General features: G+C 44.3%; 1 protein-coding gene across 5 annotated transcripts; it reads right to left on the reverse strand.

Annotated features, from left to right (window-relative positions):
• Window positions 1–13,752: 13,752 nt before the first annotated feature.
• Dmrt2 (doublesex and mab-3 related transcription factor 2) lies at window positions 13,753–19,790 on the reverse strand. Of its 5 annotated transcripts, none has more exons than XM_013117147.3 (5): window positions 19,439–19,790; window positions 18,171–18,734; window positions 17,032–17,134; window positions 15,448–15,524; window positions 14,925–15,066 (listed from the first exon to the last, which is right to left on the reverse strand). In XM_013117147.3, exons 2-4 carry the CDS (start codon window positions 18,696–18,698, stop codon window positions 15,469–15,471), a joined length of 687 nt encoding a protein of 228 aa, XP_012972601.1. In that variant the 5' UTR covers window positions 18,699–18,734; window positions 19,439–19,790; the 3' UTR covers window positions 14,925–15,066; window positions 15,448–15,468. The 5 variants fall into 5 exon arrangements, with proteins under 5 accessions (XP_005063782.1, XP_040602044.1, XP_040602052.1 ...); XM_013117109.3 differs by having other exon boundaries at window positions 15,444–15,524; XM_005063725.4 differs by lacking the exon at window positions 15,448–15,524 and having other exon boundaries at window positions 13,753–15,066.
• Window positions 19,791–53,442: the final 33,652 nt, after the last annotated feature.

Below are 53,442 nucleotides of genomic sequence, written 5' to 3' on the forward strand. Positions count from 1 at the left end.
ATGCAAAAATACTCAATAAAATACTATCAAATTGAATCCAAGGACACATCAGAAAAATCATTCACCATGATCAAGTAGGTTTAATCCCAGGGATGCAGGGATGGTTCAATATATGAAATCTATCAATGTAATCCACCATATAAACAAACTGCAAAGGAAAAACCACATGATCATCTCACTAGATGCTGAAAAAAAACTTTGAAAAAATCCAACACACTTTCATGATAAAGGTCCTAGAGAGACCAGGTATAACAGGAACATGTCTGAACATAATAAAAGCAATTTACAGTAACATCTAACAGCTAACATCAAACTAAATGGAGAGAAACTCACACAATTCCTCTAAAATCAGGAACAAGACAAGGATGGCCACTCTCTCCACATCTCTTCAATATTGTACTTGAAGTTCTAGCTAGACCAATAAGACAACAAAAGGAAATCAAGGGGATACAAATTGGAAAGGAAGAAGTCAAACTTTCACTATTTGCAGATGATATGATAGTTTACATAAGTGACCCTAAAAATTCTACAAGGGAACTCCTACAGCTGATAAATGCCTTCATCAAAGTGGCAGGCTACAAGGTTAACTCAAGAAAATCAGTAGCCTTATTATATACAGACAATAAATGGGCTGAGAAAGGAGTCAGAGAAACATCACTCTTTACAATAGCCACAAATAACATTAAATATCTGGGGATAATGCTAACCAAACAAGTGAAAGACTTGTATAGCAAGAACTTTGAGTCTCTAAAGAAAGAAATTACAGAAGATACCAGAAAATGGAAAGATCTCCCATGCTCTTGGATAGATAGGATCAACAGAGTAAAAATGGCAATCTTAACAAAAGCAATCTACAGATTCAATACAATCCCTATCAAAATGCCAGCACAATTTTTCACAGATCTAGAAAGGGCAATCCTTATATGAAAAAACAAAACACCCAGGATAGCCAAGACAACCCTGTACAATAAAGGAGGCACTTCCGGAGACATCACCATCCCTGACTTCAAGCTCTACTATAGAGCTATATTCCTGAAAATAGCTTGGTATTTGCACATAAATAGACCCATAGACCAATGGAATCTAATTGAAGACCCTAATATCAACCCACACAACTTTGAACACCTGGTCTTTGACAAAGAAGCTAAAACTATACACTAGAGAAAAGAAATCATCTTCAACAAATGGTGCTGGAGTAACTGGATGCTGACATGTAAAAGCAGATAGATCCATATCTATCACCATGCACAAAACTTAAGTCCAAATGGACCAAAGACCTCAACATCAATCCAGTCACACTGAGCCTCCTGGAAGAGAAGGTGGGAAGTACCCTTGAACAAATTGGTACAGGAGACTGCTTCCTGAACATAACACCAGTAGCACAGACAGTGAGATCAACAATTAATAAATGGGACCTCCTGAAACTGAGACGCTTCTGCAAGGCAAAGGACACAGTCAACAAGACAAAACGAGAATGCACAGAATGGGAAAAGATATTCACCAACCCCACATCTGACAGAAGGCTGATCTCCAAAATTTACAAAGAACTCAAGAAGCTAGTCTCAAAAACACCAAAGGATCCAATTAAAAAGTGGGGTACAGAACTAAATAGAGAATTCTCAATAGAGGAGTCTAAAATGGCTGAGAGACACTTGAGAAAGTGCTCAACATCCTTAACCATCAAGGAAATGCAAATCAAACAACTCTGAGATACCATCTCACTCCTGTCAGAATGGCTAAAATCAAAACCACTAATGACAATTTATGCTGGAGAGGGTGTGGAGAAAGAGGAACACTCCTCCGCTGCTGGTGGGAGTGCCAACTTGTGCAGCCACTGTGAAGATAGGTGTGGAGATTCCTCAGGAAAATGGAAATCAGTCTACCATAAGATCCAGCAATTCCACTCTTAGGCATATACCCAAAAGATGTACACTCATTCAATAAGGACATATGTTCACCATGTTCATAACAGTATTATTTGTAATAGCCAGAACCTGGAAGCAACCTAGATGCCCCTCAACTGAAGAGTGGATAGAGAAAAGGTGGTACCTCTACACAATGGAGTACTACTCAGCAGAAAAAAAAATGGAATCTTGAAATTTGCAGGCAATGGATGGCATTAGAAGAAACCATCCTGAGTGAGGTAACCCAGTCACAAAAAGACAAACATGGTATATACTCACTCATATATGGATTTTAGACATGGAGCAGGGGATTGCCAGCCTACAACCCCACTTCCAGAGAGTCTGGGAAGCAGGGAGGACCCTAAGAGAGATATGCATGGTAACCTAGAGAAGGGTTATGGGAGGAGATCTCCTAATTGGATTGGGAGCAGGTGGGAGGAGAGGGAAGAAGGAGATGGGAGGAAGAGAGGGGAGAAGAGGAGGGGAGAGGAGGACACAGAAGAGCAGGAAGGTTGAGCCTGATTAGTAAGAATAGAGGAAAGAAGGATGAGAGATACCATGATAGGGAGAGTCATAATAAGTTGGAGGAGAGATCTGGCATTAGTGAGATCTTCACAGATGTACAAAAATGACACCAACTGGCATCAAGGCTACCTTAAATGACCTCCCCTGATAATGAGATTGACGACTACTTTATATGCCATCTTAGAACCCTCATCCCGTGGCTGACAAAAGCAGAGGTAGACACCCACAGCTAAAAACTGAACTGAACTCCTGGAACCCAGTTGCAAAGAGGAGTGATGAGCAAAGGAATCAAGACCAGGCTGTGAAAACCCACAGAGGCAGCTGACCAAAACAAGGGGGAATGCATGGACCCCAGACTGATGACTGAGAGACCAGCATGGGACTGATCCAGACACCAACTGTCCCCTCCCCCGAGCCTGGGTGTCAGAGAAGAGGCCTAGGCAATTTATGGGACCTTGGAGAGTAGATCAGTATTTATTCCTGGCATACAAATGGACTCTGGGATCCCATTCCACATGGAGGGATGCTGTCTCAGCCTGGACACATGAGAGGACCTAGCCCTGCCTGGGATTATATGACAGACTCTGAAAATCCCTCATGGAAGGCCTTACCCTCCCTAGGGAGCAGAAGGGAGATGGAGTGGGATGGGGAATTGGGAGGAATGGGGGACCGGGAAGGCAAGGAGGAGGGGAGGGAAAGGGAACTGAGAGTAATATGTGTAAAAAGTTAAATAAAATAAAAATAAAAAAGCAGGGATATGAAATGAGGAACCCAATCCAGAGCCGATTTTTCAGATCCTCAAATTACACAGGCATTCGGCATCCTTTGGTTTTCCCATTCCAGCCTTTTTTAACTATACCTGCCAACCTTCTAGCCAGAAGGTGCTGGCAGAGGTCCAAATTCCAGAAAGAAACAGGTAAAAAAGAAAAACTCAAAAGGTGTTCATCCTCTCTGCTTGAGTCTTTTTAGAGATAGAGTTTCCCCGGAGTCCCATGCATAACTGGCCACCTGCACCTCGGTGGCCACACCTTCATGCAAATGCAAACCTAGTCCTAGGAAGAACCCGAGCATATGGCCAGTCCAAAAGCTCTGTTCCCAACAGACAGGAGAACAGACATGAAGAGGCAACAAACAGTTTCTAATACCCTCCCTAGGGTAAGCATTCAGCAGCTAAGGGAGAGATAAGGAAACAGAGGAGCCAGCCCTGCACTGAGCCGTCTTTCCATACCCAGGCCAAGCCCTGTACCTGGGAAAGCTGTTGAGTGCTGAGATCTCACAGTCCCTATTCTAGGCTTCTTTAAATAAATCCTGTGTGGTTTGTTTGTTTTTTAAATGATGTAGAGTTAACTTTTCACTTGTTTCTACTTGAACAAAATCAGCCAGGTGTGATGGCACATGTCTTTTATCCCAGCACTCAGGAGGCAGAGGCAAGCAGATCTCTGTGAGATCTCTCTGCCAGCCTGGTCTACAGAGTGGATCCCAGGACAGCCAGGGCTGCTAACAGAGAAACAGTGTCACGAAAAATAAAAAATAAATTAAAAAAAAAGAATTTTAAAAAATCATACATAAACCCAATTTTGAGCACATATCTGGTATATAAAATGTTCTCACTAAATATTCACTGAACTTGGGGTGGGACTCAAAAAATGACCCAGCAGTTAGGACACTGGCTGCTCTTCAAGAGGACCAGGGAAGGGTTGGATTCCCAGTACTCCCATGGTGGTTAACAGCCATCTGGTATGTCAATTCCAAGGGATCGGATGCCCTCTTGTGGCCTCTCTGGGAACTGTACACACACGGTGCACTAGCATCCATGTAGGCAAAACACACATGCACATAAAAAATATTTTTCAAATACATTTGTTGAACAAAACTGAATTTTAGGGGCAGCCACACAGCTCTGTTGCTCATCCACAGTTGCTCCGTGCCTACCTCGAGTCTTCCACCCCTAACCCTGTCCACTGTGCTAAGGGCTTGGAGCTATTTTCCCCTAGGGCTTTGCAAATACCTCATGCAAAACTATAATCATCAACAAGCTTTTAATGTCTTCTGGCATGTAAACTGCCCTGGGTCTCCAGTGGCTTTAGTATGGGGTTAAAAGTATCACTGTGGACTGGGATATGGCTCTTTGGGTAAAAGCAGAGAGAGGAGAAAGCTTGAGGACCAGTAGTCTGGAATGTGCAATAGTGAGAGAGAAGAAAGCTTGAGGACCAGTAGTCTGGAATGTGCAATAGTGAGCAACAAGAGCTCTTGTCTCAAATATGGTGGGAGGATAGGACTGGCTGACACCTGAACACACCCTAGGTTGTCCTCTGTGCCCTTTGACACCCCATACACACACTATGGTATTCACACTCATACATGGACATGCATACACACATACACACTTAAAAAATCCATTGTCTTCTATTGGTTTTATAGGCATTGTCACCATCCTTGAATGCCACAGCAAGCTGGGGAAACTGAAGCAAAGCCCACTACTTCTCTCTATGAAACTCCTGAATCCACAGGTCTTATTTTTAAAAGCCCTGATCATAACAAAATGTGCAGAGAAAAGTGAAAGAAAGCTGACTCTGGTCCAAATACTCCATGCCTGAAGTAACGGTGAATCATTGCAGACTGTTTTCAAGTGGAAGGTAGAGGAAAACGTTGCCTGTGTTTAGAGAATATGTGGAAAGAAAAGTGATCAAAGTGATATGCTAAACTTCCTGACTACACATTTTTGAGGGTTGGGGTACACATGTGCATGCAAACTGTAAACTGCTCAGGAACCATCCACCTTGGTTTCATGGTTTGTTTGTTTGTTTTTGTTTTTGTTTTGTTTTGAGCCAGGGTCTCTCCCTGAGACCTGAAACTCACCAATCAGGCTGGGCTGGCTAGCCAGTGGGCTCCAGGGATTTGCCCATATTCATCTTCCCAGGACTGGGATTAGAAGCACCAGCTACAACACTTGACTTTTGGCATGGGTACTGGAGATCCAACTAGGGTCCTCATGCCTGGATGGTAAGTCCTTTTCAATGAGGCTGTCTCACCAGGTCCCAGATGGTACACTTTTGAAAACCATATCTTAGCTGCTGATTCCTCTCATAGCTCAACATTGTTCAGCTTATCAGAGGGGCTTAATAAATATTCATGGAGCTAAAGGACAGCAGTGTGTCAAATGTGAAGAATGGGATTACAGACTAAACTAAAAATAAAACCCAAGCTTAACTTTACTAAACTTGAATAGAGTCAGATTTTACACTAATGAAAGTTCATTCAATCTATATTGATTTAGCCATAGAAAATCTGATTTTTAATCAAAATTGATTAAGTTGGCTAAACTAAGAGAACCATTTTCAGAATTCGGTGTTTATCATCATATTAAAATTATTTTAACCTAATCAATCCTAAGAATTCATAGATAATTTTATTCAAAGGCAAACCAATGGAATCGTATACTTTACATACTACTAAACCCCAAAAAATATCACAATAGAAAAAATCATCAATTGTAAGACATTTGTCCCTCTAGATACTTGGGGAAGTTATTATTCAGTTACACATGTATGCAGCAGAGGTGCAGTGTTCTTATTCACAGTGATGCATGACTTCCCATCTTAGGTGGGTGGTTTCTTTATGGCCTCTTCTAAATCATAAGAATAAATTTTATGATACAAGGACTTAGCTGGGTGGTGGTGGTGTTGGTGCATACCTTTAATCTCAGCACTCAGGAGGCAGAGGCAGGAGGATCTCTGTGAGTTGGAGACCAGCCTGGTCTACAGAGCGAGTTCCAGGGCAGTCAACGTTACACACACACAAACCAGTCTCAAAAAAAAAACACCTAAAACTATTTCAGCAAATTTCTAATATCTAATAGAATATTATTAGCTATAAATTTGTATATACTGTACATTTGCACTTTCAGTTTTTCATTTTACTACACATGCTTTAATTCTCTAACCCAGAACCAACCTGGCCAGTCTCTATCTATATACTTTTAGATTCCCCATGTACGTAAGATCTACATTGGGGTATAATGTTAATTTGCTTGATTATATATATATATATATTTCAAAGCATTGTTTCTTATCTCACATATATAGAGCATGTGTGTGTTGTTTAAAGACTTAAATTTTTTTCATTGTGATAAAACATTTATAAAGATTGCTAATCGCCGGGCGGTGGTGGCCCACGCCTTTAATCCCAGCACTCGGGAGGCAGAGGCAGGCGGATCTCTGTGAGTTCGAGGCCGGGCTGGACCGACAGCCTCCAAAACAATACAGAGAAATCCTGTCTCGTAAAACCAAAAAAAAATGCTAATCTTTCATCTAATCCTTCTCATAAGAGGTGTCATAAAATCATGAATTACCAGAGTTGGAGATAATTCTTATTAAATACTTCTTGTGTTAGAAAAACGTCTTACTCTGTAGCCCAGGCTGGCCTAAAACTCATGGCAATCCCCCTGCCTGAGCCTCCCCAGAGTGGTAGCTTGAGCCACTGTAGCTGCCTTCAGCTAACACTTCTCCGAGCTGTCTGTGTGTCAGGGTGTACGGTGGGGTGTGGACTGGAGCAGCCTGTTCGCCAGTGCAGCGCACGGTGCAGGGTCTCCTCCTTGCTCCTCATGAAGCCCTCCAGATAGGCTTTCATGTCCAGACAAGCCAAACCCAGACAGCCATCCTATCACTGTGCCTCTTTGACCCCTCCATGTCCTCTTCTTCTTGTAGAGACTCCAAGGAAACTTGACTCCCCCTCTCAGGATGACAACATTTCCTCTACATGAAATAAACTTTTTTCCCTTGAGATATCTCTGCTTGGGGCCACATCTGCAACATCCTGAACTTCATGATTAGACAAAATCTGGAAGTCCTTTCACCGCCCTCATTGCCAAATCCATCAATCACTACATTTAGCATGCAATGCTCAAAGCCTGTCACACACTTCCATATCTGATCTGATGCAAGAAAGGGGTTGTAGCTAGCATTTCCTTTGATCTGGATGTTCTAAATGGAATCCAAGTTTGCATTAGCAATTGCTTACACTTTTGACTCATGCTTTTCCCCCTTTGAGCTTTAGAGTCCCCTATGACTCTCAGATCAGTTTCACATTAAACTAACAAGAAGTTAACTCTCTTTCAACAGATTGCTTCATAATTAGGTGAAAGATGGTTTGAATATCTGACATAAGATTTGCTCTTTGAGCAGGGTGTAGTGATGTACACCTTTAACCCCAGCTCTTGGAAAGCAGAGGCAGGTGGATCTCTCCTGAGTTTGACGCCACCCTGGTCTACATAGTGACTTCTAGGATGGTCAGGCCTACAGAGTAATACCCTATCTTTTAAAAATGAAAAGAAAAAAAGAAGAGAAAAGAAAAGAAAAGGGCTTGCCCTTTGATCAAGAATTTTAGGATAGTCCAACCAACCAACTATTGCAGGCACCCCTCCCAACAATACTATCTACAGGTGGGATAAGCAATGCTTTATCTCTTCCTCTGTCAACTAGAATATGGGTGAAGACAAGAAGATCCGGGAGCCAGGAAACAAATGACCTTCCACAAAATTGATATTGATATATTGCTCAATGTTTTATAAGCTAGTTATTCAAACAGCTACAAACTTTTATGACTTCATCGTTACTGTCTTAATTTAGGGTTTCTATTACTAGGAAGATACACCATGACCACGGCAACTTATAAAGGAAGACATTTAGTTGAGGCGGTGGCTTACAGTTTCAGAGGTTTAGGTCATTTATCATCATGGCGGGACATGGTGGCATGCAGGCAGACATGATGCTGGAGAAGGAGCTGAGAGTGGAGAAGGAGCTATATCTTTGATCTTGATCCCACAGGCAGCAGGAAGTGAACTGAGACACTGGCTGTGGCTTGAGCATATATGAGATCTCAAAACCCGCCCCCGCAGTGGCACACTTTCTCCAATAAGGCCACACCTCATAGTAGTGCCACTCCCTATGAGCCTATGGGGGCCAGTTACATTCAAACCACAGTTAACCGATTCTGAAACCCTTCATCCTGAAAGACTGCCTATGTGCCTTGCTAGACTGGGATATAGATTGCCTACACTGCCCTCTTGGTACTTCCGGAATAGCTGTATCAATGAGTGAATGCATTAGGTTAGCTTCACAGCTCCACAACATCTCAGGAACCTTCTTATGATAATGTCCTGTGTGAACAATTTGATGATGACTGGGAGGGGCAGATGACTGCCCGTGCTACTTAATAACATCAAGCAGTGACACATGGTTGCAAGATACCTCAGTGCTTGCCAGCATGTTGTCTTAAGTATGCTAGGTCCAACTAGGATATAGATCAAGTCACTTCTCCCATTTTCTTTGTCACTCTGAAATTCATAATATCCATAATCATCAATGCACTTAGTAAATCTGAAGTGCCCTTTTCCCCTTGCTTCTCTTCAGCAAGGACTTAAATCCTGATCACAGCCATGAAAGGTAAATGCGTATGGTCTTTGGTTCGATCTCACCTCAAAACAAAGAAAATGACAAGTGCATATATGGTAAGTCAGAAGTCTAAAGGAGAAAACTTACCAGACTGATAGGTGTTGGGTAGGTAAAAGGCTTGGAACCTCTTCCTAGCCCTCTCCTTCCTGTTAAGAACTAACCTACATGCAGAGGCCACAGGCTCCCAATCACTGCTCATATGCCAGACAGGTGTGGTGGGCCAGGTGTTTCTAGGTGAGTGGTCTGTGTCAGTGAAAAGTTTAGCATTGGGAAATCTCCATCCTGCTAGGTATAAGTTCTCCAAAGTAATAGTAATCATAGATAAAGTAAGTAAGGATATTCTTATCTCCAAATGCCAGGCCCTTTGTCTTATATCTTGACTGGTGGTAGGCATGCCCTTCTGGCCTGAAACAGGGGCTCATTTTTAGGCTTATCAAATACCATAAATAACATGCTTGTTCCCCCACTAAGCATGCCTATTAAAGGATTCTTGTGGCCAGCAAAAATGTTCCTTTCTATCATATTCATTATCCAGAAGTAATAAATGCAAATATGCTTTCTAAATTAGAAGGATCTAAATGCATGTACCTATTATTATTGCACATTTACCACTTCATCTTGCCAACCCATTTCCAGGTGTCTCTGTCTAGCATGTTCTAAATGTATTTAAACCAAACAAGTTTGAAGCCAAAATAATGAAGCAGGTGAAACATGATAAAAGCTTAATATAATCATAAAAATAAATAGAAGTGGGCACCACTGGCCTGAGTTTGTATAATGCAGAGTCCAGTCATTTCAGAAACTATTAGCTCCATGAACTGGGCCCCAGTTGTGGAAATTAGCTGCAGCAGGAGACCTAGAATAGAAATAAAGAAGTTGATCCAAAATTCGTGAAATCTGGTGGGCTGTAATAATTCTTGACTCAATTGAAAACACAGCCTTGACATTAAATGATGTCTTTATTATTCAACTGGGAATTGTGGATTCTTATTTCTTCATCTTGACCTTCAGCCATTTCTTTTCCCTTTAGCACCTCGGAGACTCTGCTTAAGGAACTATGGAACATTTCTTAATACAAGTTGCAGCCTCTCCTTACACAATTGGAATTCAGCTTTTAAGTTCAAGTGACTGATAACACACTCAGACTTGCACTTGAAAAGTATAGAACAGATACCAGTGCCTCCATGGGTGACAACAATGTTAAGGGGAAATTCGGCACACATTGAGGGAGGTGCCATGTGGGAGGGATGTCCACCTGAGAAAACTCAGTTTCCAAAGACAGGAAGTGGGTAAATAGATTGGTGGGGCCTGAGTGAAGCGACGGGGGATGTCTACACCCAAACTAGTGGCAAAGAGCATTTCAAAGAAATATCCACACTGTTGTGGCCTGGATGTGGTCTGTGTGCATCTGACAAAACATCACGTGCCAGGAGCGTGGGCCCCAGTGTGGTGATGTTAAGTTGGTAGGAATGCCAAGAAGGGGAGCCTCTGGGGATCGGTTAGACTATCGGGGCACCAACCTCAGAAGAGATTGCTGCAGTTTTTGTGACCTTTGCCTGGGTCTTCACCTAGTCAGGTCACCAAAGGGTTAGTAGAAAGGGAAATTTTTTCAATATTAATGTATATGGAATTATTCATGCTAATAATATTATCATTGCATTAGTATCCACAACCCACAGCATACAGCATTAAATGTGCATTAAAGTAATGGAAATGTCATCATTTTGCTACTGAAAGTGTGGTCTGAAGCCAGTAGCATCAACATCTGGGAACTTGTTAAAAACCGTAGGCTCACCCAGACCAGCAGGATCAGAGTCTGCATTTTACCAATGTCCAGGGAATCCAAATGTCCATTAAAGTTTGAGAAACACTGTCGTCAGCTTTTGAAAACTGCAAATAGAGCAAAAGCTAACACTTGATCAATTGACATGGAAGGAAAACAACTCATTAAAACTGCATTATTGTATTGTGAGTTAAACTGAGAAAAGGGGTGAATGTTTTATTAGCCCTTAAGTCCTCAAGAAATGATTCAAGCCAAATCTATCCATTACCTTGAGCATCGAAAGTGATCAAAGTGACCCCGGAGTTGGCTTAATGTGTCAGAAAAGGAGTTCTTTGAAGACTGGAAGCTTTCAGGGAAGCACAATGATTTTAAAAAGCCAACAGCCAGCCAAGAACAAAGCTCTGATTACGTTGCTAATGGTAGATTTGGTAGGTCGAAATTCTAAGAACTCATCATCACAGCAGAACTAATAAATTTGCCAGGAAAAGTACTCTTCCCTCATAAACATTCAAGGACAATAAAATTCCAGTCACTCGTATTGTGAGAAAAACCACTAATAGCCACAGCCAACTGGATTCACTTAATGGGATTAAGATGATCTAGAGACAGGACAAAGAAGATGTCCCAATAGGTTACTGGATACAAAAGGGGGAAATATTGACAAATATGAGTATTCAAAATTAAGATTTCCCGAAGGTGGTAGAGGGTTTACCTAAGATGCCTGAAGTCCTGCATTCCATCCCCAGCAGTGCATAAAAACAGGCATGTAGCACATGCCTGTAATCCCAGCATTCAGGAGATGGAGGCAGGAGGATCCAGAAGTTCAGTCATTCTCTGCTATACAGTCTTCGCTACATGAGACCCTGGAGAGAGGGTGCCGGGTCGGTGGGATGAGAATAAATCCGTCTTTGGATGAAGAACCCCTTCTCACTGAGACATTTTAGCACAGTTTGTTTCTAATGAGTTTCCCCTCATTGATTCTGGTGTGGTTCCATGTTCAGTTTACATTTAAGGCTTTAGACAAAAGGCAAATTGTCAGCAGGAAAGCAAGAATGCGTGGCTGCATAGATAAACCCCAGGTGACTAAAGGCAAACCTCTAACACCTAACACTGAGGCAGACTTGGCTGGAAAACACCTTTTCCACTTAATGATAATCCTCAACTGCCATTGAAATCTCTGCCTGCTTTCTGTTCTGTTTCCTGGCAAGCGTCCATTTGCTCTGGCTTTTGCAAGAGTAACAGTAAGTAAATTTGACTCAACAAAACCGAGTATTATTTTACAAGTACAAACTGAAAATCAACCTAGGTTTGGGCTTGGGTTTTTGAAACTGATGCTAATTTTAAGCAGCAACCCTGAGAATCCCTGGAGGTTTGCATGAGCTAATCAGTAGCACCAGCATTTTCAGTAGATTTTTAAGTGTTTTCAAGAACAAGTAAGAAACTCTTTATGCTGTTGAAACCCCTGTCCCCTTCCACAAGCCAGAAATGGTTTTGTTTGATATCCAGACTTGCCCCATGGCAACCCTTTTGGTGAAATATCTGAACCCTGTCTTCTGTAGTGAGGGGACGTTGATATCTTAGGACTTCAAAGGTTTTGTTACATTCATTCATTCATTCATTCATTTGCATGTGTGCAATGTTCATGTACTTGCATGTAGAGGTCAGAGGACAACTTGCAGGAACTGGTTTTCTTTGCCCACTAAGCCATCTTATTAGCTCTAAAACTTGAACTTGATTTGAGGTCCACAAGTGAGGCAAGAGTGCTTTGTTCATTTGGTGTGGCTTTGGTTTTCCGAGACAGGGTCTTGCTACATAGCCCAGCATGGCTTTTCACACACCATCCTCCTGCCGCTACCAATAGCCTCCAACCTCCAAGTATTTGGATTACATGTGTAACATCTGTGTCATGAATTCCAGACTGGCCTCAGAGTTAATATGCAGCCAAGGATGACCTTGAACATGTGACCCTCCAGTCTCCACCTCTGGGATTACAGGAGCAGCCTGTACAGGGAATCAGACTCAGGGCCTCGTGCTTGCTAAGCAGGTACTCATGTCGTCCCTAGCCCACAGGTGTCCATTGAAGATTAGTATCTTCACAAACGTCTCATACCCGTTTCATCAAACTTATGAAGCAACTCTGACTCTTTTGCTGAGCAAAACAAGAGGGTAAGGAAGAATTTACAAATTGTGGGGAAGAAAAACTGCCTGAATTCTATGATAAACATCTGCAGGCTTCAGCAAGTGTCAGTTGATAACGTTTGAATAATTAACGTTTTTTTAATCTCAGAAGAAAAATATGCTGAAAGCCTTTGACACAAGTACACCTGTGAGAGGTATAAACAGGTAGTTACTGACCAGTTGAGAGTTGGCAGGGCCTACATCTAAACGACCATTGTCACCAATCTGTCAGGACTAGTGATCTAACTCAAGTGTCAAGGGGGATTTGACACCACTGTGGACTAAATGGACTGCACCCAATATGGGGAACTGATCTGTGATCACCAGAAAAGTAAAGGTATGGTGTGTTCAAAACAACTAGAAATGTTTAAAAGATTGTCCCTTTCCTAGAAAGGAGGCTGAAAACCTGACATACAGAATCATTCCTACCTAAGGAAGAAATAGGCCCAGAGAATTCACATACATCCATCTCCAAACACACAATCAAATACATGATCTTGTTGCACCTGATTTCCCTTCAAATTATTTCAACATGAAACTAAGGTTACATCAATATGCAAAAGCCCCAACTCTAGACCCAAGCTCCCCTTGCCTCCATCTTGAAAATTTAAATTGAGATGGATACATAGACATTACATATCTATAATAATATATATTCCCTCCAAGAATGTAGTTTAGAAAAAAGGACATTCACCCAGTATGTGTGAGGCCCTGAATTGAACTCACAATGCCTGCAAATTTTAAAAAATACAAACAAAAGCATTATAAGCTTATAGTATTCTCTGTGGATCACAAGGACCATTAAGAATGCTTGAAAGCACATAGACTTACAGAAAAATAGAGTGCATTTCTAAAACACAAGCTTTCCAATCTAGACAGAGACAGCTGTTTGCTTCAACAAATCTGGGTCTTCAGAAGATGATGTTATTTTTATTGCTTTTTGGGGTGCTGTGTAAAGCATAGAACCTTACAGTTTGCATAGTAAGCAGTTTTCATCTTTAAATATACTCATGTGATAAGAAAAGATACATACAGAGGAAATACATAGGGTTTTAGGAGCCATCATTTACATTATAAATTTGTACAAACATCTTAACTTTAAAAGCAGAAAAGGCATCTGCAAAGAGCCCTCTGAGACTGTAGGAAATCCAGCTTTCCATGTAAGCAGCCTTTCACTGAGAGACATGAGTGATGGCAGACGAAGGCCTCTTAAGAATAGATTCAACAGAAAATGACAGCGGCTCATTCGCCGAGAGTTTCGTTCCAACTTGTTTGGCTACGAAGAGGTCTTTTGCGCATCTGTCTATGGTAAATGTGTACTTCTGGTTCTCCTTGGCCAAACACTCTCTGTGTTTCTTTGGGGTCTCTTCAAAGGCTTCTTTGACAAATGGTGTTCTCAACTCAAGGCCGGATTTGTCACTGAGCGTCTGCTGGAGTACTGAGTGGAATGGATTATGTTTAAGCGGCAAAGGGTGCCTGGTGTTTTCTTTGCTGATCTTGGTTAAGATGTGCCCTTGAGCTGCCAGGCAGTCCATATCAATGGGAGAGAAATTCCGCCTGGGTGGGGAGAAAGCTGACCTCTCAGGGGCAACCTGGTGAGCCTGAAGGTCAGTTCTTGAGGTTGGGACCTCAGGTAGATGAGGCAGCACCAGGGGACCTTCCGGTTTGGGTGGCATCATATCATGTTCTGCACTAAGGCCATCCTGAACTCGGGTTCCTTTCAAGTCCCAGCTGGCCCCAGGCTTCAGGGCTTGAACAGAAGTGGTAGCATTTAAAAGGTATTGCTGGTAGAGAAGGGTGTCAGTAATGGGACCACATTTGGGCCAAACTAAAAATCGTGAGGACAGGGGATATTGTCTGTAAGTTGTGGCCACACTTACATTAGAGGAAATCAGTTCCATATTCCCCGATCCTGAATACTGCATGGTGAGATCGAGGCAGGTTGGTAAAAAATTACAAAAGTCCTTGCTTGGCAGCTCCCCTGCAGTGGGACTGTAGGCACTTTTGTAGGAATTGTAATCAGGTCCCACCATACGGTTGGGCAGGAACAAGGCAGCAGCTTGAGAAGTTTCCAACATCTCCCTCTCTTTATATTCTCTCTCCAGCATAATGTTCTCCAACTCTTTGTCAGCAAAGGCTCTTCTTTTCCTCATCCTGTCACTAACAGGTGGAGGTAGAGGAAGGGTCCCCCCCAGGTAAGTCTCCGCTGTTATTGGGCGATAACCTAAAAGAAGCAAGTATTGCAAAGAAAACAGATCAACATCCTAACAAGAGAAATCTGGAAATCCAGAAGGCAAAAGTAAGGGACAAAACATAGGATACTCAGTCACAATTCCATATCACTACTACTTTAATATAGAAAGCAAAAGTGTAGGCTTGATTTAAGATAGTTTCCCTTTTGGGTAAGGTGCCCATATGATAGCTTCTGGCTGTCATTGTTTTTGTTGGTATAGGTATGTCTGCTTGCTTGACTGAGATTTTAATATTCTTCCCAGATCCCTAAACATCAAGAGACAAATCTATCCATCTTATTTTCATCAATGTTTCATTGCCCATATCGTCTTTTTATTCTTTTTGCATAGATATAAAAGATATCTATACCTACAGCTGATGTCACTTTAATTTTCTAAAGATGTCTCATTATGAACACAGTGTTACAGCTGTAGAATAATCCAAGGAGAACTAGGAAAAAAAGAAAAAGAAAGTTAAAGAAGATTAGTAAGGAGAAAAAGAGTAGAAAAGACTTGAGGACACAGAGAAGCACAGAAAAATTCTAAAGAGCTGTTAACTAGTCCAAACACACATCACCTAACAGTTCAGCCAGGCTTCCCCTTGACCTCTTGAACAAATAAAGCAAGACAAAACAATGGGGACTGGTGGGGGGAAGCATCTCCAGCTACAGATCTCCCCCCAAGTTCATTCATGTTGGCCAAATACCAAAAGGGCTGAACAAGCAGTCATTAAGCTGCAGATGAAGTCATGCGCAGTTCAGAATAGAGACAAAATCAAAAACAAAAGCTAGCAGAACATAAGTAGGATGCTTGGAGGATTTATTTCACCACTCCCAAACACTCAGCACTAGCAGATTTTTCTGAAGGACCCAGTGTGATGTTCGTATTTACACAGTGGCAAACCCCATTATACTAGCTCGCAAATAAAACAAAAATTGAAAATTATTGTTTCCACTTCTAGCTTTACCAAAAGTTTCAATTCATCAGTGTGGTCCCTATGGTTGTAAATGTTTAGCTACTTTGCAACTAAGTTCAAAAGTCAGACATGCACAGCACAACTGAGACACAAACTTTAAAACCATCCAGGACCAGCTAAACTTAGAGCCCCGGGGGTTGGGGGGGAGAAGAAGAAACCCTCAACTGCCCACTTCAAGGAAGGAAGCCCTTTTATTTAAGCTGAACTGAAGGAAGTGGCAGCAATTAAAGTAACCACAGGTCAGATAAAGGCAAAGGAAATGTAAAGACTGTTAAGGAAAATGGGATAGACAAATACATTGCTTAGCCAGCTAATAAATAAATTATATAAATGCCATGCCTAAATCCAAATGCTTTAGAAAATCATCACTACTTTCAGAAGAATTAACGCGTCTCTAAGATTTGTAGAAAATGAAGGCAAGGGGAGATCTAGACTGGCACCAGCCTCCAGTTTGCTAGTTTGATTCCACTCCTTTCCCATCCTACAGCCTTGACTGGCAAAAGCAGTAGGAAGTGTGGGAAAGCAGCGATCATCTAGATTTCCAAGGAGGAGAACGGAACAAGAGTGAAACTTGAGGCCACAGGTGACTCTTGGTCACAGCCATAACCTTCTTGCTTTGCTTGCTCTGCCCATTAAGCTTCTTCAATAACTAAAACAGTGGGGCGGGAGTGAGTTTTAATTGTTTTCCTTCCCAGAAGTAGCTTCCAGGATCACTTGACGGTACATTTTTATATGTCCCTCACACTGGAGCAAATTCCACAGACGCTGCAGCAGAGCACATTAACTAGTCAAACGATAATATCATCCTGGTGGCAAAACCCTCTGTGAGTATGTGGCATGCATTTTCTAGATATGAGCTCCCTTCCCCGAGGCAAACTTTCTAATGAAGATTGGCTCCTTCCCAGGTTAATACATGTGTCTAAATGATAAGCGTCCTTTAACTCGATTTAAAAAGCCAAAGGACAACTTGATATTATTTTACCTTCTAAAATGCTTTTGGCCAGCAAACTTGGCGCCCTGACTTGCCTCTGGTACACTGCTTTCCGTTCGAAATTATTCTGTTTCCCAGAAAGTCCCTTCTTGTCCTGTAAACACAAGAAACAACAGTAGGAGAGGAGAAAGGGCATCCACAAAACCTCTGGAACTCTTCCCAACCTAAAATGTATTTGTTCTACCATCTCTTATGCAAAATTATTCCAAAGAAAATTCATGGGAGTGCCCCTTAACCTCAGCTCAGCCAACTAGAGGCTCCTGCTTTCTCTGGCTATCGTTCTGGAAGACATTTAAAGAGACATCTAGACAGAGGTGAAATCCACACTCAAGGAGACTTTAGGAATCCAGCCTGGAAGAACTGTGTTGCAGGATGGGGTGGTTTCCTTCCCAGGCTGCATCCCCTAAGCTGAAGGTGCCCAGAAGCTGCCTCTGAGAACCAAAGGCAGGGTGGTTCCCCCCTAGGTGGAGTAGACACGATGGGGTGCCAGAGACTGAGGGAGTCTTCTGTGTTTGTCTTGTTCTCTGGAGGAGGGCAGTACATGAACCTCAAGGGACACTAGCCTGAAAACTCTCTGGTCACCGCCAGGTTGCTCCCAACCCAGTGGACTGCAAGGCAGAGCAGGATCTACCCCAATTTAGGAAAGAGGTTGAACCCAGGACCAGGGCCACCTGAGGTCCCGAGCAGCCTTGAACTGAGCGGCTCTTACTCAGCCCGAATTTTTGTCTCCTCTGGAAAATGGGCATCAAGTTCTGCCTAAGTGTCGAGGAGACTGCCGCACAGTGACAGCACCTCGAGCTGCTTGATTCTCTGTGGGTATTAGCACAGTGACTGGACACACCGCACTGTCAACCTACTTTCTCCCCGACCACCTGCAAAACTAACCCTGAGCTATTTTAATAACAACGTTTCTGTGGTGTCCCAAATGTACCTGACTATTTCCAAGGCCATCTTCTGCGTTTTAGTAGGAGACTTTTCCAGCATGTTTTGCAGAGATGCCCACAGCTTTCCCTCCCGGACCCTGCAGGCTACCATAGGCAGAGTATCTTCACCTCTCCTGCTGCTAAAGGGACTCCCCATCCTGGTCGGGCACACACCCTCGAGACGCACCCGGGACTAAGGGCACCCACCTCGGTGGCCTGCTGCCTCCGGAGCGCCACCTGGGCGGCCATGACACGCTGGCGCTCCACCACGAGCAGGCAGTTAGCACACTGGCAGTCCCGCCAGCGACAGAAGCGCTTGTGGCCCTTGAGACAGGACACCACACCGTGATTACGGCAGCGCGCGCACTTGGGCGTGCGGCTCAGTTTGCGCGGCTCTGCGCTGCCACCCACAGTGGCACCGCGCTCAGGAGCTGCGGGCGCGGCTGGCAGCGCCTGAGCCGCAGGCGGTGGCCTGGGTGCCAGTCCTCCGGGCTGCTCTGACTGGCCCGGCACCTCCGCGGACGCTCCGGGCTCCTCGCCGTCACCCTCGTCCTCTGCATCTTCATCCTCCTCGTCTTCCTCCTCGTCCTCCTCGATGTCCCCATCAGCCGCTGATGGACTTGCTCCCTGAGGCGTGGCCCGCAGAGGAGCCCCACAGCCGTATTCCTCCAGCTCTAGGCTCTCCACGTCGATCTCCCAGTCCCCGGCTCCCGGGACTGCCTGCCCTTCTGTCATGGCGCTGGGCTCTCGCTTGGCTCCTTTGCTGGCTCTCTAGGGAGACAGAAAGGCCCAAAGACCCGCCCGTCGTAATCAGGGACCCTCTCTTGAGCCTCGACCCAGAACCTCTTCAAGGCCAGAAGTCACCCAGTTTCCTTCTGGTCCCTACAATACAGGCCACATGGACCCAGAGATCCACAACTCAAGGAAGGTTTTAATTTACTAATTCCAAGTGGTCTGCGCTCCTGACCTTTAACCGCAGCCCTGTCTGCCCTTTCCAGACAAGTCACCCACTGACCTTACACTCTCGCCCGTTTAAGCCACTTGTCAAGCTTTTCTACAGCTGGCCAGCGCGGCCATGATGCATATAAAACTGTCGACGGAACAATTATCTTTCCTTTGATTACAAGGGCCCTTGAAATCAAGTTTCCCAAATGTCCCTCATTGACCTGCGCCACTACAAAGACTCTGGAGAGGTCTTCGCATCACTCCCCTTCCCCTAAACCAATGCTGTGCTATTATTAGAGGGTCCCCCAACACACACACACACACACACACACACACACACACACAGCAAGTGGCTGGACACAGGCCATTAAGCTGCGGGTGCTGGTCTGGCATCAGCAATGCTTGGGCCGCACGGGGTTGATGGAACTTGATTTTCATCTTTAAGACAAGACAACCAGAAACAGAAAGGATCCCTAATGATGATTCACCCTCCCCATGCCCTCTCTGACTGGCGACATCACAACACTCACCAAGACTCAGAGGCGCAGGCTAGCAACCCAGTCAAAAGATGTCCAGCTTTGGGATTTTTCTCTCTGGGCTGTAAGCAGCAGGAGCAAACTGAGAAAGATTCTGACAGCAGGAGGCCAGAGCCCACTGGATGGTGGAGAGGGACAGAGGCAGGAGGTGAGTCAAGTCCTCAGCAACCTCACCCCGTACATCCCAAACTTTGCAAAGTTCTGTTCGGTCTTCTGCAGCCTGGGTCGCTTCACTTCGCTTTTCACTTCTGGCTCAAACTGGTAATAAAGGTGGGGCTCGGACCCAGGACTCTGCCTCCGCAGGCGCAGTCAGCTAGCTTTCTGCACAGCAGAGTCACTCACTGCAGTCCCGGGCCTCCGCACCCCTTCCTAGTATTATCCACCCACCCACCCCCCACCCCGAGCTCCGCGTCCTCTGATTGGTCGGTTGTCAGGCGCTGTGCACGCCGATTGGCCGCAGCACTCAGGCTGAGCGCCCTCCTCCTCTGCACTGCGAACGCTTCCCTCCCAGCGCTGTTGTGCGGAGGAGTGCACCGCCAGCCTTCGCTGCAGCCGGGTCCTTGATTCAGAAGCTGAACCTGAAAGTGTGAGCAGCGATCGTGGCGGAGAAGTCGCCGTTTATCTCGCGGACTAGGGGAGCAAGCTGAATCTCACTCTTTTGCATCGTGTTGTTCTGGAGAAGGTAACTCAGAGGTTGAGATGAGAAAGGTTAGCGTTGATTTATACCGATGCTCTCATCGGCTCTGGTATTTAACCATCGACCAGCAGCAGCGAGGCTGAGAAAAGAGGTCACTCTAAAAGGGTACACTGGCATCTTTCTCCCCACATGAACAAGCCCATGCTTATCCTGCAGGACAGCGTCTAGCTGTCTTGCAAATACCTGTTTTTGTGGATAACTCTGCAGTGCGAAACAGTTCTTTACTGTCACAGAGCTGGGCAGGTGGACATCTCAACTACAAGTCACTTACATTTTCCTGCTATCAGTGGATAGCACAGTTCATGTTGAAGAAAACGAAAATAATCCACGCCATTAGCAATTTTAGATACAAAAATACTCAATCTAAGCATGTGTTTATACAAACAATTTTAAAAATGCTTTCTTCCCTCTCTCTCAAAACACCCTTCACAGAAATGTTTGAAACAAAGTTAAATTTCCTACGAATCGCAAGCAAGTCCCTTAAGCTGCATTCTGTATATCTTAAGCTAAATGTAAAATTCCATGGTCACTTTTGTAGTCTCACCTTTAAATCCAGTCCTGCAGGAGGAAGGGCTTAAAAGAAAAACAAAGGGGGAGAGGAAAATATGTGACTCCTGCACTCGCGAGCAGGCCAGTGATGGATATTTGTTGAAGGGAGACAATTTCGGGGCTGATTACAGCTTTCCTCTAATCCGAACCTGTCAGAAAGTTCGGAGTCAATCAAGCTAGCCAGACCGAAGTGGAAACAAAGACCAGCCGCCTGCTGGAAACAGGTATTTTCAAGCCCTGGTGAGGCTGAATTTCTCCTAGGTCGGGCACTGGAGCCGCACTTGTGTCTGTTCTTCCCAGAGCCAAGGCAATGTCCTGCTATGGACATGGCCTTCTGTGTTCCCGCAGATTTTTCAGTGTCTCTGGGGTCTTGAGGGGCGACTTGTAAATTGCAAGGCTGCCTTGGACAATTTCACTAAGGCACACAGGAACCAACTCTCGGTGCCTCTCCTTAGCAGCTCCTAGTAACACCAATGAGTTTCATCACTTATGTTCGTTTTCACCTGGGTGGGAGCTTCTGAGTCGTTGACTGCAGGAGAAACATGTTTTTTTAACCTCCGTTTTCTCAGATGATGAAAGCATGGAGCCCTGAGAGACCCATTTTCCTCGGAGAAAGCCAGGGACTGGGTCAAGAACCTCCCACCTGGTTAGCCTCTGTCACCTAAGGAAGGGGAGTCCTAGGCTCTCAGCAGCAAAGGCTGGCAGAGGGTTTGCCATGGTTTCTTGATTGTTTTAGTTGTTGCTGTTGTTGTTATTGTTGTTGCTTTGTTTTTGTTTTTGTTTTCGTGGCTCCTCTGTATCCGTTCTGATTTTAGTGCTTGGAGTTAGGAGTAGCTCCTCCAAGACAGGATTAGGAACTGGCCTTTTGTTTGTTGTTTTGTTTTTGTCAAATAACGTTGAGTTTTCTTCAGCACACACACACACACACACACACACACACACACACACACACACACGATGCCTTTCTACTTTGAAAACACAGTGTTTCTGGGCATCTGCCCTCGATTGAAACCACTACCCTGCCAGATCATGTAGAACACAGGCGTGGTTCTTATTTATTGCTTGTATAGCCCCTAAGAATAAAGAAGATAGAATAATTAGCTCTTCTGCAGTAACTTTAAATATTAACGAAGGTGAGAAAATAGGTTTGCTTGCTACTAGATGGCAGAGAGGGGATCCAGGAGGGAACAGGGAGAGAGGGTGTGGGTAGCTGCTTCCTAAACTGAAAGTAAACAGTCTAGGGAGCCCAGCAGCCCTCCATTCTAGCTTAAACTTTAAACAGCACTTGAGAAAGAAACAAACAGTATTTGTGTACATGAATCAGTCAAATGAGGCCAAAACTAGGAATGTTCTAGGGCAAAGACCAAATGCCCTATTGTGGGCTTGTGGAGCCAGACCCCAGGGAAGGAATGCTGGAGAGCTTCCTGGCTCAGCTGGACCCCTAGGTTACAGGTGGATACTTCTCCAGCACTCCAGCACTCCATGGACAGGGATAGACAGGACAGTAAGTTCATGCTGTCTGCTGATACCCCCTACACACACCGTTCTCTTTTCCCTGCGTGCGTGCCTTAGACCACCGTCTGTGCAGTTTGTGACATGCAGCTGCGATCAAGAGCCTCTAGTCTTGAAGCCGTCCAGGGAACCACTGGTGGGGATGTCTCCAAGGGCAAACTTCAGGAAGTCCAAGACACTCCCGTACTAAAAGTGAAATTGTGTGCATTTCTTCTGGGAGTAAATGGACGTGCCTTTTATTGGGCTGTCAAAGGATGTGGCAGCTTCACAAGCTGTTCAGTAAACTAAATATTCGGAAGACAGGGGTGAGGGAGCCTGGGCTCCAGTTGGTTCTTCCACAGACTAGTGGCCTTGATCAATTATTTTTCTGCATCTTTTAAAGAGTGTCCTTTCCTGACCTGGCTTCTGAAAACTTCAACTAACAAGGATAGAGTGATGGAAACAAACAAACCAAATGTGGGACCTCTGGACAGACCTCCTTCCTTCTCCTCCCTGGGGACAGCATTTGCATCCAGCATGAGTCTGGCTTCTCTTTGCCCTGTTTAAAGGGACTTCCTTGACTCATGACTAGTTAGGTGAGGAGACAAGTCCCTAAGAAGGGCTTGAAAACCTACACCAAGTCACAAAGCACTGTTCTTTCCAGCGCTTTTTGAGCTGCTATGGTGCTCTGTGGCGAGCTGTGGAGTGGTTTCCTTCCACTGCTGACCCATGTGAGTGAAGGTGAAGTGTGCCTTTGCTTGCTTCTGGCTCCCTTTAACCACACACATTCACACACACTCACACTCACACACACTCATGCACACTCTCACACACTCTCACACACTCACACACACTCTCACACTCACTCACACACACACACACACACACACACACACACACACCTTCCTGCCCTAGCACTATTTGAGTCTACCAGTCGAGACACCTTCAGAAAATCAAAAGGGAAACAGAATTGAATGAAGGAAGGTGGGGAGCCTTTCCTTGGTAAGAGTGACCTGGTGCTTTCTCCAAACAGCTGTCCACACATAAATAAATAATTTTCAAAGAAGGCATGCCTGTGTCAGATTGACCCCTACTCCTTGTACAATCCCTTGAGCTCCTTTCACTAGAATTGTCCCTGGGCCAGGCAGCTCAGCTACCCCTGTCTTTACCACCTAAGGCCAGTCAGCATCTCCACAACAGCCCTGAAAGGCCTCCACTTGCTCAAGGGGACTCTAAGGTAACCAACCCTAAAGACTCATAAAGTGGACCTAGGGGACCACCACCACCAGCAGCAGCAGCAGCAGCAAAAGTTTAAACTGCCCAGTTTTAAAAAAATCTATGTTGTGATTAGCTGTTGGGCACTTCTGGGCATGTTGGTATAAGGGCTTCGCTGTGGCTAACTGGCTCTGGTTTCTTTAGAGATGACCTCAAACCTGTGGATAGCAACAGTGTCTGTCATACATACAGTTTGACAACTTTAACAGGCTATGGACACGGTGAAATAAATAATCCCAGATGGGACCACAGAGATATGATTTCCCAATTTACTTTGCGAAATCAGATATACGACCTGTCACAGTCAATGGGGGTGGAGGTGAGCAAGGAGAGATTTTAGGGGATAACTGTTCTTTACCAGGATGGTTAGCAGGCCCCCTTTCTCTGGCTTGGCACCCTAAAAAGTAAAGGACAAGAAGATACCTCATTCCTTCTTGTCCCTTCTGAGGGAAGCCTGGCATTAGTAGACATTGAAAACAGAAAAGAAACAGGGAAAAAAGAAACCCTTTCTGCCTGCTCTTGCATTTAAGGGAAATTGAAACTCAAAGGAAATCATCAAGAACTTGCTGGGGTATGGGGGGCAGGATGCATAGCAACATAGAGGCTGTGCAGAACTAAAGAGGCCTTGACTAGTTCTGGACCACCCCAATGCCTTTCTGCTTTATAAAGCATGCCCTTTGAGGTAGGATACAGAATCCCATTCACAAACAGTAAAGCAATCTCACAGGCATATCTGCCACTCTGCAAGCCCCAACCCCAGCCAGCCTCCAAGACTGGACAATGATGGGAGGAGGGGCTGGGCTCAATTCACTTTGGGGCTCTATAGCAGCCAGGCAAGGAGGAAATTAAGTCCTCTTGTCCTCTCGATATCTATGCCAAATATTCCCCAGGAGGCATGAGGACCTAGATTCTACCCAGTGGTGGTGACTCTGCTATAGAAGGTAGTCAGGAGATTGTATACACCAAGTGCCTCCTTGTACACATCCCCATGGGGAGGGGGGATGTTCAGGACCGAGTAGAACAGGCACCCTTGCCCTTGGGAACTTCCCAACCCCTATGGCTGTGTTAGAGTGTGACAGTACAAGTGTTAGACATTGCTGATACATCTCAAGTCACTCTCCATGCTCCCCCAACACTCTAACCAGCAAGGGAGAAGGGAGACCGGGAAGCAGAGTGCTGGTCCTGCAGGAGCTGCTGGGAGAATGAAATGTCTTCCTTGTGTATGGACCACCACCCTGCCCCTGCAGGTCCTCAAATGTACACAGAAAGAGTCAGATTGAATGACTTCTAGTTTCTACCAAACATGAAGAATGGTACGGAGATTGAGCAGTGAAGGCCTGCTTGCTCAGGTTAACACGATGGGAGAGGAGTGTAGAAACAGTTTGGCACTGATTTCGACCTATTGATTACATTCTCAGGGGTTTTTGATTGCACAGGGTCAGTAGCCCTGAAAAATCAAATCTATCCACTAGGGAATGGGTAGCCCCAGTCTCACAAAGAACCCATTCCCTAGAGTTTAACCAGGATGGGATTCATTTCAGTGGCCAAAAGAGGCCACACCAGTCACAACCTGCCTGTGACCCTGTGGCTTCTAGACTAGGTCTAGATTTTAAACTGGATTTTAAGAAAAAAAAAACAGCAGGCCATTTTACAGATCTCTTCAGCCCTTTCTAAGGTTCACTCTGGGGTTCTGGTTTGTGTTCTGAAGAGAACCAAAATGCTTTCCTCACTGAAGTTCCAGGAAGGCTGTCGGAAAGGCTTCTCTGAGAGGGAAGGTTCCATCTCCGCCGCTGCTCAACCCCTCCACCCTGGGAGAGGACTGGGACAGGAAGGGAATGGGGCTGGAAGACAGTGGGAGGGAAAGGGAATGGAGCTCTCCTTGGCTGGGTATCTAGGTAACAAGTGACTGTTGAGGACCTCAGAGTGGCTGAAAGATCCTGTGTCTCCAGTCAAAATGGCAAAAACACAGGCCCTAAAAGGGGACACGGCTTGCCCAAAAGGGGTTCTTTCTATCGATATAGTAAATGATAAAAAGGGGGGACTACAGGAAGGGAAGAGAGAGCTCCGAGGGGAGGGAGGCAGAGAAAAGGAGAGGAGAGAAACTAGCTCTCTAAGGATCCAGGTCTATTCAGTCACCTAAAGCAGCCCTGACCTGGGGTCACTTTTTTTACATTACCCTTGAGGCTTCTATGTAATGAAAAGATTGAAACGGAACTAGATCGTCGCTGACATCTTTCCCTGAATTCAGAATACATCTAGGTGGGGTGAAAAAGAAGAGACTTGCACGAGTAGTCCCTCCTGTGAGATTGTAGGGAATCGAGAGAGGGGGAAAGAGGGACCCATGCCAGCTGGAGTGCGCCTTTATGACAAGGCGCTTCATAAACTTTAAAACCAGAGGAAATCTCTTTGAACGAACGAACGAGCTGACCGCCAGAGAGTAGAAGAACGTTCCACGGGAGGTGAGCCCTTGGGAAGGGGCGAACTAGGAGATGTCACTTGCTTCACGCTGATTTAACGTGGGGGAAACGCAGGTGCAGGAAACTCCAGCCCCTTCCCCTGTCCACCTAGAGCCCCGGAGCCCTCCACCCCTGCCCTTTCTTTCGTAGAAAATTTATTGACAGGGTGAAAGTCGGCTAACAAAAAGGCAGCCTCGTGAGCTTCGGGCTCCACAAGAATGCTTTGATCCCCCTTCAGTGTCTAGCAGTCCCCAAAACGCCTGAGATCCCTGCGAACCAGTGCTGGCTCAGGGGTCCAGCTTCCATAAAACCAATGCCTGCTGGCCTCACAAGGAGGCCGCGCGAGGGCGCTGTGGACGGCCACACGCTGGGGGTCTAGAGCCTAGGTGGCCACTGGATTACATCTTCTCCCTCCCACTAGCCTTGCTAAGCAAGCCTGGAGGGTGACTGTCTCTCAGTGAAGAAACTGTCATCGTGCTGGCTGCCCGCTTCCATGGGCATCCTGATTACTTCTTCTAGCTGCCTTGTCTCCTCTACTTGGAAGAACCGGGAGGATCACTTCACTCACTGACCCTTAAGGTGGAAGGCGTCACAATCATTGTGGACCCACATTTTATCAGATGAGTCCGACCCCTGCAATAGGCAGCCGGTTCCAGAAGGCTATCCTGCTTCGAGCACCGTGGGAAGAGAAACAAAACAAGATCTCAATCTGAGACCATCCCTCTGCAGCACGCTTCTCAGCAGGAGTTAGCGGCTGTGGCGACCCTGGACGCCTAGCATGAACTCTGTTCCAGCTGCTTCTGCATAAAGCTTCCCCTTGGCGTCCGCCGGAAGCTAACTCGATCGGTTTCCCTGAGCACACATTACAGAACTGCCCCCATCCCACTCCCAGGGCACCCACCGCTCCTGCTTCCGCTTTGTAAATCCGGCAAAAAAAAAAAAAAAAAAAAAGATTTGAGAAACCGAGGACCTTTGAGTGGAAAACGGGTTTTCAGAATGAAGGTTGAAGTTTGGTGGTAGGAAACGTACCCAAGACTATCTCGCCAAAGAATGGGTCATAGCGAACTGTGTAGACCAGCCAGGGTTCTGAAAGCTCACGATACCGCAAATCATTTCTGGGGACCCTGAGAAGTTTTGCACAATTCGTTCTCTGTGCCTCTGTTTCCTCATTTATAGAAGACATGCTCTTGACAACATCAAGTTTATAATGGCAAAAAAAAGTACTTGAAAATTAAAAGGCATTGTGAATATAAGGTGCCCAGGTCTCCCTTGTCTATTTTTTCTTTTTTCTTTCTTTTTTTTTTTTTCTTTAAGTCAGGAACATCACATCCTAGGTAACAAGTAGATAAGGTCAAAGATGGCAGTCTCTGAAGAACTGCAGATGGCCTTACAGGTCCTGTTTTACTAATATGCAAGGACCCTTGTCTCTCAAAGGGAGCTATCACCATCCCACACCTTCTCAAACAAACATGCAGAGACTTACCTTTCTTTGGCCAGCACAGGGCCAGTCTTTCAAGTGTTTAGTCAAATTGCTTGTCCCTGCAAAGCAAGACACACCCTCCTGGCTTTGAACAGGAGGCAGGTTGCAGCAAGGTGACAATTCAGAACTCAACATTTCCCTTGCTGAGAAACTGTGTTACTGAGGCAGAAAGGGACAGTCAGTCTTCCATTCCTGTAACTTATTTTCCAACTGCAACCATCAACGGGTCTGGCTTTTGTTTGTTTGGTTGTTGTTTTTGTTTGTTATTGTTTTTTCTCTTACTTAGGGAAAAACTTAACATACACAAAAATAGTTCAAATTGCATAAGATCTGCTAAAGCAATCTAATAGAATAATACCTGTGACAACCCACAAGAAACATCTATACAGATGTTAGGCAGAACAGCCATTGCCAACAGATACTGTGCACAAACTTGAGAGATGTATGCCAGTCCTGCCCATTACTACGTTGGTAAGATTTAATTTACCCAATGAATGGAAATTCTGAGGCCAGAGCCCTGGACATTATAGACTTCACAATCACGTGTTGAATCATTTGAGCAGGGTACTCATCAACTGAACACCCAGATGAGGGACACAGGTGGCCTATGTGAACGGCAGATCCACATTCTAGTCTAGAAACTTAATTATCTGATACTTGATCTGCTAGATGACCTGGGAGATGTTCTCTAAAACAGCCTTGACTCCCTCAAACAGTAGGATCGCTGTGTTCTGAGGGACTAAAATTACTCCTTTAACAGAGGGGGGAAAAATCTCAGGCCTATCTCCAAAACTCTGAACCTATTGGCTCCTCCCAATCAGAAACTCTGTCTCTGTAAGGCCTCTTCAATCCCGTTTCGTTCATACCAACAAACCTTCCAGTGTTGCTAATAAACAGCCATTTTATTGGGTTTTGTTGCTTTTTTGTTCTCTTAGTTTTTCTCAAGCCCAGTTTGCACAATACTTGAGTACATCTGTCCCCTTAACTTTCATCCACTTAAGCATTGCAGAGTCACTGAACTTGGCTTATCAGTTCCAAAAAGAATCAAATCTGGCTTCAGTGTGGAGTCTAGCCCAATACATGAAAGCGCAGAATCAATTCCCCAGTTGTGGTGTTCTCTGTAGTATTCCCAGATGTTCTTGCATTGTTTGGCAAATCTATAACATAATAAATATTGATGGTCCCCTCACATGTGGTGTTAAGATTTGCTCATCCAAGAGAGGATCTTCTTTTCTGCAATCTTTTAAGAAACATATCACTAGGTTTGTTGTCTTGAAATTAGTTTGCACTCTAGCAGTTTTCTTTAAATGTCAACCAGATGTGGAGTCCCATTACAGTGTCCTCCTATTAAAAACAAATTTTACTTGTCCCACAGATTGGTGGTGTTTTAAAACAGTTTTTCTTCAAGAGCCTCCCATCTGTTCCTGAATAGAGATAAAATATTGTAAAAGTCAATGAACTTCCTCACATAACACATGTTTTAATTCTCCTTCTGGCTACAGAATCACGCTTCCTGGCATTTAAATGTATTTTTCAAGTAATCACTAGTGTAGAGGAAGCGGCGGTCCATAGAAGAGACCTGTCAATTACAGCCTTGTCCTTTCACAGTCACACACACCTCCATTCAAAGTTCCTGTTTGTGCTCCTTTACAAAAATATTATCCTTCTGGGATGAAATTTTTCACGCATAAACACAGATCAGCCGAATGACTTTTTTTTCCTAAGGAAAGGTTGAGAAAACAGATTCTTAGTTATTTGAGAGTTAACACACACTGTTTTTCAAACCTAGATGTATATGTGTATTAATCATTAAGAGTGGAAAAGAATTGGTGAATTGACTCTGTAGTGAGCAAGACTCTTGAGCCTTCAGAAGTCACCAAACGCTCAATAAAAGCAAAAGTGATTTATAAATCATTTTAGATTACAGATCCTACAACATTTATTAAATCTTTAGGATGATGGACTTATTCCCATTTCTCAATGGAGCCACAATAATAGTAAGCATCCACTACCACAAGAATATGTGCGTTTGGTAGCTCTGATTTAAAAACGAAACAATGATTTTGTTTATCAGAGCTACAAAACGATTTTTGTTTGTTTTTCTGCTTTGAAAATAGTTCCTCTATTTAAAAATAAAGGTACAGGGGCATAAAAGTATCTCTAATGCTATACTGTACAGAAATATAGAATGAGGGTTCCAGATCTTGGGTGAGGCTGTCAGAGCCTGATGAGTGTTTGCCCAGCATGTATAACACCCTGGATATAATCCCCACGGGGGGGGGGGGCGACAGGGTGCAGATCCCTGGATTTTCACAGAAAATTTATATCATGCATATGTGTCATTTTCTGGAATTAATTCTTAAATATGAAACTTTGCAAGGTCTGACAAATAACACAACAGTAAAACTGACATCATCTTTGCCTTTGTTTGTATTTTCTTGTCTTTTAAAAAAATTGTGTGTGTGGATGTTTTGCCTGAATGTATGTCAATATACACACATGCCTGGTGTCTGTGGAGGCCAGAAGAGACAAACAGATCCCCCAGAACTGAAGTTACAGGCAGTTGTAGGCTGCCATGTAGGTACTGGGAATTGAACCTAGGTCTTTTGCAAGAGCAACAGGTGCTCTTAACCACTGAACCATCTCTCCAGTCCCTTGTCTGTATATTTTAAAAATATAAAAGCACAGAGATTTTATTCTTAAACTCCTTCATACTGGATACAAAAAATGGAATTTAAAATCTTTTCCAAAAATACAATTTTTTGTTTTGTTGTTGTTGGGTTTTTGTTTTGTTTTGTTTTTTGTTTGTTTTCTAGACAGTTTCTCTGTGAAACTGCCCTAACTGTCCTGGAACTCATCCTGAAGACCAGACTGGCCTCAAACTCACAGAGACCCTCCTGTCTTTGCCTCCCAAGTACTGGGGTTAAAGGTGTGCACCACCACCACACGGCAAAAATGTACTTTTCATGCTTTGTTTCAGTGCTAATGGCAAACACCACATGACTTGGCCACATGCACAGCCCAGCAATTAGCCTTTATTTACTTGTAAACTTTCTCAAATATATAAAACTAACCACACTTAACCTTATATGAACAGTGAGTCTGTGATGCTTGGTTTGGGGAGAAAGAAGTCTCTGTAGAGCCAAGCATTTCATTTCTATGTCTTCTGAATTGTTTATAAAATTTTAAATGAAGTAACCAAGATATAGCAGTTTTAGCTATTCAGTTGTGACTATTTTCTAACAGAGGATGGCGAGAGGACAATTTAACGTGTGAGGAGTTACTCAGGAGTGACAGGCAAGGGTGACCCCAAGTGATGTCATTGACCTTGTACGTCTGTGTTATTAGAATTCCCCCTGACCTTGGGGACTTACCTTCCTCTAGGGTCTTATCCAAGCAAGCAATAGTTAATTTCAATCCAAGTCGGGCCTGCTAAGGTCAGCACAGATGTATGGAAAGTCTAAGCAGCTGCTTCCAGTGACACTGGAGTGGAAAGAAAAGCTATGCATGGACTCCACCACCAGCCCCCTGTGGCTGCATCCCCAACGGCCCCACCCCACTTTAATGGTCAATATCTGTGAAGGCACTTCTCACTCATTGTTGGGTCACTGCCTTAATCTGATTCTGAGTAGAAAATATTGAGCAAGGTTCTTCCTTGTGCTGTATGATTGTTTTCCTTCCCCATATTTCAATTGCCAGTGAAATTATAAGCAGAAATTTAAAACCAGATCCAATGATGCTGCAAGCCATAACCAGATCTATAAAATGTGGTTGAGAAATTAAATCCTTACCTCTCACATAGGCTGTTACTAGAATACCCAGAAGGCTGTTGGGATGAGAAGCTAAGTAAGTCAAAGACTATAGCAATTTGAGTGTGAAATGTCCCCCACAGGCTCATGTGTTCAAACACATGGTCTCCAGCAGGTGGCGCTGTTTTAGAAGGTTGTAAAATGTTTAGGAGATAGCGCCTTGCTGGAGGAAATGTGTCACCAGGAGCGGGCCTGAAGGTTTAAAGCCTCGCCCCATTTCCTATATGCTCTCTATTTCTTGTCAGACTCAGTGTGACCAGCCACCTCTTGTGTCTGGCTCCACGGCTTCCCTGCTATGGTGAACTATATCCCTTCAAGCTGTGAGACAAAGGAAAGCCTTCCTCCTTGCAGCCACTTCTTTCTTGACAGGCATTTGATTACAGAACAAGGGGGGGGGGAAGCTAATTACAAAGAGTCAAACTGTTCTGCTTCGAGGAGTGACTTTGGGGAGTGGAGAGAAGGGAGGGGCCATATCTCCAAGCAGATGGGAAGAATGATTGCAGACATGAGCAATCGTCTGCCGACCCACAAGGCCTCAGAAGCCAGCCAAATAACTCCATTATACTTTACCAGTGGAGGACTTTCTAAGCAAAACAGTTTGTGGACACTGCTACAAGACAACTAAAATAGTTTGCAGGACAGAGAGCCCTTGTCTCTGCCTCTGCCCATTTGAAACTAGAATATGCTGGAGGCTTGAACGAGTTATACTTAGTGATTTTAGACAGTACAGTATTTTATAAAGTTAATGTTTTAGATGCTTATTCGATTCTCTAGATCTTGGCTGGGAATTCATCTCCATAGGACAGTGCTTGCCTAGAGTGCAAGAGGCCCTGAATTCAATAGCCAGCTTGGACTCATTATTGGGTAAAAGTACTTTCCACCAAACCTGGCAACCTGAGTTCGGTCCCCAGAACCCATGTGGAAGAGAAAAACAACTCCTATGATTTGTCCTCTGATCTTTATGATCACCATGGCACAGGTGTGTCCACACAATCAATCAATAATGTAAAGTAAATCCCTAGATTAAATCTTTGCTCCTCTGCAAGATTATTTTATTTATTTTTATTTATTTATTTATTTTTTTTGTTTTATGAGACAGGGTTTCTCTGTATTGTTTTGGAGGCTGTCAGTCCAGCCTGGCCTCAAACTCACAGAGATCCACCTGCCTCTGCCTCCCAAGTGCTGGGATTAAAGGCATGCACCACCACCGCCCGGCTGCAAGATTATTTTAAACTAGAGGTTGAGAAAAAAAACTTTAAAGACTAGCTTTAATTCTTCTGGACTTCTTAAAGATGACAAATGCCAAAAACTAACCAAAAGAACAAATGTTCATGTAAGGAAAACAAAAAGAAACAATAGGCCTTATGTACTTGTGTCCCACCCTCTCTCACTGACCTCTGTGTGTAGTAAAGCTCACTCACAAGGTCAATGTCTTAGTTAGGGCTTCTATTGCTGTGAAGAGACACTGTGACCACAGCAACTCTTATAAGGAAAACATTTAATTGGGGCTGGCTTACAGTTTCAGAGGTTCAGTCCATTGTCATCATGGTGGGGAGCATGGCAGCATGTGGTGCTGGAGGAGCAGCTGAGAGACCTACATCTTGCAGGCAACAGGAAGTTAACTGAGACACTGGTTGGTATCCTGAGTGTAGGAAACCTCAAAGCCCACCCCCAAAGTGACGCACTTCCTTAAACAGGGCCATACCCATTCCAATAAAACTACACCTCATAATAATGCCACTCCCTATGAGATTATGGGGACCAATAACAAACAACCACAGTCAGCCTCTCTCTTGTATCGCTCAGCCTCTGGGACCCTTAGCCTGAACTGTCTCCATAGTCTGTGCTATTAGCAGTCCTCTGCATTGTTTGTTCTCCCGTAGAAATCAGGTGCATCATCCAGAGTTACCTCTGCATGATCTCTAATCCTCACACCATCACCTTCTCCCATGCCCCCAGCCGAGGGTCACCAACCCTAACTCTTGTTATGCCTGCAAAGCCATCCACAAGTTTAGTTTCCATTTTGGTTATTGGGACCCACCCATGATGTACAAAGATCCCTCTGTAGATCTTAATAAACACCTGTCCTATATTCTTCCCTGTCATCTGATAATCATAATCTACTATCCTTTTAAAGATTTTCTCAAATCCCACTTTTTATAGCAAACCTCTGTCTGCCATTCCTCTGATGACCTCTGGTTTATTTGAATGTCTGTAGTAACTACAATCTGCCTCCATGCATGTTCACTCATTTTTGTATGTCTTTTTTATCATCTTGGTAAGCTGCCTTTCCAAATATAGGCTGTAAATTTATAAGGACCAGTAACACATCTTACAATGCTTCCTGCTCCCAATAATGCCTAGAACAATATTCTGAAGAGAATAATGTGTCAGTGGCCATCTGCCGAGTTAGTGAAAGTGTCAATTAATTTTGTGAGTGGTAAATGAAGCCTTTCCTATTTTGACCCAACAGACACTCAAATGAGTTGATATTTAAGGGGGGAGAATTCCAACCAGAGACAGCAGTAAGTGTAAAGACCCGGAGAAAGAAAGAATGCCTGGAATGAACAGAGAAAAGAAGTGGCAAATGCCACTGCTGAGTGTCAGGAAGGGAAGCACCATGGTGAAAGTCCATCTGGGCTATGGAAGGATGGTCACACAGAGCCTAAAACTCTGAAGAAGATGGGGAACTTTTGAGGGATGGAGCAGATTGTTACGACAAGATTCAAGCAGTCCTTGCTATCACTTGGCACAGACTCTGGTGTCTAAGATCTAACCAGGACTTAAGGCATTTAGTAACATTAATATATTCCTCTACACATAAGCATTTTGCTGGACTAGACACATGTGAGATGAGAGATCCACTTCTTGAAACAGCACTTTGTATGTGTAGATCAGCACTGAAAACACACACATACACAAAGAGGCCCAATGACACAATATTCTGAAGTCCAACCTTACCATTGTGTAGAGGACCCAATAGACTTGTGGAGGTGGGGTAAGACCTGCCCAAGTCACACAGTGGATCAAGGGGACTTTGTTTCAGAGCCTTTGTCTCCACCCGACTACTAGTATATAAATTAGGCAACATCAGTGTGCTAGCATCTCCCCTTAGAATGCCTACTATTCCCAAGTCTTGACACCCATTGCTGACAAGATAATAACAAGCCCAGTTCCTACAACTCTTTGACATCCAGGTATTGTAGTCTGTTGTTATAGGCTCTCTGTTCACCTTTTTAATATCTGTGGTGGTTTGAAAGAAAATGGGCCCCAAACGGAGTGGCACTATTAGGAGGTGTGGCCTTGTTCGAGTAGGTGTGGTCTTATTGGAGGAAGAGTGTCACTGTGGGGGCGGGCTTTGAGGTCTCTTTTCTCAAACTTCACTCAGTGTGACAGTCAGTCAACTTCCTGTGACCTTCTGGCCAAGATGTAGCAAGCACCGTGTCTGCCTGCACACCGCCATGCTTCCTGTCATAATGATAATGGACTGAACCTCTGAAACTGTAAGATGCCACCTCAATTAAATGCTTTCTTAGTAAGAGCTGCTGTGGTTATGGTGTCTCTTCACAGCAATAAAACCCCTAACTAAGACAATATCGAAAAAGGGGTAAATAATACACACATGCACACACACACACACACACACACACACACACACACACACACACACGACTTTCTCAACTTCTGCCTCATATAGAAATTAGACCTGAAAGACTGATCCTTTTCCCTCAGAATATGCTTGGCCCAGCATTCCCATAGTTGCTAATAAGCAGACCTGAACTGGCAAGTCAGCTTTAGTGCCTGGCAGGAATTAGAAATCATTAAAGTCACTGGGTCTAGCAGTCTGTTAGTGCTATGGCTTCAGGAAATCTGTCTGGCTCTGATTTGATCACTGAGAACATCTATGCCAATGGTTCTCAACCTGTGGGTCTCTATCCCTTTGGGAGTCAACAACCCTTTCACAGGGATTTCCCAAGACCATCTGAAAACACAGATATTTACATTATGATCTATAACAGTAATAAAATTACACTTATAAAGTAACAATGAAAATAATTTTATGGTTGGGGGTCACCACAACATGAGGAATTGTATTAAAGGGTCATAGCATTAGGAAGGTTGAGAACCACTAACCTATACTTTTTACCCTTTTTCATTTTAGAATCATAAAATGTTGCATCATTTGGATAAACTTCTAGAATAAGAATTCAGGATGTATTAAAGGAACATCAACCATAAAGGCCTCTAATCAGTGGGGGGGGGGAGTGAAGTACTGTCATTACACCAAAAGGGACCAACTGGCCAACTGAATCCTTCAACCAGAAAGTAGCAGGGGTGGAACAGGATAGCAAATGACTTTTAGTTCCAATGCTAACTCAGCTTGACAGTGTAGCTACCTGGACACAGTGCTATGAGGAGGATTCTGAGGCTAGACCAGAAGGCAAAGAAACTGACTGGGCAGGCAGCAACACCAGAGTCAAAGAGGATCATGCCAAGCTAGAGAAGACACCCAACCTGACTGGCAAACAAGTTACCAGGAACACTACAGTCTACACTGAATGGGAAAAAATCACACCTGTTCTCTATACAGCCACAGTGGCATTCAGTCAGCTGTCTACCAATCTTGATAGTCTGATCTTTATTGTTTATTAACTTAAAGAATGCTACAGTTGACAGAAAAGATAAGCTTAATTCTGTGATTTATCAAGCATGTCAGGGTTAATGATAATACTTCACTGCAATCCAGGAGCAGTATCAAGGTCATCAACAATTAGCTGGTCATCAGACTTACCAACACTCACTCTCCATCTAATGGGCTGTAGGTTTAACTGCTGCCTGCTGCCTCCATTATGGGCTTTTGGCCTCTTGATATTTTTTGAGCTTAGAAGTGTGACATTACTTTTCATCTCTGTTTGCAAAGCCCATCTTCGGCTGGTTCTAATAGCCTTTGAAGTGCCTACTTTTAAACAGTTACCAAGCACATCTTGTAACAGAGAATTGCGAAAATAAACCATCGCCTGCCAAAATGATGATCTGTAAAATACAAACCAACTGCTCTCAGGTTATCTTTCTCTACCCCTAAAACTATTTTTCTCCTACTTTGATGGAGCCATTGATCATATATAATGTTTATATATTATATACTGTCTTGAATGGCACACAATTATGTTCTATTTTTCTTCCTTCCTTCTTGGGACTGAACCCAGGGCCTTGTGTACATCCTAGGCAGGATCTCTACCACTGAGTTACACCTGAGCTTTGTTATTTCTTACTTCATATAAAAAGCCGGAGGCATAGTCAGGACTTCTGAGCAGAGAGAGAGAAAGTGGGAATGAATTAAGGCACTTGAGACACCATGGAGATGCGGAAGGAGTTGGACAGACAGAAAGGCAGAAAGGCAAAAACCATGTGGTAGAACATATACCAATACAAATATAGGTTAATTTAAGTGATAAGAGTTCGTTGAAAATAAACCTAAGCTAAAGGCCAAGCTTTCATAATTAATAATAAGTCTCCATGTTGCTATTTGGGAGCTGGTGGCCCAAAGAAAACTCTGATTACAAGTAGATGATTTTTAAATATAGCAATATCTTAGACTGTGGGTAACTGTGATTTCCTCCTATATTACACATTAGGCATACTTCAGTGAAAAGACTTATGGTTCATTATGATAATGAATAGTTCATACTATAACATACTCATGCTAACACCTAATGAAACTACAGGGAGAGAGATATAACAGAGATCTGGAGGAGGGGATTAGAAACCATTTACTTGAGTGATTTGAGCATATTTAATTCCTTTCTACACAGAAGGCCCTGACATGTAACAGTTACATTCCAAATTACCCTGATCAAAACAGAAGTAAGGGTCCCAAGTTGCTCCGTTTCCCTGTCTCCCTCTGCCCAGAAGAGTGGTCCCTAAATCACGGGCATTCACTTAAGAAAGGGAAGTTGAACCAGACACTATCTTAGGCATTTCTTTGCTGAAACTTTTTCAACACCAGACTGGAATACTTTCCTGAGATCAGCCCTTCATGAGAGGTCCCCAAATCCAGAATTTTTAATGTCATCTGTAACAGCCCTTCCTGAAGGTTTTAAACATGCACCTCCTACTTTTAATAATAACTTACACATTCCCATAAATAACCATTTACATTAATGTAAAAGAAGTCATTAGCAAACAAAGGCTTCAAGATTTGACACATGGAATTATGAGTATTATGTAAGCCCCAGCATCCATTGCTATCTATAACTTGTCTTAATAAGACATTCAGAAACTCACAGCTCCTTCAGACACATGGCTACAAAGGGTCATTTTCCAAATGTCCTTATTAAGGATGAAGTTATACACAATGAAAAGCACTAGCATTCACTACTACGGAAAGATGTTTGACAAACGCATGTATTAACAAGTACATAGAGAATGTTCTAGCCAAGCTGCTGATGCACAAATTGCTGCTTGGCTGAATTTGGTGGGGGGTAAAGGCTTATTGCAGTGGGCAGTAAACCAGTTCTCATTAAGGCAGAAGACCTTCCTGGGAGGCTTAAAAGCTGGGAACCAGGCAGGCTCAAAAATCCCAATGGGAACAGTAGCCCAGGGGGTCAGAGAAACATTGCTGGCTCCCACCCAGGCACAGCTGGGGAGCCAGGCTCCCAGGAAGCTTCCACCCAGTCACAACCCTGGGAACTCAGCCCATCACAAAGCCCAGACATTAAGTGAGCAGCGGGCACCCTGTTGGTGGTACTCAGCAGCCCTTTTTGCCTAACAGGGAAGACCAAGCCAGAGAGAAGGGCTGAACCCCATTCTTCCAGTGTATGCTCTCGCTGGGTTAATAGCAAGGTTGTTATGAGAGCGAAACCGGAGCTGGGTAATGTGTGTAGGATCGGTGGCTTTACGGTGTTCCTGCTATGTTAATTAGTATTAGGAGTATGATGGATTGGCAACACGTGTGCGCTCTGAGTCTTAAACCAGCCCTGAGAGTTTAGCACTCCATTAGTTACACATCACAGAAACCCAGGGGATGTTTATTCAAAAAGAGGATCACTTACAGGAGGGAAACATGCTAATTCATTCCTGATACCATCTGGGGAGAAGAACACCCCATCCCTGCTCGTGAACAGTATAACCCGTCATCTAAGGCAGGGCTGGAATTAGAGGCTGGCGGGGAACTACAGAAAACCTAGGGCCCCTGTCCTGGGAACCCTGAAATCTCAAATCCTCAGTTGTTCCTACACGAATCCCTCCGAGACAAGTTCAGAGAAGGCTCCGTGTTGACATTTCAATCCACTGGGCTGAGTTAGAAGCTGGGAACTCTGCCAGCCTCTCCCACACCCCCCAGGCCACTGAGAAGCCAACTCCTGCTCTGCCCTGCTTAGTGCCCAGGCTTCCAGCAGCTGCTGCCTCTCAAGCCTGCACCAGCTGGACCTGCCCCACCAGAGTGCAGGAGCCAAGAGGACCCGGAGGAGAGTCTAAAAACTAAGACCAAGTGATCATTGCTGGGCTGTTTTGTATTAAAAATTATAAAAACTACTAATTTTTCTACTATTTCAGGGGCTGCTTGAGAAGAGAAACCAAACTCCATTCTGACTCTTCATTTCTGGAGGGTGTTTCTTTTTTTATTTTTTGTATTTTCAAATTTTATTTTTTGTGCATAAGTGTGTTAACTGCATGTATGGTGTATGTGCACCACACGGGCGCAGTGCCGGAGTATGCCAGGCAAGGGTGTCAGGTCCCATATAACTGGAGTTATAGGTGGTTGTAAACTATGTGGGTGCTGGGAATTGAACCCAGGTCTTCAGCACTGAGCCGTCTCTCCAGACATGGGTTCTAGAATTTTAATTCTACCTGAGTAACTGTGGAGACATGAGAAGATACAAGTGTGATTAAAATACTAATAAATTCACGAATAATGCTAGTTTTACACTAACAGTACAATTTGCATGCACCATCTGCCAGGAATATATCATGTAAATAGTGATGCACACACACTAATACAGAGGTGCACTGGGCGCTAGTTAAGGGGAAGGAGGCAGAGCTGATCTTTGGTCTGCGGTGTTCTCCAGTCCCTGGTGTGAATGCCCTCACAATCATCCATCTCCCAACTTGACCTCACTGGGCAGAGCGGGGGAAGAGGAGACACTTACCACTGGCTCTTGCAAAACTGTAGATGTATTTACCACTGGCTCTTGCAAAACTGTAAATGTATTACCGACATGCAAATAAAGACAGAAAAACAGGAAAGAATGCTAGCTTCCCTTCTTAATCTACAATGGGTGTCCCCCATCTTGTCCCTGACATCAGCCCCTAGGATAACAAATCCAGGCTGGAATCCAAGCTCTGCTGATGTGGAATATTGAGGGTATTTTCTTGTCTTTTCCCTCGCTTACAAAATGAAGACTTTGGAGGGTAGCTTCGTGGTGGAGTGCTAACATATATGCCGAGCGTATGAGCCACTGAATTCAATGCCTGGCACTAAAAAGAAAGAGGAGAAAAGGCTGAAACAAACAGATTCAGAGAGAGCAGACAGGAGGTTGGCAAGGGTCAGGAGAAAGAGAAACAGGATGCTGCTGATGGAGCACTATAAGTCCTCAATCAAGTTGAGTGAGTGTGCTCCGAGGGGCCAGCACTGTGCTGTGTATGCAAGGGTCTATAGGAAAGCTCATGTGAAGCATCTACTACCAAAGGAGGGTGGGAACAAGGCAACTATGAGGTGACAGTGTGTGCATGCACACATGCGTGTGCCTGTGTGTGTGTGTGTGTGTGTGTGTGTGTGTCCATACTTTACATAAGTCTGACAGGGATGCTGAACCGCCTTGAAACTTTACTAAGCACATCCTAAAACAGTGATGTTCAAGCCTCAGTGTGTATCCTGATAACCCAGGCAATGGGTTGAAACAACTCTCTGTGCTCATACCTCAGCATCTCAGATGGAAGGAGCTAGAGCGGGGTTGAGAAGCTGTGCTTCTAACATGTTTCCAGGCAGAGCCTGAATCTGCAGTGACAATGACACAGCTGTCCCAAGAGGCTAGAGATATTACTTTTGGCTAACAACCAATCACCAAGTCCCCAGGCCTAAAACCAAGGTAGAATTCTATAGACTCCCCCTGACCTTATAGAACCACAGAGAGAGAGAGAGAGAGAGAGAGAGAGAGAGAGAGAGAGAGAGAGAGAGAGAGAGAGAGAGAGAGAGAGACTGCACTTGATCAAGGACAAGCAGGGAGAAATGCCTTACTTCCTCATCACCATCTTCACTATCAGTCACCAAACCAACACCATTGGTGTCCCGCTCTCCATCATCTGCCAGCTCCAGAAAAGAACAGGCTTGAAAAGACCACACCCTGAAGCAGCATGAAGAACCAATCAGATCTATTCCTGAGAACACTGGGCAGGAGAACTCCCCAAAGCCCACCCAGCCATCCCCTATCAGGCCTTAACTTTTGAGTGACTACTTGTTTCATTAGTTGGTCCTATGGGTGCCTGATAGTAAGCCCCAATTCTTATCGGGGACAGCAGGGGAAGTCAACTCTTAGGAGAGCTGTGACTCAGTCGTGCAAGCAGCAGCCAATCACCAATATTGTGCCACTAACATTTCATAAATGCTCCATCTTGTGTGCCAGCCGAGCTACTCCTACGTAGGTAGTTCAGACACATGGACCTTTGTGAATTCATCTCACCTCATGATTGATCACGGACTGTGTCAAGCCCACTGCACTCATTACACAGTCAAGAAGGGGGTGTAGGCAAAGGATGCACATTCATACAACAAGGACATGTGTTCAACTATGTTCATAGCAGCATTATTTGTAATAGCCAGAACCTAGAAGCAACCTAGATGCCCCTCAACTGAAGAGTGGATAGAAAAAATGTGGTACATTTACACAATGGAGTACTACTCAGTGGGGGAAAAAATGGAATCTTAAAATCTGCAGGCAAATGGATGGCACTAGAAGAAACCATCCTGAGTGAGGAAACCCAGTCACAAAAAGACAAACATGGTGTGGGCTCACTCATATATGGATTTTAGACATGAAACAGGGTAGTGCCAGCCTACAATCCACACCACCAGAAAGACTGGGAAACAGGGAGGACCCTAAGAGAGATATGCATGGTACCCCAGAGAAGGGGAATGGGACAGGATCTCCTGAGTGGACTGGGAGCATGGGAAGGGGAGAGGGAGCTGGGAGAAAGAGAGGGTGAGAAGAAGAGGGGAGAGGAGGACATGGGGGAGCAGGAAGGTTGAGTCAGGAGAAGAATAGAGGAGAGCAGGATGAGAGATACCTTAATAGTAGGAGCTATTATAGGTTTGAGGAGAGATCTAGCACTAGGGAGATTTCCAGAGAGCTACAAGGATGACACCAACTGGCAATCTAAGCAATAGTGGAGAGGCTACCTTAAATGCCCTTCCCCTATAATGAGATTGATGACTACCTTATATGCCATTCTAGAGCCTTCATCCAGTGGCTGATGGAAGCAGAGGCAGATGCCCACAGCTAAACACTGAACTGAACTCCTGGAACCCAGCTGCAGAGAGGTGGGAGCGATGAGCAAAGGGGTCAGGATCTGGCTGATGAAACCCACAGAAACACCTGACCTGAACAAGGGAGAGCTCATGGACCCCAGACTGATGGATGAGAGGCCAGCATGGGACTGATCCAGACCCCCTGAACATGGGTGTCATTGAGGAGGACTCAGCAATCTATGGGGCCTCTGGTTGTTGGGGAAGTCCTTTGTCAATAAAGCACTGTTGAGCCAATAGGAATCTAGATAGGTGGGACTAGGAGTCCAGGAGGATTCTGGGAAGGAGAAACACAAGAGAGTCAACATGTAACCGCCATGGGGTAGGAGCCCGGAACTATTCTCCAGTAAGAGACATACTAAGATTAACAATTATGGGGTGATTACTTAAAGCAGAGCTAGCCAGTAAGAGACAAGCAAGGCCAACAGCTTCATAACTAATATAGCCTCCTGTGTGTTTATTTGGGGACTACAATGCGGCAGAGCCCAGGCGGCTGGCGGGGGATAAACCAAAGCGGCTAGCAAAGAAAAAGCTTCTTTTAACATCTGGTAGTAGATCAGTATTTATCCCTAGTATATGAATGTACTCTGGGAGCCCATTCCACATGGAGGGATACTCTCCCAGCCTGGACACATAGGGGAGGGCCTAGGCCCTGCCCCAAATGATATGACAGACTTTGGAGATCCCCCATGGAGGGTCTCACCCTCCCTGGGGAGCGGGCAGGATGGGGTAGGGAGTTGGTGGGGATCAGGGGAGGAGGGGAGGGAGAGGGATTGACATGTGAAGCAGGTTTGTTTCTAATTTAAATTTTAAAAATATAAAAAAGGGGTGAGGCATGGTTAAGTCTTTTTCCTTTTTCTCATTTTGAGCTGGTACATAATACTTGTACAGATTTATGGGTATAGAATAATTCAGTACATATTTACAGTATGTAATGATCAAATCAAGAAAACTGGCATCTCCCTCTCCTCAAATTTTAATCATTTCTATGTGTTGGACACTTTCAGACTCTTCTAGTTATTTTGAAATATATCATAAATGTCAAAGACTGTAGTTGCCCAGCAGCACTGTGGACCACTAGAACTAATTCCTCCTATCCAACTGTATTTTGACACTGTTATCCACCCTACTTCCCTACCTCCTCCCAGGCATGAGAAATCATCACGGCTTTTCATGTCAACTATTCTATCCTGCCAAATGATTGGTTTCTGCTAACACAACACACAACGTACACCCCAGGGCCAGGCCACAGGGTAATAGTAGCCCTGTGCTTAAAGTAACACACAGAAAAGCCAGACTCACCAGCTGAGGAGAAGAATTTGTGCATACCCCCCATACCCACATGAGCAGCCTGGGCAGGAGTTCAGCTGCTGGGAAGTTGAGACACATGCTCTGTTTGTTCAATCAACAAATAGCACTGTGCCTGTCCAGCCCACTGTGAGCCCACATGTGCCCCGAGTACGGCAAGCCCAGGTGGGGTACTTAGGGGAAGCAGACCCTTCAAATCTGTGTGGACCTCAGCTCACTAAAGGATCATCTGTGTTCTGGCTTTCAGATCCGCCCAGAAGACTGACCTAACATTCCCATCTCGCTTTAATGACTTTCCTCTCTTCCGTGTAGTAGCTCCATGCGGGCGGATGCCAGTATAAACACTGCCACTGTGACCAGACCTCCTAACTCAACCCTCTCTGCCTGCCAGGCCAGAGCCAAGAAACACTGACTCCATCCTTCCTCTGCTCTTTATTTCTCACGAGGAAGGTAGTTGCTCTCTCCCAAGGCCTCTCACTGTGATAATCCCTTTCCTTCCTGCAGGACCCTGGCCAGCTACCCTTCTCTCCAAAGGGGAGTATGGAAGGAGCCAGGCCTGCTGCCTGTCTGGTCATCCGTCCTGTGGAGTAAATGACAGAAATGTCTGCCACCTATCATTCGCTTCCCACTATGAACTAACCAAGCTACTGCAGAGTTCCTATGAGGAATCTTTCCTAGCTTTCATTTTATGTGCCGTTTCGCCCTTCTGTTGGCTGACACATTCTCACGGTTTGTGGGACTAGTCAAGAGAAGATCAGCAGAGCTAACTGCATGAGCATCAGAACTATTGAGGGAAACAAAAAGGAAGGTGACTCGGTGGGTAAAGGTGCTTGCAGCCAAGCCTGATGACCTCAGTTCAATCCCCGAGATCCACATGGTAGAAGAAGAGAATCAGCTCCTGAGAGCTGTCCTCTGACGTCCACGTACGCTGTGGCATGCATGTGCACACACACACACACACACACACACACACACACACGCACGCACGCACGCACGCACGCACGCACGCATGCATGCACACACATGAAGGAAAGGGAAGCTGGACAAAGAAGGAAAAGGAAACAAAAGGACACATTAGCAGCAGGGTTATCCATAAGTTGTGTGAGCACTCTGCTAATAACAGAAAACAGAACTGACAAAGTGACCAAGAGGAGTGCCACTCAGATACAGAGCAATATCTAGCCCCACTAAAAACTCCAGATGTGCAAAACTAAAGCATATATGAACATGCGAAGCTAGTGAGGGTGGCGTGAGGCCGGTGCTCACATGTGGTGGGAGCTTCGACGGCAGGTACAGTCCCTGGCAAATCACTATGGAAAGACCCAGAAAGAGACAGAATTCGTTTGTATTTTTTGACCTAGGAATCTGGCTTCTGGAAAAGGAAGAAGTGGAATTCACAAATGTACCGAGGGGGAATTGCTGACACGGTTTCTAAGAATGGAAGTAACCTAGCTCATTCATCTCTTTATGATTTTCTAATCACCCTCTGCATGCTGTCATTCCTTCTAAGGGTAGTCATGAACAGGTGCAGCCAAATATATATTTAAATATTTTGCCTTCAAATCAAAACATGTCAGCCTTCCAGGATCATTAGTGTGATACCCAAATCAGCAGAGAATAAAATGCCCAGTGTATAAATATCAAGGGAACTGATGCCAATTTAACTCCTCAAGGCAGCTGGATATAAACAGCAAAGCCCAGGGCTCCCAGTAGTCCAGAAGTTACAGCCCACTGCTTTAAGAAACATTGATTTAAGGGTCCTAGAACTCTGAATCTATGCAACCAGGGGCCTCCAAAGCATTCTGTAAATGTCTGCATGGCTCCTATCTCTGGGACAATAGAGGTACAGGCAGGGTAGGAGTGAAACACCATGGTTCTCAGATGGGGTTCATTTCCTCAGAATACAATCCCTTACCCCTTAGTCTGTGCCTGGCCAGGTACATCAGCTCTCCAGAGGCCTCATTGACTGTCCAGGTGGGATGTCGTCAGAACCCAGGAGTCACACAATCCAGACCTTTGACCTCAGGTCACTGGCCTGCCATGGGCTGATGGTGGCTTGGGACCCCCTTACCAAAGAGAGTCCGTGTATGTGCACTCTCACCTCACGAGCTGATGTCACATGTGGACACCTGCTCCTGGAGGATGAATCAGCATGTCAGCCAAAGTTCCTCACTCAGGAAACCACTTCTCTTTTCTCCAGAGAGCCTAAGGTATCTTTTCAGCAGGACAGAATCCTTCACTTCCTAATCAGAAATAAAACCCAAAAGTAGGAAGAGCTTAAAAGCTGGCAAGGATGAGAATTCTTTGTCACTTTTATATAATTATATTACATTATTGAAATTATATTCTATATATGAAATTATGTTATAATTTCATAACGCTTGCAGGTATTAGGGACAACCCTTGATATGTGCCAGCTATTATTCTAAGAGTTTTACATACAGTAACACAGAGAAACCTGTGTGGAAAGTACTGTAATTTTCCACCTCATTTTACACATAAGGAACTTGAAGCATAAAGACATGCCGATGTCACACCTTTTGTCTCAGTGGGAATCAATTAGCTCTTCTACGTACAGATGAATGTAGAATGACAGCATTCACTCACAACATTCATAGCAGACAGACTGGCCCCAGATCCACAGCCAGGACACCATTGTGGTGGGGTGGTGCTCATGCCAGAGTACACGGGACTATCTCAGGTGTCATCTTCTTTGACACCAGCCTTTTGCTGTCACCTGATACAAACTCCATGAAAGTGTCCAGGCATTCTCCTGCCTCCACCTCCCATCTCAAGGTCAGAGCACTGGCCTTGAAGCCAATTCTGGGGGTCTGAATTCAGTTCCCTACACTTACACAGCAAGTACTTTACCTGCTGAGTCATCCGTTCAAAAGATGAATAAATGTGTATCAAAGTAAGTATCCAGGGATGTGGGAGAACCTAATGTCTGAAAGACAGGGACACAAAGGTGGTGATTAGTGCAGACTTCAGGAAACGCAGTTTGCTGACCTCCCAGTTTGAACGACATTGGGTTCTGTTAGTCTGCCTCTTCCAGAATCAAACTCCTTCTACCTCCTTCCTCATCTTCAAGATCAGAAATAAGTTATCAATCTGATGACCTATTTTTAAGAAAGTAGTGATAGTTATTTTTTTCTCCCTCAAAGCCTTACATTCACTAAAGGTATATGCTACTAGCTTTCAGTGTAGGCTCTGATCAACCTCAGGCTACACTATCCAAGAGCCTCGCAGACCAGACCCCAGGGCAGGAAAAGCCCTGAATAGGTTTCCAAATGATTAGCCTTGTCAGGCATCCTAGGAATGGGTCAGAAGGAACACATACAGATTAGCCTAGCTAGCCAATCGCAGTGGCCTCACCTCTATGGCACATTTCTGCCTGAATCGTACCTCCCAACCCCTTAGTACATGGGTTCCACCTCAGCACACCTGTGCTGTGTTCTCAGCTTATCTACAGGCTTCTGCCATGCCACTCCCTGCTGGAAGCTCTCCCTCCTCTGAGATCCTATTGACAGGTTCTCCAAGACCCAAGTGAGCCTTCCTGAGCCTCATATGACCTTGAATGTCTCCCACTTTGGCTCTGGAAGAGAACTTTCCTTGTTCCTCTTTTTATTTAATTTGTCAGGTAAAGAAGTGTTATTTGGCATAGAAATCAAGGGCTACCATGGATTCTTAGAGTTTCCAGCTTCCGTATTGTCTTTGTTAGGATTTCTATTGCTATGAAGAGACACCATGACCATGACAACTCTTATAAAGGAAACCATTTCATTGGAGCTGGTTTATAAGTTTAGAAGTTCAGTCCATTGTTCACATTCAACTACGTGCCTTTCTAAAACTGTAAATTGCCCTCTTGGGTTTTATCACCTCAAAGCTGTTTAACAAAGACATCTTAGTCTAACTTTTAAGTTATTTTCAAAGCTATGTTTCAGCTGTGATGCACTCTGAAACCTGTGAGCACATCTCCCAACCTTAAGATTAAAAGAATTTAAACTAGCTGGATTACGGGGACTCAATTGTTTTTTCTTAATCATTAACTTGAGCTACAATCTATACAGCTCCTTAGGTGAAACTCACAGACCCTGGCTGTGAAACATATCCTTGTATTTATTTTTATTAATCAAAACTCTGTATGGGCTATCATTATTATTATCAATTTAGACAGTATAATTAGTGAGAGATCATCTTCTTGTCTGTCCACAGATTAAAAATACCCAGTAGAATGGGATGTTTCCAACTATAAGCACACTATATTACAGGCATTGGAGATCTCCCCTCATCCATTCACACCATGCTGGATACCAGAGGAATATTATAGTAACAAGCATGTAAAGACACAGCAGAAGCAAAAGACATGTTGGGGACCGTAGTCCCATGGGCTTGCCTAAGCGAGATACACTCATCAGAGCGTCTCCTCCTGGAGGGCTGACACTTTGAACTTCAATCGCCACCTGCTGCTCTTCTGACAAGGCCACCAGCATCCAACAAAGCCACAGTTCCTAATAGTACTACTCCCTGTGAACTTATGGGGGTCAATTACATTCAAACTACCACATATACTTAAGATTCCAGCTCTCCAAGAGTAACATATCAGACCAAGGCAGGAAGACTTCATTAATTTTTCTGGGGCACAAGCTTGAATCTGATTCACGGCATGGCTCGTATGCACAGGAGTGTACACCAAGCCTCTGAAGTCTAGTCCTGAAACACTCACCTCTGAACACTCCCTGCACTGTGGATCTTCTCTCGGGACTCATTGCATTGAATGAGAGCAGGAAAGCCATCTCATGCCAACAGGGCTCTCCCCAGGGGTGAGTCAGCCTTTTCTCTTTCACTGAAACAAGTGTGGATGGGGACAATCAGTAAGTTCCCAGAACTCTAAGCTAAGGGAAGGAGCTAGAAGAGCCATGGACCCCGCCCACACTAGCAGATCAATGACAGCTAGAAAGGAAAGAGAGAGTAGGCCAATGACAATGACAACCCTTAGATTCAAGGAGAGGTATTTGTGGTCTCCAATAGCAGATATGGGTTCAATGCCCAGCTCAGTTATGACAGTTACTGTATTGAGTTCCCAGTGTCCTTTTCTGGAGATGGAGAATTAACAGGCCTAGCTTCCTCCCAGAGTGGTTGTGAGATTTTAATGTAAAATGCGTATGAATCATAGCACACAATACTACTAAGTACTCAGTTAATGTTAAATGGCATTTTATTATTTTATTTTCTGTTAGAAAATAATGGAAATTGACATTTTTCTCAGCTATCACATTATCAGTGTCTACTGCTACTGCTTTTGCCTAGAAGTCTCTTCTCAACTGGGTGTGCACACCTTTGATCCCAGCACTCGAGAGGCAGAGGCAGCTGGATTTCTATGAGTTTGAGGCCAGCATGGTCTATACAGTGAGTTCCAGGACAGCCAAGGCTGCACAGACAAACGCTATCTCGAAAAGCCAAGAAGAAAAGAGAGGGAGGTAGGAAAGGAGGGAGAGAAGGAGGAAGGGAAAAAGAAAGAGAAATAAACTGCAGGAAAAAATTAAAAGTCTCTTCTCTTCCTCTTATAAATGTCCCAAGGGGCTGTCATGGCCTTCAATACCATCCTCCCTGCTAACAGCAATAAACAGAACATACTTCCAGGGCACTGCACAGCTCAGTCTCTGAGGTCCAAACTGAACAAATGACTGGATAATAAAAGCCAGGGCACTGCAAAAGAAAGAAGCAAGACATCAGAAACATGCTGGACCCCTCCTGTGGGGACAACACATCTGTTTGTTCCATCTTGTAGATGTTGGAATGCTGGGACTGGAGGCATTAGGAGAGTGTTGTTTCTGTGTTTGGGAAGGATGTCTTTTCAAGTCCAAATGTAAACTACTTTGCTGGGGCAAGTAATTACATGATATCTTTTAAGGAATGCCCCTATTTGTGACCCTTTGAGGGCAAGTTAACTCTTGGCTGGTATCCATATGACTTGGGCTATTTGAGGCCCTTTGTCAATAAAACAGAAGAGAAAGAACAATGGGTAAAAGGTTTTTAACAAAAGCTTTACCAAAGATACACAGAGTGTGCAAGCTCATAAAAAGGTGCTGGGCAAGACCTATTAGTCTTAGATGCAGTTCAAATCCGTGATAGATAGTAAACACACTTTTTCAAAAGCTGGCAATATTCAATGCTGGTCATGACAGAGAAACAGAACTCGCAGTGAGATGAAAAATGGTACCTGTGCTTTGGGAAATATCTGATTGTTTGGCTGGTGCACATCTATCAAGAAAAACAAAAGCATGTGCTGCTAAAAATCCCTCCCCTGGGGAAGACATGAACAATGTCCATCCCTTCATGGCGAAGTCCTAACAGCAGACCAAAAAATAGTCCCACCACAGTTCACCATTGAGTTTATTGGCCTTGCTTATGAAGCATGGGTAAGACGTTTGACTGCAGGAGCATGGGAGACCCCAAAACAGCCGCACTGTAAAGTTCTCACCCAGAATGGATGATGGCTTCCCTACAGACGACTAGATGGACCCCCTTCTCCTAGTCCTCCCAGCCTGTATACTCAAACCCCTCCCTGAAACCCTGAGACCACAGGCAACTAGGGCAGAAATGACTGGATACTTCCATCCAGGTTGGAATGTCAGCAGTCTAATTAGTGATAGACTCCACAAGTAGGCACTGCCGATCTCATGAAGGTGGTGGCAGTTTGGCTCAGAAGATAAAGCTTTACACAGCATACTTCGACGAAAAGACTTCTACACAAATACTTGTAGCAACTTCACTCCTAAATCCCCAAACTGGTAGTAAAACTAATGTCCAATCAACAGATGAGTGCAGATCTAGGTCCATATTACAGCAACATAACCCTGAAGCTGGATAGTGTGTAGATGGGCCTTTTGCTCACAATTACAGGGGCCTGAAAGTCCAAACAGAATGGATCCTGCATTCTGGCGACAGTCCCCTACTACATCACAACAGTAAAGTGGAATATGATACACAGAATGTTCCAGAAGGACCAAGAGCAAAGGCGAACCTGATCTCTAGAGAACCAATCCATCCTGCCAGAGCTGCACTCACCCCTTAGGGGAGCCATGCTCCCATCACCGCATGGTCTTCTGTTTAGACCCCACCTTTTAAATACCCATCACTTCTCAGCACATCTAGCAGACAAATCCAGTGCCCTGAGAGCAGGGAGCTGGAGGGAGATTGCCTAAGACAGGGGCATAAGAATGGGGCAATTCTCAACGCATGTATTCCTCTTAACTTTTGTATTAGTTTTCAAATACCAGCATACAATGTAGTGGATTTCATCATGACATTTTTACATGTACTTTTTCTTGTTGCATCTCTGTCCTTACTCCTCTGCCCTGTACAAACTTCCCTTGGTTTCTCCAGCCTCATTAACCGACTTTCTATTTTCTATTATCCTACCCTTCCCCCCCTACTCTCTGAAGATCTTTTTTATCCTTCTCATGGTTCCCCTTCTTGTTTCATGATCTAAAGTCACACAAGCACACGCATACATAGAATTTAAGATTCAGGATCGATATATGAAGAAAACATTCAGTATTTGTCTTTCTGAATGTGGCTTCTTTCACTTAACATCACTTCCGGGTCTACTAACTTTGTTGTAAATGTCATGCTTTCATTTTTTCTTTAAGACCAAATATAATTCTGCTGTATGTATCATTTTTTCTTTATCCATTCATCTAATTGGTGAACATCTAGGCTGGATCTATTTCTTAGCTGTTATTGCAACCAGCACAACCACAAACATGGTTGTGCAAGTATTTCTGTGGCAGAGCATGGAAGTCCTTTGTAGACACATTCAGAAATGTTCTCTTGCTGATAGTCACTATGCTCAGGTGAGAACGAATCTCAAAACAATTTTAAGTTGTGTTTCCCATTGGCTGAAGTTTTGAGAACTATTTGGCTCACCATCCCACTTAGAAGACTCATTTGGTTTTGGTGTTTAGTTTTTACAGTTCTTTGTATGTTCTAGATATTAGTCCTAAAGCATAACTGTCAAATATTTTCTCCAGTCCTATAGAGTGTGTGTTTGCTCTGCTGATGGTTTTCTTTGCTGGGCAGAAGCTTTTAAATTTCACATAATTCATCTGTCTTGGAATTATTTCTTACACTAATAGATCCTTTTCCAGAAAATTCTTGCCTATGACTGAATTTTCAAGCAGCTCCCTTGCTTTTTTCCAGCAGCTTCCAGTATTATATAAGGCATTTGGTTTTTTTGTTTTTTGTTTTTTTGTATTTGTTCGGGATAAGAGATGTAGATATAATTTTATTCTTCTGCATGCTGATATCCACTTTTCCCATTTCAATCATTTGTTGAAGAGGCTGCCCCATCTCCAATGCCTGTTTCTGACATATTTTTCAAGACTGAAGTGGCTCTCACTTTACTTCTGGGTCCTCTGTGCTGTTCTGTTGGTTTGCATGTGGTACCACCACTAAGCTGTCTCGGTCACTACAGCTCTGTGGTACAGCCTGAGGTCAGACATTGTGACAGGACCAGCACTGCTCTTTCTGCTAGGATAGTCTTTGACGTTTCTATGTGAGTTTTAGTTTTTTTTCTAGCTCTGTAAATTGTATCATTGGGATTTTGATGGAGATGGCACTGAACCTATTCTAGCATCTTCTTTAATTTCTTTCTTTGGTATCTTAAAATTTTCATTGTAGAGGTCTTATATCTCATTCATTAGGTTTATTCATGGATATTTTATTATATTTGTGTTTTGTTACTCATTTATGTGTGAGAGAGTAAATACCACATGTGGGCAGGTACCATGGAGGCCAAAAGAGTGTGTCAGATCCCCTGGACCTGGAGTTACAAGAGGCGGTGTGCTGTATAAGGTGGGAGCTAGGAACCAAACTCAGGATGTTTGCGAAATCAGCAAGCACTCCTTGGTATCTATCCAGCTTCCATACATTTATTTCTTTAGCTTAGAATATCTGTCAGCTTGATAAGGCCAGCCCTTATCGAGTATTTCTTGCCAAGTAATAAATAGAAAAAATTGCTAATAAGAATTTAGTCTTGGTTGGAATGTAAAATGAAATTAAATAAAAAATGGCAAAAATAATGTAGTCTAGGAATATGCTTTTCCTATCGAAGGAGTGTGTGTGTGTGTCTGTGTGTATCTGGACCTTTTCTAGAAAATTCTCTGAAGTCTGTAAGGAAACTGAGGTACAGCAAGGACATCTGAATTACTAAAGGGGGGGAGGGATATGACCCAGGCAAAGTGGCCCAGAAGACTACTTCCTTAGTTGATGTCCAGGCAGCCTCAGTGAGAGTGGATGGTGCTTTAGCCTCTGAGCCTTTTAAGTTCCCATAACTGAAAGCCTGTAATGATGACAGGCAAATTGCCCCAATGAGAAATCATTGACAGGTAATGGGCAACTATGCATGAGTCTTTTTTTCCCCCTAGAGGCAAGAAAATGGCTTGAAATACATTGAAAAGTCCCAACCCATCCTTGCTGCTACTGTAGCTTATAAAGTTTGTGTCTTGGATAAAGGAGCCACACACCTGGGTCACACACTTATTCCTAAAGCAGCTGATTCTACGAAGGCAAGGAAAGAAGTTTGAGGGCATACGGAAAGAGGGTTGCTCAAAGTACATTAAATATGAAAGTGACCTAATGTAATCCAGTATAACAGAATGCAAAGATGATGGTCAGTGTTCATTGGCCAAGTGCAGACATTGAGGGAGGGAGGGAGGGAGGGAGGGAGGGAGGGAGGGAGGGAGGGAGGGAGGGAGGGAGAGAGGGAGAGAGGGAGAGAGGGAGAGAGGGAGAGAGGGAGGGAGGGAGGGAAGAAGCCCGCAGGTCCCAGACAGCTCTCATGATCCCTTCCTAGAAGAGAATGAAGTGGGAAATTAGGACTCAAAGGTCAGCACCAGCATCACATAGTTTTGTTCTGACTGGTTCCTAGAGGCCGGGATCACAAGAAACCGGAGAGGGTGCACCTGACGTCTCATTTGTCCCTGGAAATCTCCCAGAACTATGCCAGAGGATGAGCCAGCCCCTTCCCAAGCAAACACACAGTAGGGCTGTCAGGGAACCTCTGTAGCCTAGCCTTTAATAGCGTCACCTGTCAACTGAAACACTGCCCTGCCTGTGAACTCCTTTCCTACAGTCCAATTTTTTTTTAAGTCAGGGTTTCTCTATGTATCCTTCACAGTCCCGAAACTTGCTATATGTACCAAGGTGACCTCCAACTCACAGCACTCTGCCTGCCTCTGCCTCCCAAGTGCTGGGACTAACAGTGTGCACCACCACACCTCATCTACGATCTCATTCTGCTGTGTACACACTGTGCACTATTTCCTATGGGCTCCGCCACAGCATCTATGCTATACTATACATTAACAGACAAAACATGATTGGCAAATGGATAGAAGAGGGGAGGAAG

Source organism: Mesocricetus auratus, unplaced genomic scaffold (assembly GCF_017639785.1).
Source record: "Mesocricetus auratus isolate SY011 unplaced genomic scaffold, BCM_Maur_2.0 Super-Scaffold_4256, whole genome shotgun sequence".
NCBI classification, from domain to species: domain Eukaryota; kingdom Metazoa; phylum Chordata; class Mammalia; order Rodentia; family Cricetidae; genus Mesocricetus; species Mesocricetus auratus.

Coding starts and splice junctions, on each gene's coding strand:
- Dmrt2 (XM_005063725.4), bottom strand. CDS start 18,698: ATGACAGAAGGGCAGGCAGTCCCGGGAGCCGGGGACTGGGAGATCGAC. Junction 17,135..18,170: donor GGAGGCAGCAGGCCACCGAG/GTGGGTGCCCTT, acceptor TTGTGTTTACAG/GACAAGAAGGGACTTTCTGG. Junction 15,067..17,031: donor GGCCAAAAGCATTTTAGAAG/GTAAAATAATAT, acceptor TGCTTCTTTTAG/GTTATCGCCCAATAACAGCG.